The sequence below is a fragment of the Mizuhopecten yessoensis genome, unplaced genomic scaffold (genome assembly GCF_002113885.1).
Source record: "Mizuhopecten yessoensis strain PY_sf001 unplaced genomic scaffold, ASM211388v2 scaffold9605, whole genome shotgun sequence".
NCBI lineage: Eukaryota > Metazoa > Mollusca > Bivalvia > Pectinida > Pectinidae > Mizuhopecten > Mizuhopecten yessoensis.
In genome coordinates, this window is record NW_018408131.1 from 128,696 (window position 1) to 200,784 (window position 72,089).

A 72,089-nucleotide genomic window follows, 5' to 3' on the forward strand; every position below is an offset into this window, starting at 1 on the left:
CCACAACATCGAAAAATTTCTGCGCATTCTTTCGTGCACATTGATCATTGTCTAGTCTGGAAGAAAGATCATATCATATAGTGTCATATCATCGAGACACTGTCATCAACAAATAGATATCAAAATGTGTCCAAAGCATCACATGGTCGCATTAACGAACCTATACATTATCGTTACCTCGGTTGAAGCTAGATCAGTTGTTTTGACTTTTTTACTATAATAATAATAAACTTGTTCGAAAATCATTTGTTTATTAATTTCATTTTATGCTGTGATCATAAAAAGAGATGATAAGTTACCAATAGCGTAAAAGGCTAATTATCATAAATAAAAATGTAATGATAAAGAATTCGGTAGAACGTGACATTAAAAGCAAATACTCTAAGATTGGTATTCATATTAGTCGACGTATGTATACAAAACATATCATGTTATATTTTCTTTGTAAATCGAATAATGCCAAATTATTATAGAAAATACTCGCGTACCTGAAAAGTGACGTCAGCATCTGACTCATCTCTTTCCTAGTCTCGTGCCACATTGTGGCGCACACATAAATCATGGGTGTGATGTTTGATTGACCGAACAGCCCCCTCCCACCGGGCATCCTTTCCCCTAGCCTGTCAGCAGACATGTACGTATTCTCCTCTGTAAACTTTTTCACCTGTCAATGTAAAATGAAGTATGTTTTGCTGTTTTTTTGTTAAAACATTTCAGATCCTTATTTTTTTTCACATCATACGTAATTATTTTCTGACTACACAAAGAGGTGTCAGGCTAACTTTATAGTCTGAAAAATAGTGGGAGGAAACCAGAGTACTCGGACAAGACGGCACGCGCCATGCCTGCAAAGCACGTGCACTATCCGCTCTTTTTCGAGTGCAATTAATAATTCTGCCTTGACTAATAACTTAATGAATTTTATGTGCGTATTACATGACAAATATTATATGGTATTGCAAGTTTCATATCCTACCACGTAATACCAATTACCTCATACAATGATTCAACCCTCGGGCCTCTAACTCCACAAAGGTTTATATGGGGTTTCAGGTTGATAAATTACTATATAGAAAGGGCCGTATAATAATATTGAAATAGTAACTGTATTCTTTTAGTCAACATTCAATATTCATACCTATATTAACATACTTATATATGATGAAATACATCTCATCTTTCAGTGCAGTCATATATTTGCGCGCAACTGACTAATTACTTGATGATGTGTTATTCGGAAAAATGTGTATTTTCCTGTTAGCACTGTTGAATGCGCTAAAGCAAGAAAACTGCTAAAACAAGAACATTTATAGTACCAAGATAGCATATGTTACAAGATGGCTGCAGATATGATTTGCTTAGGAAAAAACGCTCTACCTTTTCGGAACCCCGAGATTCTCGGTCTTTATCGTCTCGACGTCTGTTCAACATCAGAGATTGTTCGAGTAGTACTCCGCAATAAAGTGGCTGAACGAAAAGTCTGTAAAATAATGTAATTACAATAAATAGAAAAAGCTATTGACATTTTAAGCAGAAGATTACAACTTCTTCAGATATGTTATTTTGTTTGAAACAATCACACTTTTGCAAATGTGCTTATGATATTCAAAACTTTGGTAAGAAGATATTAACTTTTTTGCGGTTTTTCAATTCCAGGTTTCTTAAGCATGTGTTGAGGCAAACATGGTTGTATTGTGACCAACATATGTGCTGGAAAACGGTATTTAATGGTAAAAGGTCGATGGCCTTAACATAAATTTCTGTCAAGACCAGTTATTCATATCATTATATATGGCTACCGTGTACTTTTTGTACTTTAAGCAGCTTTTGGCGTTTAGTTAAAGGAATTATAAAAACTGAACTACTACTAATGTAACACGTTCTTATGATTCTTTTCAACTTTTTCAATATAAGGTAAAAAGTAAGGTAAATCTTTCACATTGTTTGAACTGTTTTGTTGAATAAGTTGTTACGCTAACAACAAGCATGATATTGCCAATATTTAACCAATGAATGTTTTAGCAAGTGTTGTTATTGTCCTATATCACACATTGATATTGATGCAATGCAAATGTGTTTTATACGACCATAACAATATTAACTAAAATATTCATTATTTATGTTTATATTTTGATAAAGTAATTATGCTTTGCTTAGTTATTTCGAACAGGTTTTTAACAGCCAATCAAGAAATTCTATGGCAGTCACGAGACAAAATATTATCCAAAGTCTCCATGCCTTCATTGAATTGATATATATTTATAAAAATGATACTCATACGTGAAACGTTTTATTGTTGAAATGTTAATTCATTAATTGCAATAACTAACACGATACCTTTCTGTCTGCGCTAACCGCTCCACACGTGGAATCCATATATGGAAGGTGACCCACATGAAAGACAACCACCACCCGAGTGTGACGGGAAGATAGTAGTCTGAAACGAGACTATCCAGGAAGTCGTAGGATATTCCATGAATATCACACGTCCAGTAAAGGTAGTCGGGCATCAGTGGCCCCGTGGAGCCATTCAACTTAAAAGACTCACAGTTGCCCATGAAGAGACCTAACATTATTGGAGCCGCTAACATCAACGGCAGTGCAAAGCTGACGACCTGTAGGAGAATTTTACACGCTGATTTAGCGAACGTGTAACAGAGAAGGCAGGAGAATACTTGTACTATACTAATCCAGAATGGGTCGTTCATGTAATTAGTGCTTTCTACGTTGGCAGCATTTAAAGGATTCACAAAGTGTGGACACTCCATCGCCTTGTCGTCTCCAAGGTAGAGTAACTCCGCAACACATGGAGCCTTGAATTCACTCATTAACGCCAGCATAAATCCAAACGTTACCAGGATCTTCCAGAAACTGACTATCATATATATTCGCGTTCTCATCCGACGGATATTCTTTTTAAATTCCTTCAAAGCGTTCCCGAATTTTCCCAGATGTGTGAATGTGTTGACATAATTCTCCCACCATCCTAACGAAATAAGAAACAGTGACACGAGAATCGACCAAGATTCACTCAAGTTTTGACCACGTGTTAAGTTGACCGCTGGCCACAGGATCAACACAGATGCTTGGAACAGCATTGCGAAAAAGTCAGCTATCAATAGATAAACTGGTTTACCAATCTCACTCTGGTTGTCGAATATCTTAAGAAGAGACGGTAAAAATGCTACACCGAAAGTCAACAGCAGCCCTCTGATGGGGTCTAATGTAGGGAGCAGATAAAAGGCGAAGATGCTGATCCCTAGGGAGTGCAATGTTTCAATGACTAGAACCTGTAGGAAAAAATGTGATTCTCAATAGACATTTGTAATAACAGAATAACCAATAATGTGTTGTTTTTTTCTTGTAGATTAGATATTTTCTACAATAAATAAAATAGACCACTAGCTATATTTTATGAAGTATAATTTATTGTTCTTTCATATGTGAAACGGATCATTTTCAAAATTCACTGCAACATAATTTTATTTAGGCAATTATGATGGGTATTGTCGTTACCGAGTGCACTCTTTGTGCAATGAGCGTTGGTTTTTAATAAAAAAAACCATGACTATTGTTCCTATTGTAAAATCGAAGAGAATAAATAATATCAGTTACTTAATTATCATCAGAATAAGATTCATGGTACACAGGCTGAATTAAGTAAATTATATCCATGAAAGGACTAGTACTATATTCAGGAAAGCTTACACTCGGAACCTGATACTTACAGGCGCTAACATTCGGAACTTGACTTACCAACGCTAACACCCGGAACCTGGTGTGCCGCGTCTTCTTGAAACAAACTCTCCAAACGGATTTAGCACATGTGAATATGTAGGGCGTGCACACTACAATGAACAACGCCCAGACCCACCGGATTTCTACGTTCTGTGAAAACTGAAACGTGTCCTTCAAAGGTTCGTCTGGAAGTACTCGACGACATGACGTCACTTCCCTTGGTAACAGCGTTGTCACACAATCCAAAGTCACATTCGTATAAATGTTCGACGTTATGAGAAACAACAAACTTTTGCTAAGTATTGTCATCATCATGATGAAAAGCGTCAGGAATATACTGGTTATCACCTTGACAACCTTCTTTATAACGTTCACAAACAAGTCATCGAATACAGAGGAGCTTTTCCTCGGCATAATACGAAACACGTCCCATGGTTTGATGCCTGTCTTTTTGTCAAGGTTTGATGTTCTGAATATACAAATAAGAAAGTATTTAGAATCAAATACGTAAGACAAATTGTTTATATTGTAGAAACCAGGCCGATGACAATGCAACTATTTGAACATGATAAATATATTCAAATTTAATGATTTACGATAAAAACAACATACATGTAATTAATTATTTTTCGTTCAACTTGTCAAAAATATCAAGTATTCGATACAATGCATTTAATTTTATTTCATTAGATTTTTTATTTATTTTTACGTTTAATCTATTTGCTTAAAATTATATAATTCCTGAAGGACACCTACAGGGTTGAGTCCCTTGTTTCATTAATGACGCTGTAGTTCCGGTCCGGTTCCGGAAGTGTATCGTTTTCCATAGTTCTTGTCAGCGTTGACGCGCGTGAGCTGTTCGGATCTTTGTTGTCACTGGTGCTGCTCGTGTCACTCCATGATGGCGTCTCTGTGTTGACGCTGTCGACATTCTCAGTGAAGGCGGGATTAACGATCCCGGTGTTGTTAGCCTTAAACAAATAAGGGAGTTATTAGATTTTCTTTGACCCAAGATAAAATCAAAGACGTTGGTCTAATTGTTAGATTCAGTAGAACTACATATGGGTCATGATACTTTAAGCACTGTCGTGGATATAGGTAGACCGCAATGTGTTATAGGCGTGAAGGCGTTTTCCCCTAAAGGCCTTACAATCTATTGATGTGGCAGTACTCCTGGCTTGTCATTATCGCCGGTTGTTAAAACAAAGGATTAGTGGTTATGTGTATGTTTACTTCTCGGTACTATCACGTAGGTCTCAGCTGTTAAAGTGTGTAACATTTTTTAACATGAAAATGAACTTGTGTATGTGAATTTATGCTACCTTTTCAGACGAACTACTTTATACTTACCGAAACACCTCAGTTTGAATTGTCTACAAACATGTTTGTGTATTCAAATGCATACTGGTATATCATAGGTAATTCCAAAGTTTTTTTTCCGAACTTAAACATACTACACCTTCCATTATTGTTGATGAAAACATTCTGCAGTTATGATGCGGTTTTCGATTGCTAGATTAAATATTTACAGGTGAGGTATCAAACAAAACTAAACATTCTTTCAACATTTTCTATATTTAATTCTTTCTTAAACACAAAAAATCACTTTACACAGTTTGTCTATTACATATTAGAGGTGACGCGCGACAATTAAACTGCGCAAACAACTTATATTATCGACTGCGTATAATTTGACTCAGCGACAAGTAAAGGTTGTATGATAGTTAATGCCTCTTTAAATATGAAGTATTATAAAGTTTAGGAATTACTTACATGCATCATGTCGGATTTCATGACTAAGTTCTCGGTACTAGTAAAACCGTTCGTGGTCGGGAGAGGAATCGTCCTCCTAACTACTGGTCCCTCCGGCTTTGTCTCCGGGACCTTATTGTGCTGTAACTAATACAATCATTTGGATTAATATTAGAATTGTGCATTCTATTTTTTAATATAATTTATAATGAAAGACCAGTACAAAACATTTGTACGAAATGATTAAAATGCCTATTTATATCGTTGATATTTTGATTGTAAAGTAATTGTTCACTAGTTCCAAGTTTTCTAAATAAGGACAGATACATTATATAATATACTCTCACATTCACATAACGAGAAATGCTTTAAGCGTAAACATTACTTGGCCATTCCCACTATTACAGTAAGTAGAGTTAAACTTTAAAGGACCAAAGGAAAAATTCATAAAATATGGTACTTTTTATTCTATCTTGAAAGAAAAAATAAACAAACAAATAAAGAAAATATAAACCAATAGTGTTCCTCATTGTCAATACAAAGGCTTTCAGAATATATATGACAAACCGAAATATGTATTTTTATTGTCCATCGTTACAAAAAACAAATCAAAACAAAAGAAAAATATTTTTTAAAAACACACCATCGTCACATAGTACATAACTTATAATAATCACCAATAAAACAAGGTTGGAAAAAAACTCTAACACGTCATTAGTCTAAGCAGAAAGCCAACGTAAACACTTAACTGTACCACATGGACTCATGAGTGTTACCTGCATTCTTTATAAACTTAAAGTTGAAACTAGAGACTTACAGCAGAAAACATTAAGTACCACAACAAAAGGTGAAGAAGACACTAGGCTCTAATTGATGAAACGATGACAACAGGTATTGTCTATTATCTATTGATAGTATAGTTATAAGCGATTTGGCGATTCAGATGCAATGTTAAAATTAATATGAGAAACATCATCGTGACACAATCAATGCTGATATCCATTGTTTTGGATTCACACCGATAACAATCAGAAAATAACACAGGATACAATTCAACGGGTAGCAAACAATATCAAGGAATGATCTTATGTATTACCATGAAGATTATAAACTTTTCCTTCTCAACTTATTTATCATTCAATTCGTCTTTATATACTTATCACGTCTTTCTTCTCCTTATTTGTACTTTGCTATTTGTAGAGTTCTGTATACATGCAAAAACAGAGGTGTCATCGTTTTATGTTACACATTCCAGGGAGACACATATAACGTATTGACGCAATTTAGTTTTTGCCGTTGCAGCATTAGTTATTCGAATACATGATCCCTTATACCGACTACCAAGGGTCGGGCCAATTATTTAGAACTCTGCTAAAGGTCAAGACTTAAGAAATGCCGCCGTTGGGAGGTCTTACACCTTCACAGTGTCCGTTGTCGGGAAGATCACTCCACAAAATGACGAATCTCTCATTTGATATATTGCTTACTCAATGGATGTGTCAAAATGATAAATAATTACAAATGAAAGACATTATTATTGTGACTATCAAATGACAACACATGATGAAACATATTGAACATCGGCGTTCACCAAGAATTATCAATATAGTGTTTCAACACAATTCATACTTTGATAAGCAGACGAAATTAGAGGTCTGCGGCTTTGAAAGTGGATTCAGATTGTTATACAAACAATGACAGATGGCTGAGTTATGAACATTCAATAAATTGTAGACAAAGAATGTTGTGATATTAAAGTCCTGGGAATGACCGATTAGTAAATATATTGCATGCCGGGAAAATTTCGCTCTTCGACGATAAAATCAATATTCGCCAAGTCCTAATGTCGACCTTCACATATAATTATGTAATCATTATTAGATTCTCTACATTATTCTTTTTTTTGTAATTTTAAATTCGTTCTCATTATGGAGGAAGAAAAAAGGGCAACAATTTAACTGAAGCGACAATTTCCCGGTATACAGTATATGTAGGTGACTACATGTATAATTGTTTTATGCCACAGTCCACCATAGAAATGCGATAGGTAAAGTGCTGCCTCGTTTCAAAAAACGTTGTCAAAAGAAAAATCATTCAAAAAATTATGTACCCCGCCATTTGCTGAACATCCACTTTCATTTTATAATTTTATCTATGTCGCATAGCTCTTAAAATAAGTTCTTATTTGTTAACAAATCAGTCAACCTTTTTTAAATACATGTTGTATGAAAGGATTAAGATTGGAACATTTTTTGAGTATCAAAGACCAATATGTCAATTATATTTACCAACAATGTTTCTGGTCAATTCCATCTACATTACCTTTGTATTATGTTATTAACATGGCTGATATTTGTGTTTTCACGACGGCAATAGTTTATATTGAACCAAGTTATCAACTATTTGATAAAATAACTGGATTGGCGTATCGTTTTACTTTTCACAGTGTCACATATTCACTCCGACACTGCAGCCAATCCTCTGATAACCATAACGTGAAAGACATGTGCCACTACTTACAGCCCACACCAACCCCTCAAATAAACATAACACGAGGGACAAATTCCATTTAATTAATAAGGAGAAAGATGAACTCCTATCAATTATTTACAAAATTATAGATTGATGAAGGTCATAAAGCATTTGTAATTACTTAAATATTAGTTACGATGTGACTAACAGTCATCGGAAAAATTAATCAAAAAGAATAGTTGTCAGCGAAGTAACTATTTACTGGTACTAGTACGCCTCTATTACGGTACCTTTACAAATGAGAAATACGACGATGCTGGTTATTATATCAATGGTGCAATTGTTAAAATGTTTAATGGAAAAGGACAATTGTAAGTTGTCATAACATGCGTCCAATTACTTTTGATGTTTTCATAAAGATAGGTTTAATTTTAAATATACAACCATACATTAGTATTTTACAGTCTTCAGTAAACCTTTCTTGTGAAAACAGATGTCAAATAATCAAACACTTATAATCACTGGTACATATTACGTTAGAGGACAGACCTCGAAATATTGATAAATTCCACATCCATATTTCTGTGCCTAATACATTTCATTCCGTGAACAGATGTTCGCTGCTTAATTACAAATTTCGAATATACTTTACATAAGGTTAGAGATGTCCCAAAGGTCTTCTTTAAAATAAACTCCCGAGGAAAAATGGTCAGTAATGAATTCCAAAACACTTCATATCGTTGAACAAATGCTCACTAATTAATAACAAATTACCAATATACATAACCTACGGAACAAACGTCAACTAATACATTTTAAATATCAAATAACTTTACTTAAGGTAAGACTGTCAACTGATTGCTGATTGATATATTGATCTAAGAAAACCTATGATCAATTAGTTACTACGTAGCGTTCCTGTAGAGACCGCTAATAAAATCAAAATTTCTTATTATATATGTCCACTTAATGCGTACAGAAAGTTCCAATAATATCCGTTAATAATTAAGCAATTTCCAAAATGCTTTGCCTAAGTTAAACGTATATCCACTTAATGCATATTTAATGTTCCAATATTGTCCATTTTGTTATAAATCTCTAATATTCTTAACCTCAGATAACACATATCCACTAATAAAATAAAGTTCCAATATACTTTCCCATGAGAATATGATGTGGTTTGTCAATTAATTAAAACAAATCAGGTACACATTACGTAAGAGAAGTGTCCACTAAGTAATTATACTACTTTAGAGAATATATGTTCACTAATTAACTACGGGAATTGTCCACTAATTGATTACAAATGTCAAATATACTTTACCTAAAGGAAGAGATGTCCACTAATTAATAAAAATCCACTACACATTACGTTAGAGAAGAAGTGTCCACTAATGAAATTAAGTTTTCAATAAAGTGTACTTAACCCTAAATAATAGATGTCCATTAATTAATACAAATCCAGTAGATGTTACGTAATCACTAATTAATTACTTACAAAACCCTCGTACACTCTACGTAAAAGAACAGGTGTCCAATTGTCCTCCTCCTCTAGTAAGTCCATTATCACAACAAAAAGAATTACAAATGAAACACAACATTGGACTGGGCATCTTTCTAACGATGTTGTTCATTTCAAATGGAACATTCGGATTAAACTCTACACCTCGACCCATTGATGAGCGAGGCGAAAGAGAGTTTCTACTTTGATGATTTCGGAAGTTAGACGGATGACATATCAAGGTATCGTTAGCAACTAATGGCTACTTGTTGACTTTGTCTGCAAACTTTTACTTACTCAGAGCTTGCGTTGTGTGTCAGAGGGAGGCTGATATCATTACTATCAGTAGGACGGTCGTCAGCGGATGTGAAACTGGGCGGTGATGTACAAGATTCCGAATAGCTTTACGATAAGTTAGAGTCACCCCTTCTACATACATTCTAGAATATTTCTGACGTAACACAACCCTGCAGAACATACCTGTTAATGACTTGACAAGTAAATAACGTTAATTAGACTTTTAATATGTCCTATAAATAAACGGCATTACAAATATCAAAATTCGTTAGCTAATCTATGTATTTCATCTTTAATTTCAAAGTTTATTTTTGTTTCTATTATTTGTCATTTATTTGTTTGCACTTCTGTCGAGTGCACACTCGTGCTGCTTGCCACGGCTACCACACCCACATCATGTGGGTGAATACGTAACGAAAGTCGAGCGGTGATGTTTTGCTCATCTACGTGACAAAATGTGTGGTTATGTCGGGATTGATGGGACACCGTATTTACTATTTAAACGCCCTTTCCGGATTCCGTTTTACGGCATGTTTCGGTTGTACAGTTGGGTACGTGCAGTATACTAATTGCGTCTTTCCTTCTGTTATATTGCCTGCTTAGTTTACTCTCTGGATATGGAAACGTTGAATTGCGAAATTCTATTTACAATTTGACACGGTTGTGATTGTACAAAATGAAAATACCTATGTCTATAAATCATACGCAACAGAACCACGATCTCAAATGAATTCAATCCTGTAGAGCAATGTAATCATTTACTGTAAAAAATACAACTACAGCATTTATTTTAAAGAAAACATGCAAAATCTATTCAAATCAAAAAACAAATTAATTGATAGAATGCATCATATTATTAAGAAACAAATTAAACATGTTAGTATTGAAATAAAGATGCATAAATGACCTCCCTTGTCCGTGCTAAATCCCATTTTAAACAAATTCAGAGAAACCCAAGAACATTTTGATATTTCTTATCTAACGTGTTCTTTTCTAAATAAAACAAATAAACGTATTTAACTCTAGCACTTTGGGAAAAACTCCCCTCAGTCAATAACCGTATTTTTAAAAATAGTGAAGTTGTTATTTTATTATACGAATGAAATGAAAAAATCTTGTTTCATTCAAATTTTGATGTTTAAGTTATCATTTTGAATAGTTTATTTGAAACTTTTAAGAATATTAGTATTATTAAAAGGTGAAAAGATTGACACACTTTACACTTTCGCGCGAGGTTACTTTTTCAGGGGCCAATGTGGTATTGCTATGTATGATCCTGGCCAAAGATTAGTACATTATTGTGTATGTATTTGTGGAACGTCATTATCGATTACATGTGACTACACTTTTATTGGCCCAACGTTTGCCTAACAATCTGTTCGAGTTGACCTTATTGAACGGATGTCGGAAAGGACCACTAGAATAGATTCGATTTAACATCCACAGAGACGAACGGTTGTAAGCCCTGGTGTAATTGTGAATAAAACGGCTTATCTCCAAGGTCGCAAAACTAATAAAGTCTAACATGTTAGCAATATAGGTTCTCTGCTTTGTAATCAATATATTCTATAATACTACTAGTCGGATATGCTGGGGAATCATACGGCTGTTGATGTATGATAATATCATCAAGAAATGTAGACAACTAGTGTCTTGTCTTACAATGTTGAGTTATCTGTGTGAGGTTGTATTGTTTGCACATATATTCACCTCCTGGATCACAGTTACAATCTATGGCGTCTTGAATTGTTTTATTTGGCATACAGATGTTCTTATTTTTAATTTACCCTTTACATAGAATTACGTAGGTAAAACTCCGTATGACTTGACTGATCATAATATATAATTGTTTCAATCTAAACGGACAAAATAACCGTTACCTCATTATTGATGGTGATCACCTTGAATTAAATCACATATGCTGAAGTTCTTACTCTAGGTCTCGTATTTAAATATATTTATATATCTGCTTTACGGTTTTAACAGAAAATCAAAATCTAAACATATAACACAATTAACAAAATCTAAAGCCTGATACCGTTGTATGCAGATCAATAAAAACTAAATGAAAAATGAATTAAGAATATTAAGGAAAGGAACAAAAATATATGCATATATTAGGTGTGTTCATCAGATCCTTTGGCGGAAATAAGAAGACTTCAAACATGCAAATATCAGATAATACAAATTACTTTATTTTAGTGACGTCTGTGTGAGCTAAGTGATCGCAACTGTTTATCAATAGTTTTATGGATATCTAATAACTATTTAAGACTTTTATCATCCCAAATGCTCTTAAAAGGTTAATTTCTTTCATGCAAAATATAGTCAGAAATACAACTGTTATATATAATATATATTAACCATCCAACCATATCATCAGATACACCCAGCGATAATACTCTAGGTTGACTGCCGAACGTGCGAGGTGAAATTACTGACATTTGAATATCTGAGTGGATTGTTTAAAGTTTTGAATTATCGGACCTGACCCACTTGATGGTTTATCAGCTAAAGGTCCCATACTTGACCTTAAATAATAACAGAGCGATGTCTATCGAAGATTACGAGGGTGGAAAACACGTGCCCGAGATAGGTATATAAAACGAAAAAGTGTGGGTGTCGGTTTCATTTTTTCTATTTACATTACGAGCACATTATTGCATTGAACAGGTATCGATCTGTGTTCTGTTGAGTAGGAGCAACCGGAAGTAAACCCACTTCAGTGTGAAGTATTTATGTTATCTTACGGTGATACATACAGAATACCTTCTTCGTCAAAGATACTCGTTCTTTAAAATATGTTTTTATTTTTTTCAGATATCATCATAATTAATCAATCGATTTCACATTTAAAGCACACAGCAGAAGACATGCAAGATAAATACGAATATGATGTAACTTTAAGGCAGGTTGAATCAAATGTCTTTCAAGGGAGACAACTCTTACTTTAATGAAATGCATAGCGTTTTAATTAATTTTTGCAGGACTTAACCAGTATAATTGTATGAAACACGGTTGCTTCAAATTTATCACCATGATGCGTTGTGGAATTGATTATGATGATGTGTTTCAATAATGTAATGCTTTATACTTCAATGCTTTTATTGTATTTTATGACGGTACTATTTGGTTCATGACACATTCAAACAAATTGTTTCAACAAAAGGTAACACAACAATTTCCACCGTGATTTATATTGTTTCTATCAGGCTACAATCCTCAATTGGCAACAACTCGATATTTTCTGTTAAAGTAACACTTGACATAAGATCGTTCTATGATTACTCTAACAGTACGACGAAAAGATCAGACAATGCATGTGCAATAATTCTTTACGTTGAGTTTTCCTACACAAATGAGTTTTCTATCAGAGATAATTCATTCACTTTGTCAACGAATATTACAGGAAAATACAGCGTAGCCTGTTATATTAAACTTCATATTTACTGGATGAGTCGACGGATATTGGGCCTTCCTACAGATTTTGGGGATGGTTTCAACGTTTTCTATCTAGACATTAGCCCCCACCCAAAATATACCAGCAACGTAAATCATGTATTTCTCTGTGAATTTTTTTATCGATGCAATGTCTTTAAAACGATTTTTGTATACTAATAGACAATCTCGGAAGACGAAGAGTCACCAAAATGGCACAAAAGACACGTTAAACCATGCAGGCTTTCTAGACTAGTTCCTTTTTTCTGTACCATTTGTGCCAACTGTCATGATGTTTCCCTCAAACCAATGAAACCGGTCTAGAACATAATGAGTTCTTGTCCATATGGTAGGGAAACACGATTCTATGTTTCCCCGGTATTAATCATGTTTCGAGAATTAAACATGATTAGTCAAGAGGGAAAACGTGTTTCCTTTCCACAGGAGTAACAAATATTTAATCTTCCCGCTATAAATACCACAACAGTGGAGATGATCAGGCTGTCGCGCCATTGTTTTCGTGTACTGAAGTCACTCGGAACCTAAGTTGATCATTTTTTAAGGAAGACTCCAAATATGAATTATGTTATCAGTGAAATTCAAACGCGTGAGGGGAACACGATATTTTAGTGTGGTCAATATTATCCAATTATATTTTGGCATAGTATCTGTCAAATACTTGGTTCCATTGCCTCAGCTACAATGTCCATATCAACAACTAATGTATAGTTATAAAGGTTAATAGCTTATCTCAATCCATCAGTAATTCGTTTGAAAAATAAAAAAATAAAACAAATTAATGACTATATTTCTATGTAACTCAACAATATATAAATACTTACATCTTGGTCTTTTTATGAATTAATTTTCATGTTTAAACGAATATTCATTGCTCAAGCCCATTAATGCAGTGTTTAATTTCTTGACGTTATTTTTGGCCTGTTTCGTCACATGCTAGCCATTTAAAAGAAAAGCTGTCTGAGCAAAGAGTTTTCGATTGAGCATGAAAACATCCTTTTGAGATTTAGGTGGTTAACAACAAGACATGGATACAATGTATGTTGGAAGACCATATAGTTAACAGTATGGCAACGTATATATTTGAAGGTCGGTTTGTAAATAGCAAAGCGGTACATCTGGAAATCGTATTGTTAACTGAATTACAGCGTATATATCTGAGATGCTATTATGATATACATGTACAATAACAAAACATGTTAATTACTCTTTGTTGAATTTTTAAGAATTGTATAAATACCAGATCCAAACATTCTGCCATATTGTGTCCAGTCCCGCCTCAGCCTGTAGACAACCTTTTGTTTAAACAAAGTGATATCGAGCCTTATCAGTTTATGCCTACCTTCCGTACATCCCCAGATATCATCTTTTAATGTCTACTTCGTGACAGGTTTCTTCCTTCGTCAGTTTTAAATGGTTATATAATAGTTATGTAACTATATCTTCTCCGACAACCTAACGATGACAGACGCATGTATTCCCCGTTGTTATGGTTACGGGACATGTGAATTTACAATAAGTAAATATAGACGATGTTTCGTTCTCTTCCTGATTCTAAAAATGTCATACAGAAAACGCCAAAAAAACCCATTAAGAAACAGCTTTTTGATGATGAGAGGAATTTTAAAATGGCGCCTGAGGTAGATTGTTTATATACATGTCTGTCAAAGTCAAAAGACTTGTGAAGTTCCTAGAATTATCTATGACAACGCCTTTTTCTCAAACACATCTAAATGCCTTTGTCATTACTGACAACGGTAAACATTTTGTAGACACACGATACGTCTTTCTGCCAAACGTACACGTAATGAATACCATGGTTACTGAAACTATTGGTCTGACCGGACACAAAACCTGATCAATAAAGCACTAGTCACAGTTTCCTAGGGATTATTTTACGTCAGATGGCTGGTAATTCGGCTATCGGACTATCACTTCCTGAGTTAGGCATTAACATTACAGATACGATTTACTCCGGCACCGTTAACATTAAACATAAATAACTTATCTATTGTAGCCAAGGTTGTATTTGAAAAGACTTTGTAATCGCATTTTTACGGTATTTCTACGTATATGTTGAATCACTAAAGGCACGTATTTCCATTATCTAAATCCTAGTGATAAATCTTTGAGGGATTAAATAGTTTATGGTACGGGAAATGATTACTTTGTTTTTTTCTGCGTTAACTTACTACTTCTTCACATAGGTGTTTCTTTCCGTCGTATATCTAGTGATTAAATAACATAAGTACACGATCCTCGTGCATGACAACGATTAAGTACCTGTCGTGTAATTATGTTTGTCAACATTAACCATTTACACCAGCTAGTATCATCTGCAGCTTCTTTCTAATGCCTTGATCTACAATTAAGGGTGTTTCGGTTGAATGTATTACCCTAATAGGATATCATTGATTATCTGTTTCATATAACACCAATATTTAGCGGAAAACTTTTTGGCGCTTTTGTGTTTCAAATACTGCATTGATTTACGATTGTACTTCATGTAATTACAGTTTTGAATATAGTTTTCTTCTACATAAATTGTCACTGCTATAAAATTGTACCCTAATAATTGTCAACTTTTGCTTTTATAGATTTAAAGTTATTAAATTGACGCCTACAGTCAATTAATGTAGATATGGGACTTATCATAGATTCAAAAACATAATACCTGTTTTTAAATGGCTTAACAGTTTGTATTTGTGGTATCTTTCTCTGTTAATGTTTTAATACCCGTGTTCTGTTATCGGGATCGCAAAAATACATACGATAACATTTTTGTTTAACCTCTTTTACTTATTGGTAGTTTAAGCATAAAAATGAGAACTGGATTCTAACATAAACTAATTGTCTTTGCACCAATACAAATACGGCCAATGGTGTGGTGTGTAAGTCAGGGGCCCTTCCCTCAGTTTTCCACGAACATTGAAATTATCCAGATTCGAATCATATATTAATTGTTTTCGTTTTGCCATCCTACACGATAGATGAATATCTCTGCACAACCAACTTCATTCAGTAAAAACCTGATATTTTCTGCATTTCAACATAGGATTATCCATCCTATTGAACAGCCTGTCTACGCCATTCCATATTAAATATCAACATATATACATGTACGATATCCTGCAAACGACAGACATGCTTTTCCTTGTTTATCTTCCATTAACAAGGCCTAAAAAAACATCCGCAGCCTCCTTTTAAAAGCAATAAGAAGAAATTTCGAAATGACAAGTTAGGAAACAATGGTAAAATATGACCAGAGGAACTATCAATTACACACCAGGAGAATAAGACCAGGTGTTCAGGAAGAGTATGCGTTTTGGTATATAACGTCCTCAAATTGAGAACTGGAATAGTGATCACGCAATAGCGAGGCACACTTATAAACAAGATACATAAAGTCAATACAAATAGTGTATATGTCAATGTTCACATTACCCAGTTACAATTTACTAATACTTAAGTACCGATCCAGGAATACCTTTTGTAGATGGCATTACAATAATGTTGTCATTCTATCAGACAAATGGATAGGAATAATAATAATCCTGTTCCTCCTTAATACGTTTTTGTGTTTAGAATCAATAAATCCCCAATGGTGCGAAAGTGGTATTTGGAATCCTCTTAGATGCAGATGCTCGAAAAACAAGTTGCTACTGTGCATAATCTGCATAATCTGGAGGAACGATGTTCCTATATATAGTGCCCAGAGTAAAGATATTTTACTATAAAAAGTCCGGAGTTATGAAGTTCTACTATGCATAAACCGGATTTAGTCTGGACGTTCAAATGTAAATGACTAATATATATTCATGATATCGTATAAAATGAAAACTATATGTTACAGCATCGACACAATGTTAGAATGAAAACTCATTGTCCTTCGAAAAGGCCTCAGCAGTAACCAACGAGACACTAGGATAGACAGAATAACACAATAGTACTCCACAACCACCACTACCAACAACAACAACAACTTCCCCACTCCATCACATACAGAACAACGAAATGCGTATCAGCCTAAAAAGAACGTAAAAGTAATCTTACCTTTTGAAATTGGAACTTTTCTTGTAGATTGTTGTCGGGTGTGTTCATATCATTAATTGTATATACCATCTTGTAGCCCCCAATCCTGTTAATGAACAGAAATTTCCATCAATCAGCATCATTTGTAAATGGGTTATTATATCTATTACAGGACATACATCGCAATGTTTTTAAAACACAATAAATGAATACAAGAATGATATATTACATATACAACAGAGTGTATATGAAAAACAATGTTAATAAAAAACATAGTTTATCTAAATAATGTATAAAAAATAACATAACAGATCAATTAAAATAAATTACTAGAAAATAAAAATATAAAAAATAAATGAAAATATATAAATGAATGAATAATCAAACAAACAAACATCTATAAAATCTTTCGAAAATGAAAACAAATATTGGTTTTGTGCACTCAGTTGGATATGAAATGCAGCGAAGTTTATTTTTTCGTATAGTGATCTGTATACAGAAATTTTGTACATTTTGAATGTTTTACGCAAAATAGAACTAAATCAGTCACTTTGTTCACTTTTTACAACAATGAAATGTCGAATATAAAAATAGTCTGTTCGTGGATATTCTTATAATAAATATGCATTAATGAAAAAAGGAAATAAAAAACAAATGTCAAAGAAATCCTTGACAAGTTGGCATGGGTTATTGTTAAAGATAAAAACAAAAGATAAAAGAGGATACAAAAAACTTATAATCAAAGCTCAACTGAGACATATTTTATTGATATATTGTGTATTAAATGTTGCATTGTAATGGATATATAAACGGTTTTCAATGGACCTTATTATGTTACTTGCCTCGTGAGAATTTCCTCGGTTAATCATGTTAAATCGGGAGGAACTGTTGTATATATATAAAAATTTAGATAAAATGTACACTCCTTAATGACGAAATGACGTCACGTCTTCGAGTCAGACTTATATCACCCCACACGTGCAATCCACTTATTTGTGACGTCATTAAAACATACCCCTACACACAAAACAGTCTTCCTCCAGATAGGAAACACAACAAGGAATTTGAGTTATAAAACTGTATATCCGATGTATATAAGATAAGAACAAGTTCCAATTAAAAGCAACAGTCCGAGAACTTAAACGAAAATGAGTAGTATGGAAACCAGTGACCTGTGTCTGTAGTATATCAGCGGATAGTGACGTACATAAGCCGTAATAATAACATCAAAGTCAACAATCCTTCATTGTCTGGAGATGTACTTTCACAAATGTAAGTCTACATGGAGACGGTAAACATAATTAATTACGTTCTCGTGTGTAGTTGTTCTGATTCAGACATATTTCTGTGTCATTATACTCGTACGAATGTGACAGAAGGTAGATACGGGTACTCCTCCAGGAGAACGTGCTGATAACACCCACATCTGTACCTACCCTTTTCGGAATTTTCTCGCTGACCCTTCAGGCGGATGTCGATCAAGATTGTTCATGATGCTGACCAGGTGGGGATGTTCAGTATCTATCGGGTTAGTTTGTCGGGTCAGTTTAGGGTGTAGGCCTCTTTCACAGGTAAGACAAACGACTACAAACGGGTATAATAGGTAAACGAAAGTATCTGATGGGTCTTTATCGCTGTTTGCAGATGAAAACACCCTGATAAGGCCGGGTGCGCATTCCTACTGTGGACCGATCCAGCCGTGTCTACTGGTGGTGGGAAATGGTATGTGGAGGCTTATCTTCGGGGGCGGCAAGCTCTCCTGTAATGGATGCCAGAAAATAAGTTTATAATTTGAAGATATTAAAGATAAACAAGCCGATGTGTTGTTGACACACAGAGAGTGAAATGTTATTGACTTAAGGTAAAATGATAAATATCTTCCCATGTTTCTGGTTAATTATTCAGCTGTAAGTATTTCACGAGTGTGTACGGTAGTCACCGCTGTATAATATAGTACATGGATGCTTGTATAGGAAATATTTCTTATATGGTATTTATATTATACAACATTTGTACCTCCTAGTGAGTATATCTGTGTATTCTTGTTTTCACAATTATAACCATTACTATTATCCATATGTTGTAAAGCGCTTTTACAAATTATATAGGGCGCTATATAAATGTTGTATGTTATCTATTATTATAATATGTATAATGTATTATAACATGGACGTACAACAGAGTTAATTGGTATATAATATATATATGGTACATATTGAGTAATGGTACCGACAATTTTTGAAACAGTAGATGATATATTAAAAAAAAATATTAAAAGACGCTGTATGTATTATCAATGGACTTAGTAGGTGTGTTATGTTCATCTTTTGTTACAGTTGTCATTCCTTATTCATTTATTTTTCTAAGTTGACGCTCAATTTTCCTGTTTTCACCATTCTGAGATAATATAATATTGGTTAATTAAATAAAGGTACTAATATGTATTTATATATTACATATATTGTTTTATTGTAACACGGATTTGCGCAAATGTTTTTTGCTAACAAAAAAGAGTTCATATATATATATTTATTTTTGTTCCTGCAACATTTGTTTTGGATACTGACAGGGTTGGCGCCTTGGGTTTAGTTTCCTTAAAAACATGTCCTCATGCATTTGTGCCTGTTCATGTTATAATAAGTTCTTATATAGTCTTGAAACAATGACTTAATAGTATGTTGTAAAATTTAATTTATATGCCAGAATTGGTGCACATAATCGCAAAATACCTATTTTTCTATTATATATTGGTATATTACAAATATATCTGCCAAACTCTGAAATAGTTCACGGTTTGTGCTACACCCGTTGTACATTAGTAAAAATGTAGGCCTCCTTGTTTTCCTATAAGAGGGCCCCTCCTAACCTACTCAAGGGTCTAAAAGTGTGCTATAGACCAGCCTTTCTAGAATTAAGTTGAAGGAGTTTTGACAGTCTGGAATGTGTCGTAAGTATGAAGGTGACCTTTACGTCTGAGACCGGTAGATGATACGTTAGATCCCAGTTGGTCTGCTGATTGGTAATAATCTCAGGTTTTATTTAACACGCGCTTCTTACACAAGGGTCACACGGTTTACACAAAGGTGTATACGAGGTAGATCATTGTTAATTATCGTTACTTATCTAACTTGCACGTCATTAACCAACACAAACGGGATATCACATGACACTCAACATTTTTTATTTTTTTGTCAAAAAAGTCTTCTTATGAAATTAATATAAAATTAATAATCGCATTTTGTAAACGTTTTGGTTTTGTATCCTTTGCTTAGCGTACTCTTTAATTACCGACATTATGTCTACTTAATTTATTCTTGTTTTTATCCCGATATCAAATACGGTTAGGTAAGTGTATACTTGTTTCTGGCAGTATACGGAACTAGGCAATCACCGTGGTTGTGAGGTCTCGAAGGGTTGACGACGTTTGATCTCTATGGGCTGGTGGGCGTGACTTCGACCTTTGCCGTTCCTTTCAACACGGTTTTGAAATATTTGTATAGAGATTGTTAATTGTGGGGGAACCTTTATCGAAATATTGGTAGTCTGCGTTATGTGAGGTGTTTTGTATTGGAAGGTGAAACGTTATTTACACCAAACTAATTGGTTTTAAAATCGAAACAAGAATGAAACCAAAAATATGTTTATATTTTATTCGTATGCTTAAAAGATATTGCAGCAAAATTATGAGTATACAACTGTTTATTCAGGATAACTCTACTTCACTATTTTTTTCCATAAAAATGGCTAAAGCACTTTTAAAGATACTAAGTTCAGGTTCATAGAAAGTGATTTAAATGTTACAGCGAGGAACTGGCAGAATTAAAAGACAGAAACATGCCCGCAATTCCGGGTCCAGGCAAAACCCTGCTGAAACATTGAATATGTTAATTCTGGATATGGCTGTTACATATTCAACAATTAAGTAAACATGGCCTAATTGATCGCATTATTTTGCCATGATATAAGTGAATGGTGACACGTTTTATAAATATAGCTGGGACTGATAAAACCATGTTAGAACTATCTACCAAGTTTATAAAACATTCACACGTCAGACTAGCGTCCGTAACCTGGTCAAGTTTGTAACGATTACGTCACGTGACATTCTCCTCCCTGTTAATGTCTGACTCTCCAGGCAGTGGAGGTACGATAATACATGACTCAGACAGGTAACCTTTGACCTACTGTAGAACACATAGAGAGACATGGCTGTTGGCCGTAATCATTTTCTGTTTTATTTCCAGTATATTAGTTTAGTCTCGACTCCCTGTGGGTTTTAAAAATAAAAGTTGTTTCACAAAAACCTCACCGAATAAGTATGTCAGCCAGCATTCGTTATACGGGGATTTTATCACACTATGATTTTAAAATTTGTGCAAGCTACATATTTGTTCTTTATCGTAACCGTCTTAATATAAGTGGTTTTTGTTTTCACTAACTACAAAATACCTACGATATTAATGTTTTGGTTCACATTTCAGTAGAGTTTTATAGGTCAAGTAGCCAACTATTACATAACAATCAGTTCTGATGCCGTGTTGACTTTGCCTAATTCCCACACTGTAGGTGTCAGTTGCTTTTGTCAGTCACGAATTGATCAATCTTCTATCAGTTTAAGCAGAAAGTTGTAGCTCTGTGTTAAAGAAAACAATTTTAATCAGGATATTGTCAGCTGTTACAGAGATAATGCAGTTCAGTAATATAAATCCTGAAGAATGAAGTAGCCAAAAGTTTTAAGATATTTCCTTTTATGGTATTATTGAGCCGTCTAACAGTACTCATGGGGCCATACTTATATCAGTATTGTTGAATATTAGCTTATATGACAAAATAGATTCTCTTCAAATTTGTGCCTACTTATAAAATGTAAATGAAGAATGCAGCGCATAGGTACTTCTAATTATATTTAACTTCCGGTAGGTAAAAAAGAACACAGGGAAGACGTTATCTGCGATTATCAGGTAACGCCAGTTCGTCATACATCTGTTTTAAAACAAACGTGAATTATACACAGGAAATAGCTCGTTTGAAGATAACTTGAACCTTCTTTACAATAACAGACATTTATCAGATATGTAGGCATGAATAACGATAATTTTGAACTATAAACTATAAATGATTTAACGATTCTTAAAAAGAAGCATTAAGTGCATCACATGTATTGTGTAAATACAGGAAAGGAGCATTCTCTATAAAGTTGTCAGACAAGATGTTACGTTTATCACGGACGCAAGCGGGTTGATGTATTTAGTATGACAAAACATATTTAATCAGACGCCAGCAATACTACCGAGACATGCGGTGAAAACGAACCCTCTTTGCATTAAACATCCCTCTCAATTTCCAATGAGTACGGGAAAGAGTCCCAAGGTCGGTTATACTGCACAAACAAATGTTCGTTACACTGGCGCAGTTGTATGAAGAAAAACATAGAAAACACAACTTAAGTTTTGTAAAACAAATTCAAGTTGTTTCTCAAAAGAAAACATTCTTTTTTGCGTTATTGATTATATTTTATGAGGGGAAATAAAACAAGGCAACTGCATTACAACTTTTTATCGAGAGAAAAAATGTAATATGATGTTAATGTATATATATATATTAACAATATAAACAGCAAATCTTTGTATGTGCCTTGTTATATTGATGTCACTTTACCGGTTCTCGCTTAGACTGGCTAACAGCCCCTAAGTTTTTATGAAGAATTTCTCAGCTGCATTTTACCACTAGCTTATCTCCCCCTAGTTTAGAACTCAGGAATCAGACATCCGAAAGATCAAAAATGTTTGAGTTAAACATTTTTCTTAATAATTTAATATTCCAGAGACGGTGGCCAGTCTAGTTCTCGCTATGAGGGTATGCTACACGTTGTAACTGATTCAGATTTATATGGCAGGTGTCGTCATAAAGACATTTACCCTTCTTGCACATCTACTCTTTTTTCTCTTTACACTTTTCACAGTGGCATTCACGTCAATCCTGAATTAGCTCATATTTTATCCTAGTTTTATTAATTATGAATTTAATTTACTTTGGTATTTTCTTAATTTTTTTTCTTGTTGTGTATGAAAAAAAAATCCCTATAACGTTAAACTTCATTAGTGTGAAAATAATTTTGACAAGGAAAGGGTACTTGTAAGGCTGTTTTTACGCTCCTTATTTCGAAACTTTCTCTTTGTTTTGTTTCATGCAAAAAAGTTGAATGATTGATAGAAACGAGCATTTGTTCTCCAATAAAGAGTAAGGGAAAATTTCTGAAATCATATCATTGTAAAATTTCAGGACATTAATGGAATATATTTAAAAGGTGTACTCGGTGTGTTCCTTAAAAATGTTTCTTGCACTACACGGGAGTTGTGGTCAGGAAACGGGGTTGTCCTGTGGCATAATTATATTATAACCATAACGATCAACCAGTTAGTTTGAATATAATTTCGCTGATATTCCGCTCAATAACTGTATCACAGGAGTAGGGGTCAGCATAGTGGTCTGACCTATACCCGGTATGCCGATATTCCCAAACGCCTTGCCTGACCCGGACAGAAGTTGGTGTTGGCCTGTCGGTGTGTTAGCCTCGCCGTCACATTGGTAAATATACAGAGATTATTTAGTACTCTATTAAATTTGGTGGATTACAGGGTAAATAAACAGCATACCGTTATCGATCGGGCGGCATTAAATAACGATCTCAGGTACGAACTGGTCACCTTAATGGCTGATAGGAGAAATATCATATAGAACTTAGAACTTTAATTGTTATAATATGTATTTGACACAGTCAGGTTTCAGATAAATTATAACCCACAGGTTATATAAAGTATTATTTAATTCGTATCAACAATTGTGACGCTTAAATAATTTTAAGTATGCTAATAGTATTTTTAGGATCAAATTATGAAATTTACTTATAAGCACAATGATGGCTTCCAATTTAAGTAAATTTTAAAAAGATAATAAGGAAAAGTTAGATTCAGAACATCATGACAATTTAAGGATGTATTATTGAAATAGCTTACAAAGTACGACATCAAGATATGTTGCCATAATCATAACCTATTTATTTTAGATAATATAGATTATATATGTATTTTATATTTAAAATATGTCAACTTATTCAAACGGGTATTGAGTGATTGACGAATTAAATGGTATTAGTCGGTGTAACATTTATTCTTGTTCTATATCTATTTATTTTTTATTTGACACAGAAAAAGAAATTATGGCCAACTATAAAAAAGGCAAAGTGCCAACTTGTCATAATAGCTAAAGAGCAGAAATATTGCCGCATTGTTTTTAACGTGTTTCCCACAAGATAATTTATTGACGCTTTGTTAATTAATGTTCAGTTTTTCGGCAGAATAACGTATACCATTATTATTTAAATGTTTAAGAACATATTAAGTTTTGAACAATTGTATGAAATCCAAACAAATTGTAGGCACGGTTTGTGTCTTTATTCTGAGTTAATGAGAATTTAAGGTTTGCACAGTAGGAGGTACACTTCCGATATAAAGCGCGCAACATTTTGAATCCTTATGATACGTAAGTAAACGGAAGTTGTTCCGATAATAATCTTAATCAAATATAGTACTAATGTAAATTACTAATTATGACGAAAAAATCTCAAAATAAGTTATTTATGAGATAAATATTTTGATTTCATTTTAATAAAGTTCTTATTTCGCAATATCGTGTATAAAATCGAGATTATCAGTCAGTCATCTCCATAGTATGTATGTAAATCGTGTTAATGTTTTTCCTTATGGTACACATATAGTGTCGATTCATGGTAACGATAAACAGACAGCGAGGTAGAACACATTGTTGATTAATTAACAATTTATCAATGTGTGATGATACAAACATTTGGTAAACCTTATTTATCAAACAAGGGAGATAACTATTGTCTAACATATCACTTTCACTTGCCTGCGCCAAAGTATCGTTATCTCGTGTTTACAATCCCCTTGGTACAAACAACAGCTCTCTATTTCTACACCACCCAGATAGTCTACGAGGGTTCATCAGCTGCACCGGTATCCAGCCAATCCCCGTTACCACACAGTGACGTCACATGTTGGGGTGGGATTGAGGTAAAACTAACGGAGTGCATTAATTGCATATTTAAGTGGCCGGAAAAGCGTGGCTGCTTTGGTATCTTGTCAAACAAGATTACGTAACAAGGTGATTAGACGATTAGAAAAATAAATAAAACATTCTTTAATGTTTCGTTATCTAAAATTCCTTTTCATCTTATGGGTCTTTAATGTGCTGGTTATCTCGATCAGGGTATGTTACAAAGTTGACTTAAGTTTGTCATTTATCTACTTTAAAATATGTATTTAATATTATGTACTGATAATCGTTAAATATTGTTAACACTAACTCTTGTGTTACGCCATCATCGATCATAATACATGCAACATACGTTGAGTTTTATCATGTTTTTAAATTTGTTTTTGTTCTCTTATGTGTTGACGCTCTGGGTTTTTTTAAAGATAAAAAATATAACGTGCCCAAAATAAAACAGATGCGTTCTGTTTGTTTATTGTATCATAATAAAAAACGCTTTTGGCCTTTTTACTCCTATTTGTATTGTGTAATAACTGCACACAAACAATTCGCATAAAGTGGTAAAACTGAAGCTCAAACAAACACATGAACAAAGAAACAAGATAAGAGTAGACAAGACACCAAAACACAGATACATTAGTTTTTTCAAAAACAAAACGAAAGAAAAACTAAACGACAAACTTACGTTTATGGCATAACAAATTTAAACGAGTTAAAGAAACTTAAGGTGTGTTGACAGTTATTTGTGATACGATTATAAGAAGATCCAATAGAAAGGAGAATAAAAATGAATGACGAGTTCTTTCAGAGTCAATTTGTTAACTATTATCAAGTTTGAACCACGGCAAAGAGCTTAACGATATAGTTGTTATGCGATAATACTACACCTTACTAATTTATCATATTATCGTTTTTTGCGTATACCTTATTATTTTTTGCATCATTTTAAACTTTAAAACAGGTGAGAAGCCTATTTCAATATTTATGAATTGCTTTACCTAGAAATAGATGACCTGCTTGTAAGTTTTGGTTGGCGGAAGTTACAACTTGGATATAAAATGGAAATATACATTTAACGTTGACAGAAATGAACACACACATAGTTAACACACAGACAAAACAGCAGCTGGCTAAGTGGGCATCTTATACACACAAAGACAAATCTCATCTCGCAATCCCATAGACATTTCGATAAAAACGTATACATCAAACGGTTATACTGAAACAAATTGCAAACTTAATCAAGAAAATAAAACATACTTTCGTAGTGTTTTTAAACAAAAGTTACAATCTACTTAAGTTCTTTTAGTTCATATAAAACATATGAATGCTAGTTTCAACAGTGACTACTTATTTCTGCTAAACATACACAGATTGAACAAATCGGGTAGATTGGTATATATGCATATGTATATATCTCCCTCCAATCAATTACGGCTGCATTTCACACCACCGGCAGCCAAGGAAACGGACGTGTCTGCCCTAATGATTCGATAGTTGCAGATACACCCTGAACGGTGCACGACACGTTCGTAACGGCACGTTAACACTACGGGTATACCAAGTAGATATACAGTGTGATGTGTGATTGGTATTTTTCACAGAGATGATAAGGTATAATGAAAACATTGCTAATGTGCGGATTTTTAATGATGATTTAATCTTCATTTTATCTTCATTATATAGTTAACAAATTTACATATTTATATATTAGTATATCCTAACAAGTCATGCGTTCAAAGTATTTTTATCGTTTTGATTATTTTCGGAAATCATATATATTTTTGTAAAAGCAAAATACCTTATCAAGGATTTATTGTTTCAATCATTAACCAATGTTTCGCCATTGTCACATAGCATTTTGTTATAAGTGAAGAGTAATGGGTTACAAAACACGTTCAGGATTTTTTATATTATTGAAAGATGATATGATAGCATGAAGACAAAGGTTACTTACCTTTCTGCTTCCATGATGATTGAACCGACACTTATCCCTGGACATACAGAATCCGACTGTTTCCTCACACAGATCTGAATGTCCACTAAGCGACAGGCAGATTGGTGTAAAATACAGCCATTAACAAACAGTTTGTGTTTGGCGATTAGCACTGTATAAGGATGTAGATAGCGTATATGTCTGTACTGGATAGTTGGCTCGCTAGCTACCCCGTCCTCTGGATGCCTGTTGCCTGTTCTGGCTGCTCGACTTCACCAAGCTCGAACGGCCGCCACTAAAAGGGTATACTGGTATGCTTTGGTCAGTCTATCACAAGTATGGTCACCTTATCCGAAAGCTGACACGATCCTGTGAACGTCGTCGTTCTTTACAAATACCATTTTTACCTTTTTGAATAATTATTGTACAGGTGAATTAACATCAGCCTTTCATTTGATTATACAAAGCTAAAACACAAAATGATAATTCTGTAATCTCTACAGTAGTCTGAACGCTACAGCACTTTTGATATTGTTAGCTAATTCAGTTCGGAACTCCTTACCTTCTGAACGAGTACGTCAAATTGTTTGGAGCAACATACCAACAGAGACGATTAAAGTCCATCTCGTTCCATAAACAACTTGCATTTTACTGTCTGAGATCACGATAACGACCCGGCCAAAGTGAGAGTCACAAACTTTCATCATCGACGTTCAGTACTCTCGAGTGTACTTTGGTAATTTTCTTTTGACAAACTAGGTTAAATATTTCAATAACTCATGAACAATGTTATGCATCTGGAATGTATTATTTTTTCTTAAAAGATTTTACGGAATTAAACTACAAGTCAGTGTCCAAAAGAACGATATGCAAAGCTATGCTTATATATTTGCATTTCAACTGCAAGTTCATCCATAAGCGTTATCAGAAGAAATTCCGTTCATAGGGCGATGAAAGTAAATTTGATCAGCTTCTCCTCCCGCCTTGCATAACGCGAGACAAACTTTAGAAGCAACCATTTGGGTGACGTTATGCTGTTCCTTGCATCGCATTTGCACTGATGACACAGAATATTTCAATATCTTAACATAGCATAAAACCTATTTTTAGATCAATAACAACTATAAAATTTAGAATGTAAATATATATATTGAGCGGCATTTGTCAATGTCCGTGCCGGTACGTATACGAACATAAAAAAAATGCCGTTCAAATCTAAATATAAAGATTTCAACTTGTCAGGTTTATCATGCGTTCAAGTTCGGGCCCATTAAAAGTCACAATTTCAGGTCTATCCAATCTCTTAGTTTATTTTATGAAATATTGTTTAAATAAGCATATGCCATAGAATCAACACACCCAAAATCATTACTTAAACATGCAATACAACCCAAGAACTCAGTGAGACTCAACAAAAGGACAGATATCATGACCTCTCCAAACCATGCACCCTCACTCCTCATCCTCATTCCATGAAATACAGACCTATTATTTAATTACTCTTACCATAAGGAAATATATCAGTTTTCAAAATGTAAATAACTTATACAATGTGCCGATGCGATAGGATAAATACGTTGTCTGTATATACATGCGTAATGCGTTTTATAATGTATGGAGGGGTATCCTTCAGTGGATAAAATACAATATGATTTGAAATTCTTTTGTATTCAATATATTTTGATCTCCAATTTGAAGCAATCCCAATCCTGACCACATGGTTGTTTGTATTCATATCAAGGAGGAAATATTTTACCTTATTTTATAAAACGTATTCTTTTCACAATCCATCGAAATGCAATACATTCCTCCGTGATTGCGATGCGGCTATAAATCATAACAGCATTTTTGAAAGGCGTGTCTGCCTTTGTGAGTAAATGTGTTTTCAGTTTTCTTAACTTACATTGATGCAAAGTATAATAAAAAGTATAAATCAAAGTAAATAGATATATAACTAGATTAAATAAGATCTCCAAATCGAGACAATAGGATACGATTTAAAACATCAGACGCTTATCAAAAACTCATTTTTTCAGTCTTCTTCTTTACAACTAAGGACATATGTTATGATTCTCGATTTCTTCTGTTCTGAAATAATACAGCGTTTCTTGTTTTTTTCCTTTAACATATTATGTCTTGCAATTAGTTTACATCAAACATGATATAAACTATATTTATTTTAATACATGTAAAATAACAATATAACGTCAGTGTACCAAAACCGCAACAAGTTTCGAAAAGCAGCACGAGAAAGTAATTGGCTGTGGATTATGGTTACAAGGACAGGTTAAATTTTCGAATAATTACAAAAACATATTTTTTTATTTTATTTCCGAACTTAATGCTAGTTTAGTGATGAATTTATCAAAACTGCCTGCAACTATGTGTAATTTTCTGCATATTTGGATCATTTAACCGCCATAATTAGAATAAAAAATACCACTGTCCCTTTCAGAGTAAGTGATCAAAAACCTACACGTTATATCTGTTAAAATTGATTACAATTGGCATTTGTACCAAAGTAAAAAATCCATGAACATTTAATTGAAACGCTTTCCGCGTTTGCTACATCGACGTTATTTATTGTAAGCACTGAAATATAAGATTGAAGCGTCTTGTGTATACAATTTAGGCTAAGTAATTCATTGGTTAACAGCAAGCAAATATAGGGAAACAGAAAATACTGATTCTTAGCACAGGTAAGTAAGTAGCAATTTACTGTAATATGAACAGCTCAATACGTGTATATTAATACTTAGGAATAGAAATTCAATACTGTGATAACAAATATCCTACCGAGAGGAAGTGTCAACATAAAGGTATAATAGTTGTGTATAACAACAATCAAGAGAATACCAAGGTGACAAAAAACGAAAACGAAACTGTAAAGCTACCAAAATTTATAAAACTAGGGCAAAATAAGAATATTTGGATTATTTTTATATAAATACCCGTGAAACAGTTTTAGGAGAAAAACATCATGTGTTCCGGAAGGGTAAGCTTTATCGATGACATTCGTCATGACAATCTCGGTCAGGCCTAAATAACTGTACGTCCTCAAAGCGGGAATTAGTGTTAATGTAACACCAGCTTTGAATAACGGTCCATTCAGAAACAGACGTCTATACCAGGAGTACGGAAACAACTGAATACATCATATGGTTAACCAATAATTGGCCTAAAGAATACTATGCTAAATGAAATAATCAAATAAACCATTTCAATAAGATGAACGCAAAGAAAGAAAAGAAAACGAAATGATCGAATGTAAAGCCATGTCTGCGATAGGGTCCCAACTACAAAATTACTTATCACAAAATGTACATGCAATGAACAGACTTATTACATCCGGTCTTTATATCGCTTTACATTATTACAAGCTCAAACTGTATTAATATCGATGCTAAAGTAAACAATTGGTGCTGCCTTATCGATTAGCAACTGGTTGGTGAGAAGATGTATTCTTGTTAAATTTGAGGGAGAATAGTTTCGTCCAATGGGCCCAACCCTACAGATATAAACGTGCTAAAGAACCCCATTTCTGTTGACTGAATTCTAATGCGTCGACTTCGTTGTTTTGATAACGTTGATCCTGCTGTATACAATTTTATGTCTGTTGGTCCACATTTCACAGAAATGAGGTCAGTACAGTGTATACGTTTCATTCGAAATACTTATTTTGTGTTCCAATTTCAGCACTTTATCTATTGTGTCACATGATATGTTTGCCATGTGTTCATTGGTGGGTACCACTCAAGAGGGGTTAAATCTCCGTGGTCTTCATGGTTTTTAGAGACTTTGTTTCTCTTGGCACGCCATTTATATAACCAGTTTGAGTATAACAGTTTCTGGAATGGGTGACTTCAGTACATTCAGTAAATTGTGTTTCCGGTATTAATTGACTATATGAATCGTAAAACTTTGTTCTTTAAAGGGCTTTAGCGATTTAGATTAGTGTTATATATATAGATACAACCTAATGGAGTACGTGTATTTCAATTTTCGTCTGCTCTTTGGTATCTGCTCAACAAAAGGGTAATCTTTCCAAAACTCCATTTTATTATACGCATTGTGATGCAGACATTAATTGCTTTACCACGACGTTTGCTCACAGATGGTGGTAGGTTTGTTTGTTCGGGGTTAAACATCCAAACATTAGACAGGATAGTGACTCTCCCTGCATCACACTATACCAGGAACCATAAGTCCACCATCTCACCCCTGTCCAGGAGACAATCTAACCGGATGATGACATTGGTTTCTGTATTTCTAGGTTTCTCTTGTAGATTGTCGTTGATTCTCCCAGTTACTCTCACTTTTAAAGTAATTTTCAAGTATAATTTTTATCATAAAAATATGTCAACCTTCACATAACGGGATGTGTATGTAGGTTTCAGGTATATTCAGACAGTTTTCGGTGTATTATCGAAAATATGCCCTAGGCTGAAAAGACGTTAGCATTGCCTTTATAACATGAGTACCAGTTATGACATCTCAGCGCGTACTAATTGTTGTTCTTAGATCAATGCTAAAATCCTTTCTACATTTACGTAGAGACAATTAGACGGTTGCCACACGTGGTTTATGATAAGCTTAGCCTTCCATTTGTACCTCGATTTGCCTTTGGATTTTGTTGGGGTCTATGCTATCGCTCTTTTTTATTTCATGTCATGTTCGAACCATTTTTTGTTGAGGGTTAGGATTAGAGTATTCTCCGGTTGTTCCCGTTGTTGCCTGAATGTATATACGACAGTTACAGATGCAGCCACATCAAATGCAGTTGAAACCTGGCAAACATAACAAGACAAGCTCACGCTACAACAGCACTACCATACATAAATATTTACATTTCCACTGCACAGAGCCTAGATGTTTCTACTGAGCCCAGTGTATATTAAATCCGTATAACATACATTGGGCCATTGTGACGTCATAACTGTAACGTTGGAGATTGCACTGCTCGACTGTCAACTGGTGACTGTTCTCTGTATGGATTTACCCTGACGTTGAAACGTGTTCAGACTTATATTATGTCTTTATTTCTGCGTGAACTGTAATTTGGTTGATCAACATAAAATGTAAATATAAGTATTTGTTGTCATATTTTTGACATGCATTGGTGTGTAACATACATTAGCGCGCACCATGTAAAATATGTAGATGAGCCAATGTATGTTACACACCTATGCATGTCAAAAATATGACAACCAATCCTTAAATACTGTATAAACTCATGTCACTACAACTCAAAACTCGCTGACGAAGTCTAGTAGGGACTTTCAAGGTACTCTCATATTTTAAGATATGGATAATATATAAAGTGTATACTTCGACAGTATTGGGCGTTTTAGCAATACTCTGTGTACATAACAAAGGGAAATAAAAAACAGAATAATATGTGTTTTCTTTTGTTTATTTGTAACATTTCTTTATAACATATTTTCTCTGAAATGTGACCAGCACATACAATATAACATGGATAACGTGTGTCAAATCAACATAAACAAGACATCAATTACACCGTTAATGTCGTGAACGCAACGACATACCAATACAACCGAGTTGTTCAAATATGTATCTGTTAGTCTGCATCGTTATTTAATTTGAGAAAGCTCAAGTGTAAGTATAATGATGCCGATTACTTTGTTTAAAAAAATATAGCTTTTGCTCTATACATTTTAACATTTATTTAAATAGGCCACCATTAAATACTTGAACAACTGGAACATCTATACACGGTAGATTTCTTGTCATTTACAATTGCACAAAACTTGTTAGTGCAAGTATAATGTTCCAATACACTATATCGCTTAAACAGCATTTCAAATCGAAACCACTAAAATGTAAACCAGTGGAACACATCAGATCTAAAAATAATTAAATTGAACAAATAAGAATGTAACTAGATCGTTAGCGTTCGTTGTATCCGATTGATAAAGGGGCTTTAGCTTATTGCATTTTTCCGTTATTTTAAGCAATGAGGAAAACACTCAACATTTATTTACAATTTCATCCAATCAAGCCAACCTCAAATAAATTAACGCAAACTTATATACTTTGTTTAACATAGTTTTATCGATGTTGTATTCATAATAACTAGTTTAACATAAAGCACGTGTTTAGGGATGCAGCCTTATCACTTGAAAATATAAATCGCAAGAACTTGTGTTCATTTTGACGCTGACAGTTAAACTTGCCGATAACCTTACTAATCACTAGTACTCATTATTGCTATGTTCTTGCGCAACCTATAAAAGACATTTATTTTGAAAACATGTTAAAGATAGAAACAGCTATAATAATAACAAGTACTAATTGTAATGTGGGACCATTACAGCAGTCCCCCAAACCCCCGCAATTATGTTTGCAGTGCGGAAATAGACTTACATATGAAAGTTGAGCAAAATCGACCAATATTTAATTTCGACCAATCAGAGGCCGTGGCGGCTATCTTTGTTGACCGATCGGAAAATGTTATTTGCAGACACCCTGACCATGATAAACACTTGTGTTAAGTTTCATCAAGTTCCGTCCAACAGTTTTCGAGAAATGTGACGGAAACTTTTTGTTTGGGGAACTTAAAAAATTTAAAATTAAGTCAATATCATTACATTCTGTAATGTTATATATAAATATTATTATACTGATTGCAAAAATGAACTTAAATTGCATTAAGCCAACCACCGGCCCGCAGTGATGGCATAACGTGATACATGTTGGTGGATACTGACGCAGTATACGAGAGCTCCAATGCATATAAACTTAAATGTGTCATGTTTTGTGTCTATTCCGTCTTTTCGTATTGCAGAGTTATCTGCTCTTGTGAGCAGGTATTGATTGTTACGTCATTTGTTTGTGAGAGTAACGTCATACATTTTTGAGAAAACGACGTAATTTTCTCAGACAAAACTAAAGACACTACAATCAATACCTGCTCACAAGAGCAGATAACTCTACAATACGAAAAGACGGAATACTACACCTGACGGCCTTGTCATATTTACATTTTACTATCAACAAATCTATGATTCCTCATCTAATTTTAACACTAAATAATGCAAGCAATAGCAGATTTTGAACCATTTTGAAATAAATATATGAACGATAATATCTCTGAACACAATATAAAAAATAGTATTATACAAGGTTGACTTTAAAATATAATTCATCATTTCAAAATAATTCATATATATATAATCATTTCGACGAGGTAGTAGGTATGTTATTTTGTAATTGTAGAGCATCAATATGAAATCAGGTTTACTATATCATGGAGAATATATACTCCGTTCTAATTATGCAATAACATTTTAATCGTTAGTGTAATTGCACTAAGAATTAAATTATAACACATCTTATCATCTATAGGTACGTCACTTACATAAGTGAATAATCACGAGTTGCATATAATGTTTCTCCCATACACGTTATTTCACACTGTAAAATTATCACAAATATTCGGAAATATTGAATTGTTTGGGAGCTATAAACCCATAAAATGTTTGAGTGTACTAAACCACATAGAAGTTATGTGATTATTAAAACCAAAATTAATTATGGGAGTGATGGAACCCATATAACTTAAAGGAATGTTGTATCCTATAGCAAGTATGGGAGTGATGAGTGATAAAGGGCTTATTGGAGTTATGAAACCTTTAAGTAAAATCACAGTGATGGCACCTGAAGAAAACGTGGTCGAGACAGTAATAACTCCTTAATTCGAGCTCTGTTCAGTCAAGATATATTTGTCAGTATTGGATCTGAATTATCTGTTCAATTAAAATCCCAATTACCTGGATCCTACTTAGTTAACAATTCCACACGACCTAATACGACTCCTCCGCATCAAGGCCACTCTGGTCTCTGTGGAGTATAGCATTCAGAAGATAGACAGATAGTCGATAGATAGATACGTATATGAACTGTCCTATCAGTGATAATGTCCCCTTATATGGAAGTCTGTGTATGGTTGACGAGTCATGGTAGGGTCTGTATAGTTATCCATAGCACTGTCGACCTGTAGGCCGTGATTAGTGTAACCATACACCGGATACCACTTCTGTGTCTGCGGCGAGGAAACGTGGGAATGATGCGCTGCCGGTGTCTTCGCACGTCCATCACGTGACTGAGTGGATGGTGACGGGGTGACTTTGGGTAAATATGGATTGTTAGACATGGCAGGTGTAGGCGCTGGTGTACGCTGGGTCCTGCCGTTATACATGTCCTGTCAACAAATAAACAAATAATGAAGTGGAATAAAACATAAAAGGTATTTACTTTACCTCCAAACGAACATACATGTTTCGATCAATAAAACCTCGACACCGAGGCAAAAATGTCTTAGACGTAAAATAAGGCTTGAATATTAAATCAAATCCGATTCCTTAATGTGATATAACGTATAAACAGAAGAAAAAGCAATGCGTTTGGATGGTCCCTTATTGTTCCTGAATATTTACCTAATTCTGTTCCGGACATTTTCTCCGTACTGCTGACATTATCATTTACGATACTAATGCGTAAATAAATAGGAATCGTTAGTCAGCTCTAATAATGTTTGAATTAGTGAATATATGTATAAGTAGGTTGCTAGCTTACCGGTATATAGGTGCTGTCAACAGAAGGGGAGGCAGAACCCCCACGTGGAGATTTTTTCCGGTTCACCGTCCGACAAATTAGACACACTGCGACAGCTATGAGGATGATGAACAACAATCCTGCCACGCCCACCGATACACCAATAATCAACATCTCCATAAGTTCGTCTGAAACAAAATAGCGGCAATTATTTAAATGTGACATTGTTAGGTTTTCGTCGTGAGCTAGTATGTGTACTGGAGCACCTAATTGTTTTTATTTTACAAATCTTTCTTCGATATTTTTTTTTAACAAAAGTAAGTGTTTACCCATGAGAACTCGCATATTGGTGTTACATTTATTCAGGTATGAACGCAAATGGGTAAGATCCATATTGCATAAAGCCTATTTAATCTTCAGAATAAATATTGCTAGCACAGCTTCGATTATATATATTGCATGAATGTTAAAAGGCTGCGTTCAATATGTATATTTACATTCAACATTGATTGTTATTTGGGATTTAAATATGTTTTACTCAAATTTTGCGATATTTCAGTTTCTATAACGTTCGTGCTGATAACTATTTGTAAATCTTGTAACACCACTGTATTTGTCGGTCTCGTGTTGCAGACAATTAAAAAAATGAAAATGATATCCAGATAAAACCCCATAAATATATCGTGTATATAGTAAGAATGTGTAAAAATATAAAACTACTGCCAGACATTTAAAAAGGAATTAAACATAATTAAGACCTACCAGACATCTTTTTAATTCTACTTTCTGTAAGTTATGTTATAAAAGAGAAAAAAGCTATGGATTGCAGCATGGTACCATGGTAACCGGAAGTACCAACCTGCTGTCGTTGTTGATCCTGGAGTAGTGGTGTTTGTTGAAGTTGTTAGAGAGACACTCGTTGTTGGGTTTGAAGTTGGTGTTGTAGTACTGGTTGGGGAGGAAGAGGTGCTTCGATTTGTAGTTGTTTTAGTTGGAGTTGTCGGAATGGCTGTTATAGTCAGAGTGGTAGATGTGGATGGATTTGTAGTTGTGGTTGGAGAAGTTGGAGTTGTTTGAGTGGCAGTTGTGGGTGGAGTGGTAGTTGTAGTTGTTGGAGTGGTAGTTGTAGTTGTTGGAGTGGTAGTTGTCGTGGTTGGAGGGGTAGTTGTCGTGGTTGGAGTGGTAGTTGTCGTGGGTGGAGTGGTAGTTGTAGTTGTTGGAGTGATAGTTGTAGTTGTTGGAGTGGTAGTTGTCGTGGTTGGAGGGGTAGTTGTCGTGGTTGGAGTGGTAGTTGTCGTGGGTGGAGTGGTAGTTGTAGTTGTTGGAGTGATAGTTGTAGTTGTTGGAGTGGTAGTTGTCGTGGTTTGAGTGGTAGTTGTCGTGGTTGGGGTGGTAGTTGTCGTGGTTGGGGTGGTAGTTGTCGTGGTTGGGGTGGTAGTTGTCGTGGTTGGAGTGGTAGTTGTCGGGGTTGGAGTGGTAGTTGTCGTGGTTGGAGTGGTAGGTGTCGTGGTTGGAGTGGTAGTTGTCGTGGTTGGGGTGGTAGTTGTCGTGGTTGGGGTGGTAGTTGTCGTGGTTGGAGTGGTAGTTGTCGTGGGTGGAGTGGTAGTTGTAGTTGTTGGAGTGGTAGTTGTAGTTGTTGGTGTTGATGTTGTGGTCGTCACTGCGCAAGTCCCACAACAAGTCTGCAAAGAGGAAGCACTGTAAAATGGACAGTTTGTCGCGTTACACTGTGAGCTCCTGTCCCCGTATTCACATCCTGTAAAGGAAAGAAAGAAAAACAATGTATTTTTGTTTTTAATGATTGAACCAGCGTCCGATAGTATCTAAGCAATCATACAGACCCAATTGAGTTTTTGACGGTAAACCTAATTTATGTCAGGAGTATCCTCACTGAGAAGATATGTAAACGGACAAAGCAATTCATAATGTACATAAAGTTTTACCTGGAATTCCTGTGTAGAGGGCGCCACATGTACTACAGCAGTAGCTATACCAGCCCGTGGTGTTACAGTTGTACGCATTTAGCTGAACAACGCTAGCGCATGTATGGCCAGAGGAGACCACACCAGCCTGGTCTCCGAACGGACAAGTGTCTGTAATAAACAACGTACACCGTGCATATTATAATGGAGAAATTATTTTGATTAGCAGAATTTCAAACGACGCTGTAATCAGTACCGTATCCATCGATATATGTTCTTACAAAAGATGTAATGTCTCATACAATTGAATTAGACATGACCAGCATTTAGTTTATACAAAACTTGTACCTGTAGTTAACTATTAGATTTAAGTTTTATCTTTATGAAATGTATAGCGTATAATCGCGATGCATGCCCAACCAATATTGCATGCATGATAATCACAACAGAGGGAGGCAATCCTTACAAAAAAAACGCATTAATATTTAAATAAAGGGAGACAATTCTTTTATAATGTACATTGTACATATAATACGAACAAAATAGAAATACTTCTTGTAAGAGTAACTTTATATATTCACTTTTTAAGAAAATCAGGAATGCATTTCAATGTTTTATACGAAGCCAACTTTTGTTATTGAAAGATATACTGCTTTTGGAACTTACCTGATACGCTCGGTGCGGACGCGTTCGATACGCATTCCCCTCTGACACACCACTGAAATATAAAACATGATTAACTGAATATAGCCCGTAAATATGAATATGTTATTTGATTTTCCACATCGGGTCTTTACAGCTCGTTTGCTAGTAGAAATTCAAGTTTTAATGAACATACAGAGTGTATTTAGATACTTCAAATCAGAGGCTCTTTGAGACATCAGAGGCTCTTTTATAACAGAGCAACTGTGTCATCGCAAACATTAAATAATACATAAAATAGAATAATATTTACCTTGTTTTGTCCACATGAGGTACCGTCAGCGGGCACGTGCTCGGAGCAGAAGTCTGAGCCGTCGGCCTTGGAGCAATACATCCTGTTACATATACTGGTGTAGTCCTGGTAGTAGAATCCCTGTGAGAATAAAATTGTTTTTTTAATAAATTTAACTAAACAATTGATGATCATAATATTATTATTAGCAATGAAATATTTCGTGTGGAAGTGCTAGAGGTAATGATAGTAGAAAACAGTATAAACAAAAAATTGCAAAAAAGTACAATTTGAATATGTTTTTTGTCAATTTTACTATGAAATCTAATTTCTGTACTACATTTACATGTACAACATGTGAGATTGACATTAGACATACGTTTTCTGTGCCACGAATACATTTGTCTTGAATTTGACGATTAACTCCCTTGTACATGTATACATTGTGATGGCCATATGTACTTAGCCTGCAGACGTATAAGTACTAACGTTGTGGAGTTATATTTGTATATGGGGAAAACTATTCTCGATATTCAGGGGTTATGCTCACTTTCGATCTCTGCACCCCTAGAATATGTCAGGCAAAATTGAGGGCACGAAGATAGCTGTTTGATTGGTCTGACCAATCGCTAGGCTGTTACCCGTCCTTTGAAGATTACAAAGGAGAGACGCCCAACTTCAAAGCCTGTAATTTTTTATCGTTACATGACCGCGAGATTCTTTTGATGTACATCAAAGGATCGAGCTAGTCTTCTTATCTCATCAACAAGGTGGCACACACCGAGCCTTCAATTTTGCTATGACATATTCCAGTGGTGTAGAGAGCGAAAGTGAGCGTAACCCCTGGATATCGAGGATGGGGGAAAAATATTCCCTCATCCTGACAGAGTATTACAAAAGTATATTTATAGAATTATGGTGACACCTACCCTACACAAATAGGAATTGTCACCAACTATGTGTCTACATTGGGCATCTGCGTCGAACATCTGGCCAGCAATCTCTTGGTCATATGGAGTCAAGGCCGTTGGGTCAAAATTTGAACTCAAAGAGGTCAAACAATTTGATCCAATACTGAAATAGTAAGCATTGTATTGTAATACTATTGACTAACACTATATACTGCTTAATATATATAGCAAGTAAGTTTATAACGTTATTTGGTATATAAGCCACACTTTTTTGAGACATTTTTTGTTTTCAAGAATTGAACTTATTTGGCAAGTTTTAACTGTTCAAGTTAATGGTCATGGATTTTATAATATTGCATAACATTAAATGATCGTTGGTTCAATAGCAACCACGAAAATGAATACAACGAATTTGAATGGTATACGTGTCTATTGTTTGTAATATAGGATATCTATAAAACGATCTAAATAGCTTCAAACCATGACGGAAAGTACCCACCAACATTTCGTGTTATACACTACAGTTTGGGTATTTTTAGAAAAGTATACTGGCTAATAAATGGAAGCGGACATACAAAAAATGTATTTCAATTCATTTTATTGGATAACGTCTTCTATTCCGTCTTTGCCTATTGCAGAGTTATCTTCTCTTGTGAGCAGGTATTGATTGTTACGTCATTGGTTTGTGTGAAAAAACTACGTCGTTTTCTCAAATATTGATGACGTTGCTCTCACAAACCAATGACGTAACAATCAATACCTGCTCACAAGAGAAGATAACTCTGCAATACGCAAAGACGGAATAACGGAATATATCAAGTTCTGAAATATTTTCCTTCGAAGATAGCTCTAGTGCTTAAGTGCTTTACATGAATATCAAATGAACCTATATGTGATTATTTATAAAACAATATTGTAATAAGTAATGAATTACATCTTGTCAATTTTATACAGAATAGTTAATTACCTGTTTAATGAATTGATCCTATTTTCAAAACTGGTGACACTACAGGAGGAGAATTGCCAGGGATGGGTCGCGGTAGCTCCAGTCTGAATGAGACTAGTGGCAGCCATAATATAGCCGTCATTAAAGGAACATGTGTTTCCTTCACCGTCATGTGATGCGCCCAGGCTAAAACGGAAACAGTTACCCTTAAATATAATATCAGATTTATCCGACCATTGATGCATCGCTATATGCTGTTTTGTTTGCAAATATAAACATAAGAAGTATCAACAAAACCATAATTCGAACTTAGAATCGACAAAACCAGGGTTCAATATTGTTTATTGAACGATTTACCAGATTTGCAAAATTCTGACAACGGTTATTTAAAAGTATATAGATTTCAACTGATGTAAAATTCATTCAAGCAAATGTTTTACCTTTCCTTAATTTTTCCTTTACTTTATTGATATATGCTTTAATATGTTATTTGGGTTGAGGAAAAATCTCTGTCTGTCAAACAAATTAGGAAAATCCCAAGTTTGAGAACTTTTAAAAAACTAAGCAATAATAGGGAAGCCAAATAGCATACAAGACAGGTCAAGAATTTGTGTGTGTGTTTTTATGGGATATAATAATAAATAAAAATGTGATCAGAAAATCGGGATATAAAATAGTCAGAGTTACACGTAACTCGATTCAAAACTACAACATTCCAACATACATGTATATGGACCCATAATAATAATAATAATAATAGGAACGAAGATAATGCAAAAAAGGAAATCAACATATATCTAAGTTACAGCGGGAGTCATGTAATCTGTATAAACCGATATAAAATTGTATGAAATAAGAAAGCTGAACACTTACTTATGACCAAGTTCGTGGGCTGCAATTGTCATCATCCCGAAATCAAACAGATCCTCAGCAACTGACTGCTTAGTCGATCCACATATTCCATTTAAATAGGCTAACCCTGTTAATGAATAATAAGATAATATTTTTTATTTATCACATACTGTTATCCAGTGAACATACCCATGTCATATTTATTTTGCATATTTACCCATGTTATATGACCTATCAGTCCTGTGATTGGTTTTAAGTTTCAATTGTTTCAACTGTGACGTCCCGCCTAGGACAAGTATAGTGTACATGACGTCACAGACTTACGCGCTTGTGTCAAAATGGCGGCCTCTTACATTTCAAGGTTGCATGGAAATGATTATTTTACACGAATAATTGCCACAAATCTTCATTATGTGATAAAAAGAGGCGTTACACTCGTTTCCATTTCATATGAGATTTATGAAACATGTCGCGATTTTTTCATCTTAACTCGCCAGAAGCTCGCTTAATTGAAAAGTTCTTGGATTCGTTTCATAAATCTCATATGAAATGGAAACTCATGTTAGATCCTATATATTGTACTTATATGGCTTAATTGAGTTATATATTCCATTTATAATCCCTGTAAACAGATACTTAGATAACCGTTACTTAATCTACGTCTGTTATATATAGAAACACCAGTTAATTGATTTATACTTTCAATCTAAAAAGACTTGTCCTGCAGACAAATAAATAGATAACTGTTATCTTAAAACCATTTTACTAATGCTGTTGCTTTGACTAATATATTCTATACAAATAATTAGGTCATTTAAGTAACAAATTAGTTGTTTGAATAAATTCGTTTTCTGTTAACTACATATACAATTCTTGTACATGCTGTATAAATACTGGATACGAAACTGTTCACATGTATTCCGTCTTTGCGTATTGCAGAGTTATCTTCTCTTATGAACAGGTATTGACTGCTACGTCATTTGTTTGTGAGAGTAACGTCATCAATTTTTGAGAAAACGACGTAATTTTCTCACACAAACCAATGACGTAACAATCAATACCTGCTCACAAGAGAAGATAACGATAACTCTGCAATACGCAAAGACGGAATATGACAAACCTTATGAAGAATGAAAAGGGGAAGTGTGAAAGTTTACTTTATTTGATATGTACTCCAAATAGTCCAAGATGTACAAGAGCGATTACTAGTTTATAACCTCTATATTTTATTTTATGTTTTCGGTACTACTACACGGACATGACTAGAGATAGACGTAACTAACACACAGGCTTCTATTATAAAAATGGACATAAAGATATCTCTGATTTTGTATTCCTGACGAACCTCTCATATATAATGACGAAGAAGTCATTTTCCCTTTTGACATGAACATTTTAAAACACAGAATCATAGTTTGATAGTTTTTTTTCTTTCTGATAACTTTTGATAACTTACCAGCTACACCACCATCGCCTTCGTTTGTGAAATCGTATCTGGTTAAATAAAGAAAAAAAATGGAAATTCTTTGTAATGAGTAAATCTGGAAAAACATACACCGTTTTACAACAGTGTTAACACTCAAAACAAATCAAACTTCATATCAACACGAACAGACAACGAAAGGGAACGAATAATTTATCAAGCTGTAAACAATCTGAAACTGTTTTACTGAGTCATAAAAAATGGACCACATGTGGTTCCGGACACTCACTTAGTGAACATCATCGCATGATCATGACTCGGGAGACCGGAAGTAGCTTGTTCCCATGTCCGGAATTTAGTCAAGGCAGTGTTAATGTTCACAGCAAACTTGGAGCCAACAGCTATTCTGTCTTCTGTCCAAGTTGATGCGGCAAAGCTCTGTTTGAAATATACAACGATACTTACTCATTTAGTAAGTATTAGATTTACATCAACATACGTTTTCTATATGCATGTGGACTACTCATAATTGTATTGTGTGTACTGCTCTGGGTGCTCAAAACTAAATGTGATATATCGAAATACGGAAAATCGGGCAAACCAATTATTCGCTAGGAAACTAATATCTGATATTTGCTTTCGGTCTCGTAACACCAGACTTAAACGTTTCAAATTTCAATTTTGGTTTATACGTTGTATGACACTACATTTGTATTGTCAAAATCAAGAAATAACTGAGATGGCCTTAAGACACAGAAATGTATACTAAGTCTAAATCAATTCAAATTTACATGAAATTTTAATACCAATTTCCAAGCTATACTTTTATGTGCATTTGTAGTTAATGGTTTTGTCTCTTTTTCGCTTAAATTCTATCTTTGAGTCTGACATTATTCCACTGATGAATCTGAATTGGAAATATGGTCATATGGTTCCGTAAGTATAATCATTGTCTGGCTTTTGGCATTAACAAAATATTTTTTAAATTGGTACTTTCTTCCGTTGTTTGTATCTAGAGATTATTTCACTTCAAAAGTCATATACTTACATCTGCTATATATATTCCAGCGAAAACTACCCCCATGGATATTGTAGGAGACACGATGCTCTTGTATCGAACATCAATCTGAAATAAGGATGTCAACATATACAATCCGTCTATCGTTGCTCTTAACACCCCTACAATCCAATGGTATATAACTAATGCACCCCGTATTTTTTAATGTCGACACAAAGAAAATCGATATTCATATGAACGCCGATATCCAATGTTATCCTTTATCATATGAACCCCCTTATCCAACGGTAGCATTAATCATATGAACCCCGATATGCAGTTGTATCAGTATTCATATGAACCCCGCCATCCAATGTTATCATGTATAACATTATTCATATACAACCTGTTATTCAGCTGTTATAACGTTATTGTATCCTTACACTTTGATAATGCTTCGTACAGTAATGTATGCTTACCGCATTCATAACAAAGGCGTAGAACTGACGGACGGACGCTTTGGCTTCAACGTCTTTCTCAGGTGTTGTTGTTGCTGTACTCTCATCGTACCAACTATAAAAGTAACAATATTGTGTTACACGCAAACATACGTCTTTGATAGAAATTACTGTAAAACTTCATGATTCAACATCACCTCCTCTCTCCCTAAGAGCTGTAGCAAAAACAAACGTTATAAATCAGTGTTTGCCAGTAACTAAAGTGTGCTGACATGCGTTATTGACTTGGGTATGAAAAACTGCAACACTCGTACATGTAGTATAAATTGGTGCGTTTTGTCTGAATAATAGATTATCTTATCTCAATCGAGCACATCTTAAAATACCTGATTGCTATGCTTGAAAAACGATCCAAATGTGCAAAACATGTAATCAGTATCAAAAAGCCGTTCTAGAAAATATCTTATTTAACAGAAAGGTAGTTAAAGCATCAATGTCACACGTATCCTTGTAGATGGTATTGATTCCTACATAGTTTACATGAAGTGATAGAAGTACAAATTTATTATAGAGTGTACCCCAAATTGTAAATTTGTAAAATTATGCAGAATTTGGTATGCACCTTTCCAATATTCACAAATATGGCTGTATTTACAAATTGTTTCGGTACACATAATTATCAGACATCGATTTTTCATTATGGTGACAAAATGATGAGACGTAAATAATGCAGTAGATATTTTAATTCTGCATCGGCCAACTACTAACAAGTCCTGCCTTACTTCATATTTCTTGTTGATTGGTAGGTTACAAAATGTACAAGTCAGCGAAAGGGAATTTGTGTATGCTTGGGTTAGAAAAAATAATATATGTATATATATAATGGTTTATTTGGTGACCTGGTGGACTTCATCAAAAGGGTACATGTATTTAACTTATAAGGGTGAATAGTGTAAACTGATCCCTGGTATTTATCTATTCATGCTTCTGTGTTCTTTGGAATACAACTTATCAAGGAGAAAATGTATTGATAAAGTATTCCTCCTCGCGTATATTATTGAATATTTATATATTAAAGCTTATTTGATGGTACTTTTGGGGTCAGTTTAGTTAATTCCTTGTAAAAACTAGGAGGCGTTTCCTTAATAGGATACCAGGGCATGGCTGAATGTAGAGTTCACGACTGGTCAAGTAGTCTATTAAAATGTTTATGTGTGCCATAAAAAACGAATGTTTCAAGTTTTAAAACAGATTGATTTCCTTTGAATGACTCAAAAATCGAAAAGGATCAAATATATGTTATTTTAACACATACACGGCTTTCCGTAGTAGGTAATAAATACTAATAAGATAGACTAAAATAATGTCCCTCTCTCACATTGTACGATTGTGCTTACATATTTCACTAGTATGGCCAATATACTTATTTCTAATGTGTTAACGATTCAATAACCCAAGCAACACTTAAACCTTGACAAGTCTAAAGTGATGTTTAGTCATTCATTTTCCCCGTTTATTCTGCTTAGTACCAAATTGGTTTAACTATCCAATTAAAATAGGGTAAATAATTACTTAACCATACTACTCATGTGATGACTAGAGAGTAATTATAGAGAGTACATCATATTACAATAAAGGCACAAACAGGTTTATTTCTATATACATGTACTACGGCTATTAAAATACATTATTCAAGCATATTTTATAAGTTAAGGATAAATCGAATTTAAAGTTATGCAATTCAAAAGTCAAGAAACTTTCTGATTATTATAATAAGATAAGGAACTAGGAGAAGCATTTTTCTTAAATGTATGAACATTTGAAATGTATCATTGTATATCCTAGTCCAAGAAGAAAAAAAGAACTAGGAGAGGCATTAATCTTTAATTGATGGATATTTAAATGTTTCATTTTATATCCTGGTCAGAAAAGAAAGATTGTGAAACGTGTTTGCCAGCCAGTAAGATGATTAAATAAAACTTCGTGAATTCGTGATATCATCACCACTCCTCATAATGCAGATCCTATACATGCTATCGATAGATACACATATTGGATTGTGTGTACTGAGTTCACCATTCAAGTCTACTTAGAATTGCGTCAATTAATTCCTTTTGAGAACTATAGAGGCATGTCGTATTACCTTGTATGAAATTACAATATTCATATCACGCGTGAATACATGAGAAAAGTTTATGAACTGTGATCGTCACCTTGATACCGGTATTATCGAGTGTACCTGTTTACAGAGGCAGACGGATAACCGACATCACGATTCTTTTACAGGCCGTTATAAAAAGAAGAAGGATACGTGCATATCCTGGTAGTGTGGTGTTACATAACAGTGCGTCATCGTCAAATCATTAGGTACTAAACGATAAGGAAGTAATTAAACAGTAATGTATAAGCCCAGTGACAGCCCTTTTTATTATGTTTCCCCTTCAAATGAAGGGAGACATAGTGTATTAGTACTGGTTCTTCTTCTTTTTGTTCTTTTTCTGATTCTTCTAATCGCAAATTGTCCGGGCCTTAACTTTTAAACCGTTAAAGATATCTTGACGAAATTTTAGGTATTCATGCATCATCAACAGAAGGTGTGCAGTGCACTAGAATTAAGTCAATGTCATCTTCACCGCAAGGTCAAAGGTCAAATAAGTGCAACATTTTCAATAAATTCTTGTCCGGCCCGTAAATTTTAAACCGTTAAAGATATCTTGATGAAGTATACCTGCATCACTCACACTAGGAGTGCAGGGCACTATAATTTGGTCTCGTGCTTCACTATATACAAAGTTATTGCCCTTTGTTTATTTTTAATACCGAAGTTTATCCGGAGCATAAGTTCCATGTTATTTCACCTACGTTGACCAAACTTACCATATATATGTATCTTGGGAAGGTGGAATATCTCGTACTTAAATCAGGTTTTGTGCCACACTATATAGAGAGTTATGGCCCTTGTTTATTTTTAATACCGAAGTTTGTCCACGGCATAACTTCCATGTTATTTCACCTACGTTGACCAAACTTGCTATAGTGTTAATGTATCTTGGGAAGTAGGAGTGTCGCATTCTAAATTCGGGTATCGTGCCCCACTTTATAAAGAGATATGGCCCTTTGTAAAAAAAAAAAAATACTGATGTTTGTCTATTGGCTTATAAGGGGAGACATATCTTTTTGTTCACAAAAACAAAATTCTAGTTATGGTTTGTTTACATATACCTGGACACATTGTAGATCAAGGGAGGGTAGATTCATTGTTGTAGATTCATTGTTGTATGTTTTTTGTGCTTTTACATCAATTAAAATATGTTAACTAGCCATTAATATACACAGGAAATATTGTTTACATATATTTATTATGTATAATACCGGATTTCACACTTACTATTGATAAACTGAGTAATCTGTGGCGATCAGCAGCTCCACCTGGTTGGCAGTTATCGCCCTTTTGTTTCTAACGTGACCTCCTAGATTGTGGTCAGACTTTCGTCTCATATTCTGTAGTCCAGTTCGGTCATCTGTTGTATAAAACCGGATAATTAAATAAAACACATACACTTATTATATAGTACCGATTGTCGCCGCATATTTGATTACACACGTGATGATCTACACTGGGGCCATATAATTGGTTATAGATAGTTCTGTTTATGACAGAGCAGTGTGTACTGGTATGAACGTGGAAAGCCGAGTTATCGTACGTCAGGCCGAATATTTAGAAGTGATATTAGCATCCCTCTATAAATTGATTATTTACAAAATATTTAAAGACCCCGTACGTATTTGTGAGGATGGAGGATGACTTGCGATTATTGTATTACCTGATTGCTTTCTTTTGTTATCATTTCGTGACGACTAAGAAATCTGATACTGACCTTGCGTGTCTGTTAAAACTTTGGTATATTTATAATATTTGGCTATATTTGATTGAAGGGTTAAGCGTCGGTATCAATATTTGGACAACATGTTAACAATGTTTGATCAGTTACCGAACTAAAAACAGACACAGGTAACTCTGCTGTCCTATAAAATGGCACAGAGGTTGTGTTGATTAAGAAGGGAACCACCATTTCACAAATTTCTCTTGTTATGTAAACGGTTTCCAAACTATTTCCGGTGTCTTATTTCATCCCAATTTGTAAAATAATGTGCTTGTTTCATCGTTCCAATGCCCAGGTGGGTAAATGCAGTTTATCCTAATATTTACTTTAAATCTGAATATTTATTGTATCATGTTCAACAGGGAAAACATAATTATTCCCTATGGACGAATACAATATATGAGCGTTTTTGATTCACTAAACCCCTATACATTATACATACTGTAATGGACAAGACGGTCGGATTCGAATCACACATTGCTCTTTTGTATACGGTATATAAATTAAATACCATGTTTAAGAAGTAATATAAATGCATTACGTGTTAAAACTGGAAAGAAAATATGTACATTTGGATCAGAAGGAACACGTTTGCGTTTTATCAAAACCTTTCGACCACATTCAAAATAACCAGCTGAAATAGAGTGCCATGCATCTAAAGAAGTAACCGATATCATCTAGAATGTACTCCTATGTACCAAGGCTGTGTTTGTCTTACCAATGCGGTAATCAACCATAGATTACATAACCTATGTATTTATATTTTATCTATGGACATTTCATAGCATACCAATACAAGTAATAATGACAGTCAGAAGCTAGTCTGATTAACAATAGATATTTCTTACACTCTTTATGGACAGTTGGCCTAGAATATCATTGTAATTAAACGCACTTTAAACCCAATCGAATCATTCAATTAATATGGGTTTATAACAGAAATTCAACTTGATTAAGTAGTCATCCTTCCGTGGCGTCTTATTATGTACCGTTTATATTAGAATATTTATTAAATAAAATCAACCTTTAGAATATCTTATTTAAATGTATATGATAATCAGCTTTATTATAAAATGACAAAGATTTTTAACGTTTGAATGCTCTAAACGTCTACAGCAAACACGATAGGGACATTTTAATTTCCTAACCAATTCTTAGCTCGTGCATTGAAAACCAAACAAACTATCACATTAAAGAGTAAATAAAACGCGCCGCATTCAATAATTGAAGTAAATAAATGCCCTTACTTTAAATTATCTACAATAACATAAGTTGATGAATATACCATTTACTATCTCACGAACTTAATTTGAGAATAAGCAATCGAGCGTGATATGAATAATGATCGTATCTGGTCTATAAATTACAGTCATTTTTCTGTTTGTTTACAGAAGACATTTGTAAACTAGATAAGTTGAATGTGTATATACATACACACACAATAAACAATGTTTTGTTGATGACAGAAAAATTTCATTTAATAGCAGGTCGCGAGTGAAGTGGAAGAATTTATTCGAAATGGTCGAACCAATGGGGCAGTACAGGACTTGATAGAAAGTAATGAAATAAAAAATAAGCACAAGATGATAAGAAGCAATATTGCCAGCAACAATAAATGTTGTTTATATTGCTATTGTTTTAATCGCACATTTAAAATGACATTTGGATAAATAATCAAGTAGGTTGGACAAACTATCAATATTTGTGATTCAATGCAGTACAACAAGGTAGTATTTCGTGTGACTTCAGTGAAAAAGAACAATAAATTGTGCTTTGCCACCTAACTACGGCAGGGCAAACCCTCTAATGATGTGGGATCACAACGGTGTCAAGTTCATAGAGTAATATGGTTCCAGTAACTCGTATAGCCGTGATACGAGAGCATATCAACAACATCGAACAATAAAACTAGCAATAACATCCATCAAAACTGTTTCATCAATGTTTTGTTAACGACATTAATTTCGTTACCTGCAATTTACATACGTATCAATTCATAAATTATCTAACTATTAAATAAGTGATATATTCAATATAAGCTAGTGCTACTGTATAAGTCTGCTGCATATGCAACAAGTCATTACAAAAACGTATTTTTGTATGAAATGTGTTATACAAGTCATTCACTTTACCAGTAGAATAAGAAAAAAAGGCTTCAACAGCGTAAACACGCATGTAATCGTAACATGTCGTTGCAAGAAAGGAAAACTAGAAAGAAAAACACCACAACAAGAAGACACCGTGCGCCCACAACAAAAAAGGAAGCAAATCAGACGCCCCAAATGGGTAAGAAATTAATACAGAATATCGTTACTCAAATTCAAGCTGTTGAGTTGAACACTTACCTTCCAAAATAAAATCGTATTTTAAATCCCGTTGCTTCGTTTTAAACAGCTTGTATAACTTTGATTGTTGTTGGTTTAATTGGCTTGTTTGATTAGTTGGTTCCTTAAAAGGGCGTGTTTGATTGGTCTGCTCAAGGAAGTACTCCTCGTCGTGTAAATGTAAAGATCCAAACTGAAAATAGGAAACATGTGTTTAATGACCTGATGAACCGTTATTATGTCATCATGGATTATCAATGAGATCCAGTAACATAATATTCCTTTTAGTCATTGACGTCAACAATACTATATCATAGTTTATTTAAATAAGTTTCGTTTTTTCTCAAATTCTTTTGCCTCAGTCCAGACTATTTTATTCACATATGCAATATGATACATTGTCAATGCCCTAAAGCCACGTGCACAGGTTCACACTCGGTACAGATATTGTAATTGGCCATTCCTCCTTGAATCATGCAAGTATATGTAGGAGTAGATATATCGTCGAAGCAGTCATAACTTGTATACATAAAAGACGTTAGATGAAAAAAGTCTTTAGAATGTAAATTTCAAAATGCTTGCAGGACAATACTCATTATCATTTAAGAATAATTTGAAATGTGATTTCATTGTTATGTTGAGGTGACAATTGTTTTTACATTGTACGTAAGCGTTTCGTCGAAGCTTTGCATCATCCCGTCTGGTCGTTTATGACGTATATAGTTTCCGTGGGCTGTCTTGAATAATTAAGTAATGATATGTTTTAAACTTTGCCATTGGGTGTGCAATTTTGCTGATAAAACTGCTTTTAAATTAGGTTTAATTATTGTTGTTATCGGACGGAGATGAATTTTGAAAGGTCGATCGTTTTCTGTAAGCAAGCTTGAATATAGTAAAACACGTAAGCCTCCAATGGACATACATAAATACAATTTGGAAGTTTATGCTTGTATTTATTTAAGTGACAAGGGGATGGTGTAAATAATATAGTATTAGCTTTAAGTGTTCATTTTAATTTTTTCACTTATACAAGATAATCTTACCTGTACTTTAAAAAAAAATAGAATCTGATCAGGTTATCGACCGACACATGATTTTCGGTAATTTATCATAGAAATTTAAAGACAAAATGGTGAAGTTTTGAGCTACTATTGATCTATTAATTTAAGGTGATGAGATAAAAAGCATGTAGTCTATACTTACTATGTTATGGATATGTGTGTCATTAAACTCCACCATAAAAGCTGCTCCTTTCTCGAGATTCTGGTATAATGCTACATTCTGAAAGCAAATCAACAAATTATACTATCGTTTAATACCTAGTGCAGATTAAAGATTTTAAAAGAAAAGACTATATCTAATATTTAACCATCGTATCTTGTTAATTAAACAAAACAATTGCATTGAAAATCTAATACTTTGAAAATAAAAGAATTTTCAATTGGATATACATGTATCTAATATTGTGGAGTTAAACATATTTTCTAATTGAGAAATCTAGTGTTTTTAATAATAAGTAATTTCTATTGGAGAAATGTAAAATTCAAATATTAAGGTAAATTGTATTGGACAAATCTAATATTTAAATGTAAAGGTGATTTCATTTGACAAATCTAATATTTAAATGTAAAGGTGATTTCATTTGACAAATCTAATATTTAAATGTAAAGGTGATTTCATTTGACAAATCTAATATTTAAATGTAAAGGTGATTTCATTTGACAAATCTAATATTTAAATGTAAAGGTGATTTCATTTGACAAATCTAATATTTAAATGTAAAGGTGATTTCATTTGACAAATCTAATATTTAAATGTAAAGGTGATTTCATTTGACAAATCTAATATTTAAATGTAAAGGTGATTTCATTTGACAAATCTAATATTTAAATGTAAAGGTGATTTCATTTGACAAATCTAATAATTAAATGTAAAGGTGATTTCATTGGACAAATCTAATATTTAAATGTAAAGGTATTTTCATTGGACAAATCTAATATTTAAATGTAAAGGTATTTTCATTGCACAAATCTAAAATTTTAATGTAAAGGTTTATTGTATTAGACAAATCTAATATGTAAATTTAAAGGTAATTATAATTTAACTATGTAACACTTGACATACTATTATCGTCTCTATGTATTATAAAGTACATTCTTTTTAATGACATGTGTCGATCGGCGAAGTTATAATGTCTTGTGATGTTCACTGCACCAACAAAAGGTACGGTGAGAAATGTTATACTGGTACGGACGGTTGTACGTGTGGTTTTTTTTAAATATTATTAGGGGAGATATTTTGCTAAAATATAACAGGGTAACTGTTTAAGCTATGTATTGGTTACTAACACTACAGTAACCTTAACATAAACGTAATCGCCGACAACCTGTTTACTATATACCAGCCAACAGCTCTAGTCATACACCATCGTTTCATTATAGTTGTTCACCCCGGGACTTGTAGATGCATTAACGCATACCCCCAGGATATGTTTGGTGTGTGTGCATTGGGCATGCATTCTTCTACATGTTTAAAATTTAAATGAACATTATTGAAATTTACATAACACCATTATCACGCTCCAGTGGCGGAGATAATGGATCAAACTGACGGCGATAATACAATCCTAATCCAATATCGTCACATGTTGAAATCCCAACAACCAATGTATGTGGCAATGATATCGGGTTCGAATTACTTCCCGAAATGAAAACATTTAAAAGTTACGTTTAAAAGATACGATCAAACTTACTTACATCGCTACAGTGTACCTTGTCATTTTGTAATTACGTCTCGGTCTGATCAACGTACGTAAACTGCAGGATGTACTTGTATGTTAACTTTTATATCTAGTTGGAGTGTAAATTTTGTTTAAGTTGTGCCAGAATGATAAAAATATCACATGAAATAGGAACAAGATAAAAATAATATTTGTATATGTCACCTAATAGTCTCAAATATCCCTCATCAAAATCCAAACATCACATTGTGTAAAGCATTGTAACGGTGAAAAAGCGGGGACAAACACTAACATTTTTGTTTTGCTCGTTGATGCATACTTGTCATCATAACATTGTTACAATAATATTATCGTAAAAGGTTTTTATTTACTTTTTATACCAGAACAGTTTGCGATTTCATTATTTGTCTGCAAACAAAAATTCAATAATGTGGCAAATTGTAAAACAGCAGCTTTATAAATCAATTCCTTTTAAAACAACAGCCTGAAACGTACCTGTAACACGGGAACATGTTGTCTGGTAACGCCACCAGCACGAGATATGTAAATAGGTACGTTCTGTTCAACGTCATCATTTCGTGTTAGTGGTAAGCTGACGTCATCACTTAATGTTGTAAATGTGACGTCAACGTTTTGAGGATATGGACTCCGATCTCCAGGGGAACGCCGGTAACGTCCATTGTTCTGTATATTGACGTCTACGAAATCTGATAACAAAATGTTTGAAAACATAATATCAATGTAACATTTTTATCAGTGGCATACATGTGTGATAATCCTTTAGTACTCAACTGTATCGAGCTAGAATAGTTTTTTTTTTATGTATTTCATATTAGCGATAGATTCATTATTGATGTATCAAAACTGAATAGAAAGCATCCCTTTCCGGGACTCAAAATCACCACAGCTACAAGATTCTGCTAAATACAGTAATAAATGATTAAAATTTAAGTTTAAAAAAATATTTCATTAGAATTAGGATTTAAGACTGAACTCATAAACTGAGTTTGAGCATGAGAATGTTACTATGGACTCAGTAACACACGTATATGATATATATGCTTTTTGTGAAGGTATACTTTATTCAAATTTTCATTTTAGAATATTTTTTTGTTCAGATCTATGATATAAGTGTAAAAGAAAAATTAACAAAGCACATGAAAGCACTGTCTTTCTGTTCTCACATTTAAAGTTATAACATGACACACTTGGACTTGTAGGTATAAAACGTGCCTGAGCGTCATTAGAAACCTGTCACGAAGACAGACGACAGGAACATCTTGAAATAAACTAGACATTGTCTTTATTCAAAATACATTTCCACTCACCTGGGGACACCGTTCATTTGACACAATAGAGACGATATCATACGAAATAGTTATTGTTCTATGTATTGCATATTATACAGAGTGCAAATAACCTTAGTCTTACAGTGGCATTTAAATGTCATTATGTACATGCAAATTGCATATGTAAACGTGTTCATTTGTAATGTATGGACGACTACTTCGATGAGACTAACATAAATTGGATATATATAGTCATTACCTTAAATTGAGTTATACAGACATATCATGAATCTTACCTTCGAAATCAGCTTCGAACTTGCCCTGGAATTTCAGTAGAGATGCTTTTGTACATCCCGTTAACAACAGTACCAGTAAAACAGTTATGTAGCGAGTGGTCTGTAGAGACATGTTCTTTGTAACTGCAGTATCGACAATATAAATGTACAGTGTACCCGGGTTTCAATTTGTATACACTAGTCAATCAGCTCGTGGTCGTTGTCGTCTGTTATCCGGTCTGTGGTCTGTATTTCACGTAACTAACGTCCAGTGTGTGCGGTCCGGGTAGTCTTCAAATGGAAATGTCTCCTTTGTACACAGTGGTATAGGGGTTATTGTGTAAACGTGTGTTTTCTGTATAACCCGCGTTAGTACATTAATAATTCACTGGTCATCTGTTGTCTTAAAGATATACCTGCAAAGCTGAGCATAGGTTTACAAAGGTAGACCGGTCGTGCTGTTGAATCAGAATGCTACAATCCAATAATGTCAGAGCACGTCTATGTGTACATTTCAACAAAACGGACACTTTTTAACCCTGCACTGTGTAGAAACTCCAGGCGTCCCGGCTTAAGTATATAGGAGCCAGTTGAGATCGATCAGCAGTTGACACACTAATGGGGAAAACTACACATGGAATAGGCTTATATATATTGAAAGGTGTTTTCAGTTCCACTTGAACGAGCGCCAAATACCGGGTACTTAAGGCTAATAGGATGTATATATGTATGTAGTAAGCATGCAGTGCTGTGTATAGGTGTGTCAGGGCTAGGTAGTCTGTTTCCATGAATTGTCGTAACAAGGTGAGTTTGCCACCTGACCAACGATTTGTCAATACCGTATAAATAGTCATACAAAAAAACGTCACGATTCTTACCAGCCATGCATGGATGACGTCACGGGTATTGTTCGGGTGATTCTATTTTTAGTCGGGACTCTCTTCTGTTAATGCGATGAGTCATATATGGGTAAACATGTAAATGTGATTTAGTACACAGGGTTAAGATATCGGTCAATATTTAAAAAAAACCGGCTTAAACAGTACAATACTGGTCGTGATACCCCTTCAATGGGATAATATTTAATCGTGAATGATTCTTGTACGACACATTTACAAATTAGATCAATGCCATATATGGAAAGTATATACCAAGGTGAGCTAGTCGATAATGACTGGCATCAGTATACAGTGTACCTAATGTACCCAGCCAAGACTCGACGAGTCCCGACCAATAGTAAATCCTATAACTGGGCTTTAGTCCCGTCAATACTGTTGCCTCAGTCACCATGTATCATAACACATTTCTCGAAACATCTTACGATAATTAAGATACTGATTCTCCTAGTTTGTTAAGTCACCGCTATTATCAATATATCCCGTACACCGGCAGTCCTCGCACTCGGCCTTTCCGTACAACAACCACGTACGAATCTTTATCTGTGATACTGAGCTAAACACGTTTAATAAAGTGCATATACCGGTACACTTTGTTAAAATTAGTAACTTATCCATTCGCGTAATATCAATAACTAGTTAGTATTGTACAAAGCTTATTTTCTCGTTCTTAGCCCTATCCGGATACACACAACCGCCAACACGCTATTATTCACGCCGCATAAAAACTTTCGGGAATCCGCTACATATAGCCGGCACACCGTTTGTTCATTATCTAGCCCGAGTGTCAATAGCCACTCCGTATTTTAAACAATTGATTATTGTCTCAAAATTAGAAATGTAGTTGATTGTCCAAATGACATTAAATTACCCCGGGTAGATGGATGAATATATTATTATTTTTGTTCAATATATGAACAATGTATGTCCAGTACTTACCCAGAGACATGTAGTATATATACGTCTCTGACTTACCAAAATATTCCCATAAGTAAATTACCAAAATATGGCAAATAGACAAATAATAATAATAATAATATACAGCATTTATATAGCGCCCTATATAATTTGTAAAATTACTCTAAGGCGCTTTACAACATATGGATAATAGTAATGGTTATAATTGTGAAAACAAACAACAAAGGCTTGCAATCACTTTCATACATTTAACAAGCAATGTGCACATAATTGAACAAATAAAAGGGTGGTATTTACATGACGTCTTTGCAAAGATTCTAAAATGCAGACGTGAAGAGGTGAGTTTTTATGTCCCTCTTGAACTTGGCCAGGGTATTCGACTTCCTAATAGCAGATGGTAAGCTATTCCACAACGTAGCCGAAACCCTCCCAAAGCATCTGTTTCCGTAGGTCACAGTACGAGATTTTGGGACACACAACAAAGATTCTGACTCCGACCGCAGTGATCTTGACGGCTGATACAGGGTAACAAGTTCCTGTAGGTACTGAGGAGCTGTTCCATTCAGTGCCTTGTATGTGTATACCAGAATTTTGTACTGCGACCTGTATCGTACAGGTAACCAGTGCAACGAATAAAGCGCAGGTGTGATGTGCTCTCTCTTTCGAGTACGAGTAACTAGCCGTGCTGCAGTGTTCTGAACCCTCTGCAGACGACTAGTTAGTTTGTCAGATATACCACAGAGCAGGGCGTTACCATAATCCAACCGAGAGGTAACAAGTGAATGCACCAAAATCTTGCATGCATCTGCAGTTAGAAACTGCCGAATACAGCCGATGTTCCTGATCTGGTAGTAACAGGATTTGGCAATAGCGTTCACTTGTTTCTCCATGTTCAGAGAACTGTCAAAGTATACCCCTAGGTTTTTAACAGCTGGAACAGTCTCAATAGTTCTGGCACCAACCTTGAGCTGGAGAGCCATTGTTTGCTGACACTTTGGGGAAAAGACGATTAGTTCCGTCTTTTCCTGATTAAGTTTAAGCATGTTGGCGTTCATCCAGATACTGATATCTGTCAGACAAGCTTCCAGACTTTCTGAGACTGTATTCCAACTGTCCTGTGGTTTTATGACCATGTAAATTTGTGTGTCATCAGCATAGCAATGATAGCGAAGGCTATGGCGACGACAAATCTCTCCAATCGGTTTGGAGTACATACAATATTTTCGTGGTCCTAACACCGACCCTTGAGGAACCCCGAAATCTAGTACTTTGTCATGTGAGGTGGCAGATCCGATGGCAACACACTGTCGTCGTTCACTCAGGTATGACTGTATCCAGCATAGTGCGGTATCAGTCACTCCATAAGAGTATTCCAGACGTTTATAAAGTATGCCATGGTCGATGACGTCAAATGCAGCTGACAAGTCCAGCATGACAAGCACCGCTCTGCACTTGTTATCCAATGCAGAAGCTATATCACTATGTACACGTAGGAGGGCCGTCTCAGTAGAGTGTCCCATGCGGTAGGCCGATTGCATGTTGTCATGGAGACTGTTTGCATGGAGATGAACCTCTAAACGCCGGGACACAACCTTCTCCAAGATCTTAGACAGAAAAGGCAGATTTGAAACTGGGCGGTAGTTTTTCAACTCCTCCTTGTCCATTCCAGGCTTTTTTAACAATGGTCTGACATGTGCCTTCTTGAAACATAATGGAACCTTTGACTCAACCGATGATTTATTCATGATTGCGGTAATCAAAGGAAGCAGTGCTTCAAGACATTGCTTTAATAGGTCTGTAGGCAGTGGATCAAGCTCACAGGACTTCGATTCCGAGGTCATGATAATGTTGCGCAACTCGTCCTGGGTTGTTGTCTAAAATATGTTTTGTAGACTCCTGTTGTACGCGTCTGACTTCGTAGATAACTAGTGTTATGATACCTGTTGAGTAAGCTTAGTAAGTCGCTTTATAAATCAGTTACATCTTGTGTTTCACTTTATGGGAAATGATCAAACGTTTTAAGAATAATGTCGGATAAACACAAGTGGGAATTTCATCATCATTGCCATTCTCACTTTTGTTTTTGATTTGGAAACTTCTCTTTTAGTTTAAACATATTTTATTGACATATACTATGACAATAGGATTAGTCAGTCAGTAACTTCTCTTTATTAGAAACGGTGCAACAGATTAAGACTTTGGTGAGTAAAGTTTATTTCTGTGAATGCACACAGGGGTTATTTTTCAGAATCTGTTCAGGACCTGCTTACATGGTAGTCTTGGTAGTCGGTTTACTTACGGTACAAAATAGCACTAAGCAGTTAACCCTTGACAAAAACCATATATTGATTTCATAAACGTAGGTCGTATTAAGGACTAAGAAACCTGGTTTAAGAAAAAATGAAATTGTAGACGTGTTCAAATGTTTAGGCGTGGAAATTAGATTGAAGTTATTTTAATCCTGTACATAGGCAACTTGTTGAACAAGACCGTGAGGTTATGTTTGATTATTTTTTGTATCAAAGTGTTCTAACTTAGTTGTAAAACATTACTACATTTATACAACTATGGGTTCTTAAAAGGTTTAGATAAAGGTGCATTTATGTTTCTTTAATGGTATTTTAAAAGTTAAGAAGACTATGTGTAATGCAATGGTGTGTTTGAATCAGGACGGTTCCCGTTGGATTGTATCAGGAAGTACATAAATATACTATACTGGTTAAAATTACTGGACACAAAGTATTGTATTTTAACACCTCCGATTTGTTTTGAAGCAATAGTAAAACAGGTAATTGCTTTGATTGGGTGAATGATGTTAGATACTTATAAACATAAATATGTACTGTACCTAATAAATCAAGGGATTATTGTATCAATGTCAGCAATTTGTATTTAATTGGTCTAGAGAGTCTTCAACCAAACGTAGCCTGTGTAAGCATTAGGCAAATCACTATACCCTTCAATGCTATCTGACAAAAATACTTTTCTATATATAAAAGTCCGAATAAATTCATCTAAATGACGTTTTCCGCACACAAATTTAGCAATTGAGATATGGAGATATAATACTATAATGCGGGGAAAAAAAGAATCTGCAGCAATGCCAATATGTAAAAAATTACACGATTTACGATTGGAACATATATAACATTTTACTGGTGTCAACTCTCTATGAGTAAAGTGCAACTTTAAATACATTGTGATGCTACTGTTTAACGATGCTGCTGCTGCTGCTGTTGAAGTGATGAGGTGTTCTTTGGTAGGATAAGGAGGAGGGGGAGATAACCGATAGTTACCGTCGTTAACGTTAGTTCCACCAGGTTACAGCACAGTTAAAGGGTATCATAGACAAATAAATCCAAAATCACCAAAACTCCAAAGTCCATTATGAAATGTCTGACCTGGAGGTTATGGTAACTTTGTAAATGTACTTACTTGTGAAACCCAGGTAACTATGGTTACACTAGTGGTTGGCACATTAGCCAAAGTCTATATAGAGTAATTTGTTAGTATACAGTTAAAGAATACTTTGGCCGTTTTATTATACCGATACACACTGGAGAGATAATTTGCTTACATAAGAGGCTATGTCTGCTTTGATCTGGTCAGGCTAAATCTGTCGTCTGACATCTGGTGTTGTCGCTCCTTCGTGGACTCTGTGGCAACCCACTTATTTTGGGAATAGACAGATCTTCTCACCACTTCGTATCCGAAATAAAAATACAAACACGCAAATATACATTTGCCGTACTAGCCCGTGTTGAATCAGAGCCGTACTAACCCATCTTTAATTAGCGCAGTCGGTGTTTAACACTTTTTTTGTTCTGATTGTTTTGTATGAGCCTGTATACATTACGGCCCTACCCTCACTATCGCAGACGTAATACATACGTCCCTAACTCGCATGTTCCACACCTGCGCTAGCCTCACAGACACTCCATACATGAACCCCCATCACAGAATGTATCGCGCGCCCAGGAAAAAACGGAGATAACCACCGGAAACCTGTGTTCCGACAGCTGGAATCAGTTATTTCCATCTGCAATACATTCTCCGGGCCGACACAGGGACCGCCGTCAAAACCCCCGAAAAACAAAACTCACCAGAAGCTATATTGATCCCGATATCAACACACCACACTCCCTGTAAACGTACCTTGTCCGGACCTAATATCGCACTCTATGTTGACCAAGCTGTTTTACCGGAGAAGAGTATCAATCCTAACAACGCTAAAAACTGCGGTTACATACCGACACCCGTATTGGGATAAACCCTATAATCAAAGGAAAATATCTAACGAAAACTATGAGTTTAACGTGACTGCACTAGTCGACGGAAAGCTAGAGAATGACTACGCCCTTCGTACGCACCCATACCAAGGCCTATGAACCGCACGTGCACTACGTACATATACGTGCCAGAGAAGACAAATAATTCCCGCTATACTTACGAAACGCGGGGATATTTAAGTCTTCCATCCTCGTGACTGACAGGATTTGATGTTGATTAATTCACTTGATACATATATATATATGTAAGTGATTTGTATTTCGAGTTTGGAGTTTATATTTTCATTGTTTCTGGTTGTGGATTTCTTTGTTTTTTTGTCTCAACAGCAATAAGAAATACCAGATATTATTTCACTAAAAGTGTAATATAAATATTGTATAGAAATAAAATAAGAAAGTATTATTATATTTATATCATGCTGCATGAAAACTGTGTATGTATGCTTTTTAATCATACATCTACAATACATTATGTATGGAAAGTCAATTAAATTTTATCCCATTTACTGCTCAAGTAAATAGGATTATTTCATAATGAAACAATTTGTTCATGTATTTTTTTGTATCAATATCAACCAAGAGTAGGGGGTATAGGCTCACACCATTCATGAGAGGTCAAAATACCTTCAGTGTACACTTATAGACACAGATACACGTGTGCTGCCCACAAAACTAGACATTAGGGAGCTGGCTCTGTGGCCTTACCGGCACAAAATTAATTGATACTGTTAATGTCCCAGATAACACCAACATACAAAACTCCCTATATTTGGCGCTTTCCCTCTCCTCGGCCTCACCGCGTCTCTCTTCTCAATGCATAGTCAATACTACAGTCTTAGCAGTATAAAGGGAGATAACTCTCACTGCTATTTAAATTTGTGGGCATTAACAAGTTGTTACAATGTTAAAAATGTTCAGTTGACATTATTTCCACTAAAACCTAGTAAGGAAAAACTGAAAAGGCTTATTTTCGTTACGATTCTTGAAAAGGGATACAATAAACATAAGGTAAAGCATAGCACATAATGCTTTATTCAGGACTTGTAAAACATCAAATAAGAAATAAAGAAAAGAAATGATTTACACTTAATAGATACACGATCGAGTGTGTATAAATTAAAAAAATAAACCCGATGTTGTGCTTCCATTAAAGCCAGGATGACAAACACTAACGATAAAGATGTATATTGTGCGTTTATATTTACGTATATTTAAAAAAAAGGAAAAATATTCAAATTTTCAATATAAAATGATATTAAGGATACCATATAAAAGAATGTTACGATTACTAAAATGAGTTAAGAAATTATATTTTCATTAATGCTTCATGTTCTGAATTTTAGTATAGAACTATTTAGTCTCAATCCTCTGTGTTATTACAATATGTGCAATAAGTCACAAATAAATGTTTGACGTGAAAATGATTTACATAAAGTTTCAATACATTGTTGGGCCATTCCTTTAATGCTGATATATTCATGTTCCTGTTTTAAAACACACTTTTCCTTCGCTTTGGTAATTATTTCTATGACAAATTATATATAAACAGTCGTGCTCATTTATTTAACCCAAAACGGGGCACATTTTAAAGCAATAACAATGTATTTTATACTATACTATCAATTCCAAAAATGTTTGTACTTTTTTCATAAAAAGAAACCATACACTTCTCATTTGTATTACAGTTTGGCATTTCCGGGGCATGGTTCTATAAAAAGGACTCGAAATACTATGAGTGTGGCGTAGTCCCTTCAGCAAGTGTTACTGTATCCTGAAAGGGACACTTCGGTATGTTGGCTAATATTGGGAATAAACGAAAAGTATACATAGTTCAAATATTTTAGTCAAAGGGGGTTCTGATTAGGACTTAGGGAAATATGGGCAGATTTCCGCCTATTAGTTTGGATAAAATAGACTTTTGAAAATGATATCAAAATAAATCACGATATTTTTGTATTAATAATGGGTTATTATTATTACCTTTGAAAAGCTCATACATGTATAACTTAGTTTAAATTGTCATAAAAGTATCATCAAATGAAAACTGCATTCATAAAATTACTTCTTCGCGGCATTGCATGCCAGGTTCTTTAGCAGCTTTGCCTCAAGTGTCCCGTTTTAGGTGCAGTGGGTGTTAACGTTTTAGTCTAATTCCGTACGTGGAATATTCAATTTATCTAATTTTGGCCGATTTTATTTTTTACCTTTTCACATCAGATTTCAGTCTATTCAGTTAAAAGTTTAATTCAAATGAGTTCGTTATAAATATCCTGTTCTGCAAAATACATAAACCGGAAACGTGTACCCACAATTCTTGCAATGCCACGTAGTGGCCATATTGGATCAACAACCGGTGTCTCACCTGTGGAATAAGATTGACATTCAGCCTGTTTTAACTACAGGATGGGTGGTTCATTCAGCACAGAAATTCCGGGCGGCGGAACAGAGGGCTACCATGTTCTCAGGGTACGTGACACGAACCACATGTCTGTTAGAGCTAGGAAATGTGTGAAAACATCTCGCATTTGGTGACCGACCCACCACGTCATGTTTCTGAGTGTCGAATATTGACGTATACGTAGTTACTACTTAGGCCTACTGCCATTTGTACAGTGCACCTACATCGTATCAGTGGTTCATTAAAACGACTTTATTTATTTTTATTTAGTTAACTGATATTTAAGTGAATATCTGACACTTGAGCAGTCTCGACAGACCGATAAAAACAAAAGTCGATAAAACGTCAGAATAATCCGGACTACGGTAGAAATAACCGTGCATTTTAGTTGACGTTGACATTTACACGTGTATTACATTCACGCTGTTCATATTTAACAGCTGTACAATAAAATGTGCCTGCATCATGGTCAATGTAACAGAGAGACTTATTCACACATGTCTTACAGACTAGGGGAGAAAGGCATTCGAAATGCATATTTAAATGTAATGCTTATGTTTAAACATGTATTCACCTGTTCACCCTGACCTCTGTTAGGTTAGGTAAGGTAGTCTCAAGCAAAATATGTATCATGCACATTTGAAACTCGGGCTTGCCAAGAACAATGATATAAAACAGACATTCTCTTTAAAAAGCATAGCTTTTAAATGGACAGACAGTTGTTATACAGGTATTTCTAAACCTTTCGAATTCATTTGTTTCTTGTGGCCCCATAGTCTACCAGGATGACATGAACGAATAGTTGTTATAAGTTGTAAGTTATAAGCCTGACAAGGGTTTGAACCTGAGCCCCTTCAAACTCTTAAGTGATCGCTCTACAGTTTACCAATTGAGCTACCTAGGTCTGGGCGCCAACAATTGACCCAGTCCTCCCTCCTTTTTCTAACTCTTTGCCCCCGAAGACACAACAATTTACAACCCATATTTGTGTGTCCTTTTGCCAAGCATTCACCAAGTCCTTGCAACAAGTGTTTGTTCGCTGGACAAAATCATGTACACATGTTATCATCACATGTTGATACAGTAATGCTAATGATAATATAATAATTTACAACATTTAAATAATGCCTTATATAATTTGTAAAATTACTCTAAAGCGCTTTACAACATATGGTTGTATAGAAGTCGATTCTTATTACAGTTAAATGGCAATCTGTTATCCGCTGTAAATAGAAACTCGCATTTAGTGATATAATGTCTCCGACCTGATGAAATGTTTTGACAGATTAGACCAATATTTAAAAAAGTTAGCAAAATGTGTTAATTGTTTTTTCCTTTCTTTATAGGTGCAAGAAGGCTCACCAGGGCACAAAGCAGGACTGGAGGCATTCTTTGATTTTATTGTAGCAATAGGACACACACGACTTGTAAGTTTAATTCCTTCATTTTGACCTTACATGCTTATTTCCTTCAGCAAGCCTTCCACAACCTCTGCGAAACATTCCTGATAAATAGAAATGGCCCTTTGGCATGCAGGGATAATCCTGAAAGGGGCCATTGACCCCTCAAAACTGAATTTGATCCCTCAATGTTCCAGTTTTCTTTTAATTTTACATAGAATGGCCCCTCTTAATTTTGATTAAAAATTGCTGAAAATGGCACACTGCTCTCAAATTCAAGGATTTTTCCTGGCATGCAACACTTATCTGATTATACCACTCCTCTCAGACTTGTAAGACATCTGTCAGCAGTATACACTATATACAAACCACCCTAATCTTTGTACCTGTCAATTAACATTGATATGAAGACTGCTGATGTTTTTTTACATGCAGTGCCAGCTTTATTAAATAACTTTTGATAGGAATTTGAAATAAATGAGTAATGACGGTTTGATTTAAACGGGTTTTTTTTTATTACACCTGAATGTTTTTCAATTGTATCTCAATCATAAATTCATAAACTTTTGATGGACAATGTAAAGCATTCCTCATTTCTCTGTGAGAATTGTTTTTGTCATAGTAAAAGCAATACCTAAGTCATTCATTTAAAGTCAATATCTATATATATATAAAGAAATCAGTTGTGATTTATATATAATGGAAAATTTATTAATGGTTAATAGTTAAAGAATCATGAGTCAAATTCAAAACTTAGCTAAGCTGCTTCATACAATTTGTTAGATAACTCATTTATAGGAAGGGGTTCATGGGGTCCTGGGTTCCACAGAACTGAAATTGCCCCATATCAACTTTCTTTACTTTTAATTAACTGTACATGTCATTATAATGGCCCCTCTAACTTTTGATATTGAGTAAAAGTTGCTAAAAATGTTACCCTTAGCTTCCAGGATTTCCCCTGTATATAATATAATATTTTGCCCTTTCTGTTGTCTGGAAAGTAGATATTAAGAGCTCTCATCAGTGTTTGAATCTCTAATTTCGATTTACTTGTATCTCAAATGTCTTGTCTCGCTTAAATTGATGTTTGTTATATATATATATTGAAACAATAGAAGAAGCCTTTTTATTTTGACTTCATGATTGATAAAATATTAAAAAAGCTTGTAGCTCTCAAGTCACTTTAAACTAACGTGTCATTTTATGCCATTTTATCTCTTACAGAATCAAGATAATGATACCCTTAAAGATCTGCTAAAGGCGAACATAGAAAAACCAGTGAAGATGGCTGTGTATAGTAGTAAAACACAGTCAGTCAGAGAGGTCACCATTCTACCCAGTCATAACTGGGGCGGTCAAGGACTTTTAGGTGTGAGCATCAGGTAAATAAAGAGAGACTGTCATCTGAATAATTATAGAGGGACTAGCTACCATCTAGGTAAAGAAAGAGAGACTGTCATCTGAATAAATAAATAGGGACTAACTACTATCTAGATAAATATAGAGGGCCTGTCATCTGAATAAATAAATAGGGACTAGCTACTATCTAGATAAATATAGAGGGACTGTCATCTGAATAAATATATATATAGGGACTAGCTACGATCTAGATAAATATATAGGGACTGTCATCTGAATAATTATAAAGGGACTAGCTACCATCTAGGTAAATACAGAGGGACTGTCATCTGTTAACTATAGAAGGAGTATCTAGCTGGCACAGCTGTTTGATACAATTGGAAATTGTCTGTCAAGAGTTCAGAGGTTCTGGGATGGAATCTTATTCTGGCCATGCACTTTTCTTCTGTTACACAATTACCTATATCATTTAATGAAACAAGTCTAGACACTTATTAAAATCTAATTTTCACATGTGCTGCCCCATTAGATCAAACGTATTACTGTGATCATTTTTTGTAACTTTGCTGGGGAGAATAATTTATATATGGAAGGATACAAGCTACTATTTTGTGTTAATTGACAAAAGTTTTGGTTTATTTACAGATTTTGTTCCTTTGAAGGGGCTAATGAAAATGTATGGCATGTGCTGGTAAGTCTGTCTGTGTTTTCTTTTGTCAATAGAAAATAGTGACTTCAACAGGTGTACCTGTACTGTACTGTACTCTGAAAGGAACAGTTTACTATTTTTGTTGAGTGGTATTAAAATATAATCAATAAAGCAAAACTAAACATGGCATATTGGAATTTTTGAGAGTCAAGAAAGGTTCTGATTACATTTTTTCAATCAATCATGCATGTGAAGATGTTACTAAAATCTGCACTGGGTTTTGAGAAAATGTACATGAAATTTTCTCAAATGAAAGGGGCCTTATGAAGGTCCCAAATGATCCCCAAAAAATCACAAATATAATATAAATTGTGTCTTCAGAAGTTTCATAATCATTATTGCCTTTTCCAATCTAAAATAGCATGCTATCATATTTTTATATTCTTTATTAGCCAAGAGCCATACCACTCATAGCAGGAACAAGTGCTTTAAATCATAAACAGAAATAATGAATAGGACAAATTAAAGCAATCCAATGTTTTTGTGTTCTAAAGTGTTTTGTATATTTGTTGCTGCAACAGGAAGTGAAACCAAACTCCCCAGCAGACCTGGCTGGTCTAAAGTCTAATACAGACTACATCATAGGAGCGGACTCTGTACTGCACGAGGTAAGAACACCTTGTGATGATTCATACTCCATATCTTATTGGAGCTGACTCTGTACTGCACGAGGTAAGAACACCTTGTGATGATTCATACTCCATATCTTATTGGAGCTGACTGAACAAATCCCAACCTCCCGTGGGTTGGAATAGTCATGATATTTGGAGACTGTTGATGAGGGAGATTATTCAGGTTATTGAGATCTCGTAAGTTTTTAGTATTAATTGTCATTGGTGTACATGTCTGCTAGCCCGATACCTGTTCAGGGCTAGTGATTTATGTCGGGACCAGTGTAATTTTTCAGTATTTACTATATGAACACATAGAGACGACTAGTAGAAGATTGTGCAGGCTAATAGTACTCTTAATATGAAATTATACACCTATGAACTTATTTGTCATTTATGAAGTATCTTACCAGTATAGTTCCACTGCATTTCTCCAAATTATTACTGATGTATCAAACCTTATATCTTTTTAACCCTTGTTTCCAGTCCGAGGACTTGTTTACACTGATAGACTCTCACGAAGGTAAACCGCTGCGCCTGTATGTATACAACACAGAATCGGACTCGTGTCGGGAGGTCACCATCACACCTAACGGCGCCTGGGGAGGAGATGGCAGGTATGTGTCTAATACATACCTTAAGAGAATCTGAGAAAACAACTAGGCTAAAGTCATATGAGCTGTGTATATATATATATATATATGTATATATATGGGGCAAAGAAGTAATTCCAACAGTGTGGACAAGTTTAGGTTGTCTCTAGTACTCTTAATACGAAATTATACACCTTGTATTTTTGTCCACACTGTTGGAATTACTTCTTTGCCCCATATAATATTTGAAGTAATTCGTATCCTACGGACATACCACCATTAGGATCCAGTGTTATATGGGATTTTACCGTCTTTATTACCTCTTTGACCCACATATATATATATATATAAGGAAAATTGTTTCCACGTTGATTATGAATATCCTAGAATTAAAGCAGCTTTTTTAAAAAGTCTGCGACATGTGGAGAGAACACTGAGTGTCGGTTAACAATGGCTTGTCTATGATTTGTGAGCAGAAGATATGGAAGTTAATCCAATACAGACACATCCTGATTACATGTTTGATCTTTATCAGTACGTTTGGTGAGGAAGGCAGGTAAGACCGTTTTTATGGGTATATGGAAAAAATGAAATTTTATTAAAGTTTCCCTTCCAATGCTTAAAATCCCTCACTAGCTCTTTGTGTTGACGCAATTAGATCACCAAGGAAACAGGTTTCATATTAGGGCTTAAAGCTACAAATCTTCATTTTGTGAGGAGAAAAAATGTTTTAACCTTGCTAACAGTAGATCTAGAGTGGTTAGAGATGTCACCTATCAAACCAGGTTTGCTTGCTAAAGGAAATTATTAGATAGACTATATCAAAGCTTTACTTTATACACAAATAATGTACATGTATATTTAACTTGTCGCAACGTTTCCTATGATATAATTAAATAGTATGTCATGTAAATGCCAAAACGTAAATTTTACTTTACATTATCATATCTTCATAATGTTCCTACTAGAAATTAATATATGGTTTGAGACAAGAGTTTTGTTTTCATTTTGCAACCCTACCACCCATAATTATGTTTGATCTCTTTCTGCCACCCCCCCCCCCCCCCCCAGCTTATTTTTCATTCCCCATTATCAGATCAGAAATAACCAACAGTAAGACACTCAGTAAAGATCTATAGGAATCAGAGTTATGTGAGACATGTATGAGTTAACATTATTGTCATAAAGCATGATTTTAGACTAAATGTTTGCAGTAACAGCATGTGGTGGATAGAGGTTAGATAAGGTTACCATGGTGATAGGCTGTAGTCACACGATCATTCGAAAAATGTTAACGTTATGTTACAATACAGCACTTACATCTTTGTGGAGGTTTGATACCTCATGTATTTGTGTCGTACAAACTACCCCAGGAATTCTCTGCCCTCCTGATATTGTATTAATTTATACTGAAATGTAAACCTTGCTAATTTGTTACAGGGACAAAACCATCTAAGTTTGAGCCACAAAGTAAAGCATTGTCCAGTGCACCTTCATACATTTCATTACTAAATTGTTGAGTATTGCTTTGTTTTTAAGTCGGTCTAAGCACCACAAAACGCACTAAATGTCTGCACGTAATTACCTGGTATTGAGATGCAGGTACTAATTTGTCTGGCTAATGGCAGCAATGCTGACATGTTTTTTCTTTCAACATAATTGGTTATCAAAGCTTGCACATCAAAGTCATTACATGGCAGATTAGTATTTAGTTCCTGACCAAAGTTCATCTAACAGCTAAGACTGTTCTGACAATACAAATTGAAAATTCTTTTACTGTTATTGAATTCGCTCTCATATATAGTGTCCACCATTTGTTGGTCCTATTGACCTCTCCTGTGTTCATGGGCGGTTAAGCATGTAATGATAATAACGATTTACATTTATAGCTACTTGTTACAGAGGCTGATCATGTAAATTTCTTTTGTTGTCCATTTGAGCTTCCTGCCTAACTAGATTACATTCAAAGCCATTTGCTTGCAGTTTTGTGTTGTCTGGGCCATAAAAAAACTTAATACTGAAGGTTGAGTATAGATAATGTTATGGTCCCATTCATTCATACAACCATGGCATGATGACCTGCTCTCTAGACTATTAATACAAATTGTATGGCCACTTTGTCCATCATTCATCTCCCTGTGACCCATCTCTAGGCTATGAAGAACTAATACTGAGGGTCGAAGATGTAAAATACGATATCCACATTCATTCATACATATATGGCACTTAGATTTCATCTTGAGCATCTTCTTTCATTGGTGTCTTTCACAAAATTTCATACTGAGGTAAGGTACCAAAGTAGGGGCTTCTTAAAGGAGTTTTGTGTTTCCTCATTTTATACCAAAGGTCAAGGTCAACATTACTAGATAAAAATCTGTTCATTGATAAAGCTCCATTTGGGATTTCATTAGCATGAAACTGATTTTAACAAGGAAGCAGAGATATACTTGCATTGTCTTACAGATATTCCCTGGTTTTGTTGTAAGTCTGATCTAAAACTACAAGTTGTTAAGGACCATACTTGTCTTTTTCTCTGATTTCTGTTTGGGTTGTAACTGCAAAATATTAGGACTGATTGTTTATTATTCTCTATTTCAGTCTTGGATGTGATATTGGATATAAAGCTGTTGATGACTGATTGTGTATACATACCCTTCTCTATTTTCAGTCTTGGATGTGGTGTTTACTATGGAGTTGGTGATGACTAATTGTGTATACGTACACTTTTCTTTTTTCAGTCTTGGATGTGGTGTTTACTATGGAGTTGGTGATGACTGATTGTGTACCCTTCTCTATTTTCAGTCTTGGCTGTGGTATTGGATATGGATATCTACACAGAATACCAAAGAGACAGTTCCCCTCGAGTATTTCACCAGAAACAATTCCTACCAGTGTCCAGACACCACAGAAGACTCCCGATGGATTTGCAGAGGTAAAGTCTCGGGGACAGTTATAGAGCACTTGGGGACAGTTATAGAGCACTTGGGGACAGGTATAGAGCACTTGGGGACAGTTATAGAGTTCTCGAGGGACAGTGATAGAGCACTTGGGGACAGTTATAGAGTACTCGAGGGACAGTGATAGAGCACTTGGGGACAGTTATAGAGTACTCGAGGGACAGTGATAGAGCACTTGGGGACAGTTATAGAGCGCTCGGGGACAGTTACAGAGCACTCGGGGACAGTTACAGAACAGTTATAGAGCACTTGGGGACAGTTATAGAGCGCTCGGGGACAGTTACAGAGCACTCGGGGACAGTTACAGAGTACACAGGGACAGTTACAGAGTACTCGAGGACAGTTACAGAGTACTCGGGGGACAGTGATAGAGCACTTGGGGACAGTTATAGAGCGCTCGGGGACAGTTACAGAGCACTCGGGGACAGTTACAGAACAGTTATAGAGCACTTGGGGACAGTTATAGAGTACTCGAGGGACAGTGATAGAGCACTTGGGGACAGTTATAGAGTTCTCGCGGGACAGTGATAGAGAACTTGGGGACAGTGATAGAGCACTCGGGGACAGTGAAAGAGCACTCAGGGACAGTTACAGAGTACTCGGGGACAGTTACAGAGTACTCGAGGACAGTTACAGAGTACTCGGGGGACAGTTATAGAGTTGGTGATGACTAATTGTGTATACGTACACTTCTCTATTTTCAGTCTTGGATGTGGTGTTTACTATGGAGTTGTTGATGACTGATTGTGTACCCTTCTCTATTTTCAGTCTTGGCTGTGGTATTGGATATGGATATCTACCCAGAATACCAAAGAGACAGTTCCCCTCGAGTATTTCACCAGAAACAATTCCTACCAGTGTAAAGACACCACAGAAGACTCCCGATGGATTTGCAGAGGTAAAGTCTCGGGGAAAGTTATAGAGCACTTGGGGACAGTTATGGAGCACTCGGGGGACAGTGATAGAGTACTCGGGGACAGTTACAGAGTACTCGAGGACAGTTATAGAGCACTCGGGGACAGTTACAGAGTACCGAGTATTTCACCAGAAACAATTCCTACCAGTGTCCAGACACCACAGAAGACTCCCGATGGATTTGCAGAGGTAAAGTCTCGGGGAAAGTTATAGAGCACTTGGGGACAGTTATAGAGTACTCGGGGACAGTTACAG

The 72,089-nt window shown here is 34.8% G+C and overlaps 3 protein-coding genes across 4 annotated transcripts in view; 1 reads left to right on the forward strand and 2 right to left on the reverse strand.

Annotated features, from left to right (window-relative positions):
- Positions 1-9,526, reverse strand: part of LOC110458439 — a 17,011-nt gene extending 7,485 nt beyond the window's left edge. The window contains exons 1-8 of the mRNA XM_021510124.1: positions 9,461-9,526; positions 4,495-4,709; positions 3,757-4,207; positions 3,137-3,290; positions 2,338-2,779; positions 1,378-1,480; positions 489-664; positions 1-56 (exon numbers count right to left, since the gene is read on the reverse strand). The exon at positions 1-56 is cut by the window's left edge and continues 24 nt beyond it. Coding sequence (XP_021365799.1) covers positions 1-56; positions 489-664; positions 1,378-1,480; positions 2,338-2,779; positions 3,137-3,290; positions 3,757-4,207; positions 4,495-4,709; positions 9,461-9,526 — 1,663 coding nt within the window. The remainder of the gene's footprint in view (positions 57-488; positions 665-1,377; positions 1,481-2,337; positions 2,780-3,136; positions 3,291-3,756; positions 4,208-4,494; positions 4,710-9,460) is intronic.
- Positions 9,527-34,418: 24,892 nt separating this feature from the next.
- Positions 34,419-55,506, reverse strand: LOC110458443 (mucin-5AC-like). The gene is made up of 18 exons (XM_021510132.1): positions 54,811-55,506; positions 53,721-53,932; positions 51,689-51,766; positions 50,507-50,678; positions 47,666-47,798; positions 44,299-44,392; positions 43,871-43,948; positions 43,112-43,260; positions 42,856-42,893; positions 41,421-41,526; positions 40,569-40,733; positions 39,620-39,764; positions 38,712-38,831; positions 38,423-38,474; positions 37,778-37,927; positions 36,694-37,590; positions 35,856-36,022; positions 34,419-35,481 (listed from the first exon to the last, which is right to left on the reverse strand). Exons 1-18 carry the CDS (start codon positions 54,920-54,922, stop codon positions 35,188-35,190), a joined length of 3,162 nt encoding a protein of 1,053 aa, XP_021365807.1. The 5' UTR covers positions 54,923-55,506; the 3' UTR covers positions 34,419-35,187.
- Positions 55,507-63,206: 7,700 nt separating this feature from the next.
- Positions 63,207-72,089, forward strand: part of LOC110458441 (Golgi reassembly-stacking protein 2-like) — a 19,880-nt gene continuing 10,997 nt past the window's right edge. Inside the window, exons 1-8 of one of the 2 annotated variants that reach the window (XM_021510125.1) lie at positions 63,207-63,358; positions 64,637-64,717; positions 65,915-66,072; positions 66,695-66,740; positions 67,280-67,366; positions 67,856-67,986; positions 68,498-68,518; positions 70,765-70,894. In XM_021510125.1, the coding sequence (XP_021365800.1) occupies positions 63,296-63,358; positions 64,637-64,717; positions 65,915-66,072; positions 66,695-66,740; positions 67,280-67,366; positions 67,856-67,986; positions 68,498-68,518; positions 70,765-70,894 (717 nt within the window). In that variant the 5' untranslated portion in view covers positions 63,207-63,295. The remainder of the gene's footprint in view (positions 63,359-64,636; positions 64,718-65,914; positions 66,073-66,694; positions 66,741-67,279; positions 67,367-67,855; positions 67,987-68,497; positions 68,519-70,764; positions 70,895-72,089) is intronic. The other variant, XM_021510126.1, reaches the window with a different exon arrangement.

Bases quoted from the DNA above. Each gene is read 5' to 3' on its own strand.
- LOC110458443 (XM_021510132.1), bottom strand. From the start codon at position 54,922: ATGTCTCTACAGACCACTCGCTACATAACTGTTTTACTGGTACTGTTG. The intron at 39,765-40,568 runs GTAATTAACTAT...TTACTATTTCAG, and splicing joins AGGATCAATTCATTAAACAG to TATTGGATCAAATTGTTTGA. The intron at 38,832-39,619 runs GTAGGTGTCACC...TTATTCTCACAG, and splicing joins ACAATTCCTATTTGTGTAGG to GGATTCTACTACCAGGACTA.